General features: G+C 52.1%; 1 protein-coding gene across 1 annotated transcript in view; it reads left to right on the top strand.

Annotated features, from left to right (window-relative positions):
- The first annotated feature begins 69,728 nt into the window (after window positions 1–69,728).
- Window positions 69,729–70,844, top strand: part of PPP1R26 (protein phosphatase 1 regulatory subunit 26) — an 8,898-nt gene continuing 7,782 nt past the window's right edge. The window contains exon 1 of the mRNA XM_059865221.1: window positions 69,729–69,874. The gene's annotated coding sequence lies outside the window, so the exon portion shown is untranslated. The remainder of the gene's footprint in view (window positions 69,875–70,844) is intronic.

Genomic DNA, 70,844 nt, shown 5'->3' with positions numbered 1-70,844 from the left:
GATTTGTGGATGATTTATGGATGATTTATGATGATTTATGGATGATTTATGGATGATTTTGTGGATGATTTTATGGATGATTTTATGGAGGATTTGTGGATGATTTATAGATGATTTATGATGATTTATGGATGATTTAGTGGATGATTTAGTGGATGATTTTGTGGATGATTTATGGATGATTTTGTGGATGATTTATGGATGATTTTATGGATGATTTTGTCGATTATTTATGATGATTTTGTGGATGATTTTGTGGATGATTTATGGATGATTTATGGATGATTTTGTGGATGATTTTGTGGATGATTTATGGATGATTTTGTGGATGATTTATGGACGATTTTGTGGATGATTTATGGATGATTTTATGGATGATTTTGTGGATTATTTATGATGATTTTATGGATGATTTTGTGGATGATTTATGGATGATTTTATGGATGATTTATGGATGATTTTGTGGATGATTTCTGGATGATTTATAGATGATGTTGTAGATGACTGTGGATGATTTTATGGATGATTTTGTGAATGATTTTGTGGATGAATTGTGATGATTTTGTGGATGATTTTGTGGATGATTTATGGATGATTTATGGATGATTTTATGGATGATTTATGGATGATTTTATGGATGATTTTGTGGATGATTTATGGATGATTTGTGATGAATTTGTGGATGACTTATAGATGATTTATGGATTATTCATGGATGATTTTATGGATGATTTTATGGGTGATTTTGTGGATGATTTATGAATGATTTGTGATGATTTTGTGGATAATTTATGGATGATTTATGATGATTTTATGGAGAAGCAGCAGTCAGGAACTCCAAGGCCTGGCCCAGCCTGGGCTCTTCAGCTCATTCCCCAGCTCATTCCCAATCCTGTACGAGCCAGGGATGCTGCTGCTCCTGGGCTTTGCAGGACACACAGCAAATGATTTATCCTTGGGGAAGTGCTGCAGGTGCTTTGGGTGGAAGGGAACGTTGTAATTGCAAAGCAAAGCCATTAAGTGGCAAATTGGATGAAACCTTTCCCTAAATGAACTGGGTTTCAAAACACGGCCTTTGCAAAGGCTGTTCCTGCGTAAGACGAATTTACTTTGGAATGTTTCTGGCTTTAATCTCGGTTCTTAAAGAAGATTTACAGTCTCATCAAGTCCTGAGAGTCAATGTTAAATTATTGTAATTTATTCCACATTATGTTGCGTTAGTTTTTGCCACATATGGTATGTTACATTAATTTAGCTAATGTATGCTAATTTTGAGCTAAATTTAAGTCACACTACCCAAATAGTGTGGAGATTGATGGCTTAGAAATTAATGTCATAATAGGAATAATTAATAGTAATAATATGGAGACTTTGGCATTGCTGCTTTGGAATCCTGAGTGCTCCAGCTGAGTTTTTTGTGTCTCTGTAGCGTGACTCGCTGACTACTCAAAGAGGGAAGAAAGAGACCTTGTCTCTCCTTTATGGGGCCATATATCAGCCCCATAAAACACAATCCCAATTCTTGATAGCCCTGTTGCAGCAGAAATTGTTGGTCCCTGTGGCAAAGGACCTCGGAGCTCAGTAATCTTTTATGCCTCTAAACCCCACAACAGCTGGACATTAAATCTCTGGGTTAATTCAACAAGTTTCTGCATTTCTCTCCATCCAGACTTTTTATTTTTTCCCCCCTAGGGAATATTCAGTGGCAGGGCAGGGCTGTGGCTCTCTCCATCTCCTGCTGGCACTCTCCTGATGTAAGCTTTGCTTTCCACCTGTTCCAGGTTGATTTTCCATCTTCTCCACTCTGGCAGTTCCCAAAGGGCTGTGGAGGGGTAAAACACCCACCCAGGCTCCTTTTCCCCTCCTGCCTTTTTCTGGCACTCCTCACTCACCAAATCAGGTGGGATTTTGCCTGGGAAGAGTTTAACTGGTCCCTTGTGGTGTGAGGGCAGAGCAGCTCCTTCCCTGGAGCAGCAGCCTGGTGGCCCTTCAGAAAGCCCCAAAACACCCCAAACTGCATGTTCTGGTTGAAATTCCATTTGTGCACACTCTTCCCATTAAACCTGCCCTGCATTTCCACAGTTATTAGCGTGCACATTAATTACAACAGGCTTTGATTAAAGGCAGGGACTGGAAAAGCAGATTAACATCCTCCTGATTTTAAGCTTCCACGTGAAACCAGCTCAGAAAAACCCCGTTGTTTTGGGACAAATAAATCCTGCACCTTGCAGTGGGCAGAGCCTGACCCACCCTGTAATCCTGTGTCTCTTGGCTGTGCTGAATTAATGGGACCTCTGGAGGATTCTTTCTGTTGCTCTAAGCCTTTTTGGTGTTATTATTTAAGAATATTTAATCTCAAGGACAACAAGGAAATATTAAATCGTCCTTTGTCCCACTTTGGTTTGGCTGAAATGCTGTGATGGCCAGGGAGGGAGGAGGAAGGCTGGGGCAGGGGATGGAAACAGCTGCTGAGAAGGGAAACTTCCAGCAGGGAGAGGAGCTGGAGAGGCCCCAGCCCCTCCTGTGTGGAGCAGGGGGTGAGAAATTGGGGGAAAGGAGGGAATTGAGGCAGTTCAGGTGCATTCCCTGAACAAACCACGCTCTGAGCTGTGCCCTGGAGCTCTCTGGCCCATAAATCTGGCTGTGGCAGGGAGGAAGGAGCAACAGGATGCTCAGTCCCTCTCCCTTCCTTCTCCCCAGGGTATCTCCACCAGGAGCCATCCCTGTCCCAGCCAGGGGAAGCTGTGGCTTTAGGACAAACCACAGACTTTGATATTTATAGCTGCAGGGCAGCCTCTGGGCTGTTTCAGAGGCATTTTTAGGCCCTGTGCAGGCTTTTTTGGGCATTTTTTAGCCTCTCAGTCCTTTTCACAATCCCAGTTGGCACCAGCAGAGCACCTGCAGGATCTCCCCTGGTTCCTCTGCCTGTCACTGCCACATGGAAAAGCCACAGAGCAGCCAAATCCCTCCTCAGCCTCTCAGCAGGACCCTGCTGAAGCCTCCAGCACACAGCCCTTTGTTTTTTCTGCAGAGGGGAGATGGCTTTTTGTTCCAAATATGATATTTGCAAACGATTGGAATCCTGTTCCCTGGAACTGATGTGAATAACAGGCTTTGAAAATTCAGTGCAGGCGACCCCAGCGTGGGGAGGGGGAGGATGATGAAGGGAGCAATAAAAGTTGGCCTGAGGCCCACGTCTCGGTGCCCCTGCAGGAGCTTGCCTGGTGACAATGACAGAGATTTTGTAAATGGATCTATTTGTTATTGGCAGGCACCAGCAGGAGCAGGAAAATCAGGCTGCCAGCAGACAGAGCCCTCTCTGTTCTGCAGAATGTTGTGTGGAATATGTGCGTGGACGTGGAGCAGCTTTGGAGAGCAGCCCTCATCTGATCTGCCTTCCTGGGGACTGAAATCCACCCTGAACACCCAGTGTGGCCCTGGTTTCTCCTTTTCCCAGGTGCTGGATCTGCACTGGGATGCTGGGATTTGCTCCTCACCCTCAGATCCCCGTTACTGATGAGAGTGAACCCCACAGAGCCATTTTTTAGAATTACACTCCAGAAGAAAGGACTCTTTGAGCAGCCAGGCTGGGAATAACTGCAATAAAATCCCCCAGCCTGTGGGGACACAAAGACCCCTCTGGGTTTGCTTTTTGCTGCAGATTTAGGCAATGACAACACTCAAGCAAAGCCTCCTGCTTGCCCAGGCAGCAGGAGCCTGAAGGAAAAACCAGCTCCCACCTTGCCTGTATTCCTGCTCCTGGCAAAGCCTCTGATGGAAATGGATTCCAGCTCCTCCTGCCAGATGGTGAAGTGAACCACGGGCTGCAGACAGAGATTGCCTCCAGGCTGAATTGGAAATGCCTCAGTACATTTTATTTTTGTCCAGGATGCCTCCCAAGAGCTCAGCTCAGCCATCCCAGAGCAATCCCAGGGATGAGCAGGGAGATCTTCCCACTGAGATTTTCCAGCAGTGGTGGCTTGGATTCCCTCAGATGGCTCAAATTCCCCCCTTTAATTCTCATTTCCTCTCACAGGCTCCTGATTTAACAGGACAGCTTTTCCCCTCTCCTGGGGAGCAGGAGCTGAGCTCCAACCCTTGGATTCCCACCCAGTGCTGTTGTGAAAATCTTTAAAAAATCCTTTATCCCTTTGGAATTATTGACAATCTCTAAATAATTGTGATTATTTACAATCATTTGTGCAGCTCTGCAGCTTCCCAAGAGAGGGCTGGGAATGGGTCAGAACCTGCCAAACCACTTCTCCAAATCCCTTCTCCTCTCACCAACCCCATGGATGCCTTGGGAAGGGATTTTCACCCTCAGCAGAGAGAAAAGGAATTTATGGAAAGCAAAGCTCTGCTGTTCCCTCAGTTTTCCGTATTTCCCTCTCTCCTGCAGGATATTTGCTCTGGAGCAGAGGTTCCTCCTGAGCTCAGGTGCTGCCATGAAGTCATGTCCCCACATTTATGACATCAGTGGTTGCTATGGCGGCAGCGTGGGGAAAAAAAATTCCTCTTTTATTATTGTTTAAAGGGAATTATTCAGTGTGTCCCAGATCAAAAGCACCAGGATCTTGGGATGTGCCTCTGAGGAGCAGAGAAACTCAAACAGAGCCCAAAAATAGCAATATTTGGATAAGCTGGGTGACAGCCAGATTGTCCTGTGCTCATCCTGTGCTCATTTTCCTGTCTACATTATTCAGGGCCTTTTTTTGAAGCTGCAGGGAGCTAATTCAGGGCATGAGAGGCACCTTCCCAGGAGTTTTCCATGAGTTTGGCATGGAGCCACATGTGCATGGCCCAGGCTGGCTCCAGCCTTCACCTGCTCATTGCCAACACCCCTGGATTCGAGGAGAGTCATTTTCTGTCTGGGCCAAATGAGAAGTGATCCCCAAATATTGCACCTGGGGTGGGAGAGAGGGCAGGAAACTCCTGGAAAACTCATCCCTGGAATGGTCAAGGCCAGGCTGGACAATCTGGGATAGCAGAAGGTGTCCCTGAACTGATCCTCACTGTCCCTTCCAACACAAAGCAGCCTGGAATTTGTGGCTCTCCCTGGCCATGGATGGGCTCTGCAACCCTCAGCAGCTGCCTCCAAATGCAGACATCTTGCTGCTGGAAGCCTGGAGCCCAGGCTGGATTTAGCAGGGGCTGTTTAAAGCAAGGTTTGGCTGGGAACACCAGTGCCAGCTCCCAGCCCTTCCCTCCCACCTTTCCCCCATGGAGCCACTGGGATTTCCATGATTTCCCTGGAGTTTTCCACAAAATGTGCTGCTGCTGCTGAGGATAAATCCTCCAGTCAGGGATGAGATGCCCAGCACCATCCACATCCATTGCTGATACTCCCAAATCTGCTGGAAATCTGATTTTCCAAAAGGTTTTGATCCCATGGAAATGCCACCTGCACTTCCCAAGCCTCTCCTGGGGACAATCCTCTGGGCTGGATTCCCTTCTTCTCCATCTCCTCACCTTCCCTCCCTCCAAATTGTCACCCTGAGCCACCTCTACAGGAAATTCCATCTGATATTCCCCATCAGGAAGGCAGATGCCAATGGGATGGATATTCCCCAGCTTCCCAACCCACTGATGCCATCTGAATTTTATACTTTATATCAAAAAAGACCCCCCAAAAAAACCAGGATTATTTCAGCAACTCAAAACCACCCATCACTGTGGCTCAGCAAGGATTTTTTTTTTTCCAAGTAATCAAATGTTTTTTTCCATAAATGAAGGGTAATTTCTTGCTAAAGTAAACCCTTTCCATTAGGAAAATATAAAGTGTGGAAGGGTGGGAGGGTTTGTGTGAGTGCTGGGGCTTTTTTTGAGGAGAAACGTTGGAATTACTACTCATCATCAAAAATAGAGAGCTGCTCGGAGGCTGTGGGTGAGAAAATTGCCAAGTCTTATTGAATCTCTTATTTACTTGCAAAGTAAAGGAGAAGGTAAATAAGGAGCTCTGCAAAATATCTGCATCCCTGGCAGTTTCCTTGTGGGCAATCACAGCCCCCACCCACGGGCTCTGCAGTAAATTGGAATCCCAGGCGTCGCCTTCCTCTCCTTCTGTACATCCATTACATTTTTTGGCTCAGCAGTTTTGACTTCCACCCACTTTTGTGGCTGGGTGGAAAGAGTGGGGAGCAGGGAATGACAAAAAAAAACAAAAAACCAAACCCAAAAAAAACCCCACTGCTGTGTTTTCAGCAGGACAAATTACAGCCGGTGTTTTATTTCCAGCTGGAATGTTCAGTGATAAATAAATGTTTGTGCTGTTGTGTCTCCAATGAGTACCCGAGTGTTTTATCTCAAATTTCCCTGCACAAGGTCTGTGGTTTTTTTCCCAAGTGAGATGGAAATCAAATCCTGACTTTTCTACTTAAAACCTCTTTCTAAAGGGTTGGTTTTTTTGCTGCTTAAAACCTTCCTCCTGTCCAAATCCATCAGCTTTCTGATGGTCCAGCTGCTTCCCTGCCTTCCACAGCCCTGCTTTGGGTCTGGAGCAGGCACTGAGCACAATGTGAACATGGGCTGGTGATGGAGCCTTGTCTGGACACCTCTGGCTTGAACCCCCAGCTAATCCAGCCTTGTCTCCAGGGCTTTCCTTCCAGCCAGGATCAGTTTTCTCCCATTTCTCTGTTTCTGGCTGCATCCTCAGCCCAGCCAGCCCAGGTTGTTCCATCAGGCTCCCACATCCAACACGTGAGCCAGACCTCCCTGGGTCTCATTTGCAGCTCTATTAGAGTTTGTCAGATTAAAGTTTGCTGAAAAAATTGATAGGCAGAAACTTTGAGGGATCAGAGGAAGTTTAAATTGAAATCCTGTGTAAAACCTGTGCTAATCCTCCCCCACTGACAAATTTTAATTACCAAAAGATATTAAGGAGAAGCTGTGGTTGGTGCCTGCAGTCTTTAATTATGATTTTAGGCTTCCTTAAAGGGACAGCCCCAAAGGGAGAAGTTTAAATCAGCACTCTGGGATGGAAACCTCCTTCCTTTCCCATCCTCCTCTTCATCTGCTGTGCTTGGAATTGTCTTTAGTAGGATTCCCATTGCAGCAGACCCCAAAAGAAAACTCAAAACCCATCCAGGCAATGAAAACACCACCAGGATTGGGCAAGGTCTCACCTGGAGCCTCCACATGTCATGGATGTGTTGGAGGGTTCGTGCTGCTAAATGAAAATAATGCAGAATTTCTCAGAGTGTGCACAATCATTTTGTAATAATATATTAATAATATAATGATACTTTTTCTTGTGTGGGCTCCAAACCCATCATTTCCTTGATGTTTGCTCCCAGGTGACCCAAGCAGGGCCCTGCTGTCCCCTCCCAGTGCTCTTGCTGGGATTTGGCTGGTGCCCCCCTGCTCTGGCACCTCTGGGTATTGCATAAGGCACCCCTGGGGCTGCAGAATGGGAATTTCATTTCCAGCCCCAGCAGCCTGGAACCAGAACTGTACAATCTCAAACCTCCAGGGGTTCTCCTCGCTTCCCATCAAGATTTTATGGCCCGAGTCAGAAATCCCTCAGCTCTGTCCTTCCCCTGCTCCACTGCTGAGCTCAGCCCCAGGCTCTGCCCGAGCACCAGGAGCTGTCAGAGCCACCCGTGGCCAGGGGAGGATGGCAGCACGTGGGACACCAGGGAGCTCTGCTGTTTCCAGGTCACCAGAGAGGGAGGTTAAGGAGCCCACAGACCCGGCAGAGTTGGGTTTTTTTCCATTTGAAATTCAGGTTTTTCCCAGAGCTGTGCCCTGTGGAACTGCTGGCCACAGAGCAGTGTCCACGCTCACCAAGGAGCTGGGGGGAATTTCCCTGTGCCATTCCTTTCCCACCAGCACCCCCTGTGCCAAAGGGGCGTTTCTGCTGCCAAAATGTCCCCAGGCAGATGGGCAGAGCTCAAATGCCAAAATACCCCCAGAGAGAGCCCGGAGCCATGTCCAGGAGCCTGTCCTGTGCCTCCTGACTCCCCATCCTGACCCCCTTTGGAGCTGGCTGAGAATCACTGGAAAGCTGCAGCTAGGATTCCAGAGATTTTGGAGCTGGTCCAGCACATCCCTCCCTGGAGCCACCTCCCTGCTTTGTTTACTCGTGTGGAAGCCACAGGAGGGATTTCAGGAGCCGTCCTGCCTTCAGAGGGCTCTCCAAGGAGCCACTGGCTCCAGCTGGAGCAGGGCTGGTGACGGGGCTTTGTTCAGTGATTTACTGCAGCCTGAGCCAGGCAAAACTCCCACCAGTGCCTGTGGATGTGCCCCATCTCATTAATTTGACGGTGCTGCCGTTTGGAGGGAAGGGAGAGGAAAATAAAAGTTGCCTTTTCCCAAAGCATCGCTCTGCTGCACGCACGAGCAGCCTGGAAGCAAAGCACTGCAGCTCGCTCTGCCAGGGCTCCCAGCTCCACACCCTAATTGCTTAATTAAGCTGTCTTGATCCAGGTAATAATTGCAAACTTTCTATCTGAGGAAGGTTTGCTGAGTTAAGCAAGAATTGATGAAATATTTGGGGTTCTGAGGAGCTGCCTGCTCTGTGTTTCCCTCTGTTTTCTGGGAAAAGCCAAAGTCTGGTTTTCTTTCACCCAAATTGAGGTGTGGGACCAGTGTTGGTGCTGGGGGAGCCACAGGGTGCTCCTGGCACAGCCACTCCCTCACCTGGGAGTGGGACAGCCCAGGAACAGCAAACTCAGCCAGCCCTACACTTACCTGAAAGGACTTTGGCACTTGAGCAGCAATAAAAATCGATTTAAATGGTATTAAAATACCCAGAGAAGCAGCACAGTACAAATTTGCCTGCTGCTCCCTCACAAATGAACCCCTGTTGTGTGAGAAAAAGGGGGGAAACAAAAAAAAAATCCCAAATAAGACTTTGCAGGGGCAGGGATGTGGCAGCCTGGGCAGTGTCCCGTGTCCCTCCATCCTTGCAGTTCTGGGTCATCCCAATGCGGGGTTAGATTGGATTTTGGGGAGAAATCCTTCCCACAGGGTGCCCAGAGCAGCTGTGGCTGCCCCTGGATCCCTGGCAGTGCCCAAGGCCAGGCTGGATGGGGCTGCAGCAGCCTGGGATGGGGAAGGTGTTCCTGCCATGGCAGGGGTGGGATGGGGTGAGTTTTAAGCCCCTTCCACCCCAAACCACTCCATGATCACACTGGATCATGGCCCCACCAGGTCCATCCAGCAGTGCCCCCCCATTCTCCTGACCCAGCTTTCTCCCAGTTCCATTTGTTTCCACACTGGGATGAGGAGCTGCAATTTTTTCTCCTTTCACTCAGAGGTTCGGATCAGAAGCCACCAGCTGAGATTGATATTGTCATGGTCTGACTTTGCAGGAGCCTCCAGAATAAATTTGCCTTTATTAGACACACAGGCTGCCACTGCAGCCCCTCCACCCTCATTCCTCCAGGGAAATTCCTCCAGAACCCACCTCAAGTTGTGCTTTGGTGCTCAAGGTCCCTCCTGGCTCCTGCTCCCATGTGTGACAGCCAGGAGGGAACTTTCCAGAAGCTTCCCTGTGTCTGCTGCTGTTTCCATCTCCTGCAGAACACAAACCAGATGAATTTCTTTGTCCTTTCCTTTCCATGTCCCTCCCATGGCAGAGAACAGCTTCCAGCCCCTGGGGCTCTGCTTTTACCCCCTGAATTCCCATCCTTCCCCTCCCTGAGCATCTTCCCCATCCCACATCCCCTTTTCAGCAGAGGGTGGCAGGAAACTCTTCTTGTCATCGAAGCCACCACCACGAGGCCACAGGGGTCACACGGCCCAGTTTAGGATCTTCCCACAAAGTCCATCGAGAAGGATTTACACACAGCAGCTCCCTGCCATAAAACCCCGATGATTTTCACCTGATTTACACCCAGCGGCATTTTAGGGGAGTTGAAGTTCGGCACATTGCTGCTTTTCTCCTTTCCCAGCTCCGTGTGCTGCTCCAGAAACAAGCCCAGGATAACTCAGAGGAATCCCCTGGGATTCAGGAAGAGACTTTTTTCCAGCAGCTCCTTCCCACTGCATCACCTTGAGAGCCTGGGGGCATCTCCAGCCCTTTCCCCTTGAGAGGAGCGGCCCCCAACCCATCACTGGCGCTGCTGCTCCTGGGGAAGAAAACCGGGCACAGCACCCCACCAGCTGCAGGGAGAAATTCCAGTCTCCTCGCCCAGTTCCTAACGATTTTCTTCAGCTGAGAAGCAAAAAAAGGAGCAGCATCTCTTCGCCAGTCGGGCGAGAAGTTCCCTTTAAAATCCAGCTGTCAGGGATAAAATGCAAATAGGTGCACGCAGGGCAGCAAAGAAGTGATCTGATGCCTCTGATTGTTCCAGCCTGAGCCTCGTAAATCATCGCTGCCTCAATCCTGTGCCCTGCTTGCTAATTCCTGCCATTACTGCTCCATTTATCCACGAGCAGCGTTGGTTTGAATTCGAAATGTTGGTTTAATGTGGTGCTGATGAGGTGGCAGGCATTTACAAAAAGTACAGCAGCAACCTGCTTTGGGGAGAATACAGATTTCTTTTTTTTTTATCCCCCCCCCCCCCCCTTCAAAACAGTAATAACACAAAAGGAAATAGCATCTCTGGCAGCAGTTTCAAAGGCAATTGGAACAATTTTGCAAAGGATTTTCTGCTGTCTATAATCATGTACTTTATTCTTTTGATTTGCCCTCGCTCTGATGCTCGGGGTGCCTTGGGGGAACGCGGCCCTTCACCTGTTTTATGTGCAGAGATTGTCTCACACGGGATTGGAATCGCATTAAATCCTTCCCACACGTGCCTGGCTTCACTTCTGGGTTGGGATAGGGGTGGGAGGGACGCCCAGAGTGCGGGATGGACTTTGGGAACTCTGCCCCTCAGCTGTGGGGTCACTCCTGGTGTCCCACACCGATGAGTGTCACCTGGGTGAGCCGGCCCTGGGCACCACCAGTGCCACCAGGAGCCCTGGCATCCGAGAATTTACCTTTAAATGATGAGAGTGAGGCAAAAAGAGCTCTGGGAAGGGACTGGAGCCACATCCCAGTGCCACATCACCTTTTCCCACCTCCCTCCCTGCCCCACGCCCCCTGTGCTGATGGAGCATAAACTCCCTCGGAGCAGGAGCTGTCTGCAAGCTGATGGAAAAGCAGAAAAAAGCCAAATATCAAACGGGCTGGAGGCAGCTGGGAGCGGCTCCTTTTGATTCCGCCGCAGAGCAGGGATGAGTTCATCCCCCCGCAGCCCCTGCCTGGCGGAGCAATCGCGCCCAAAGCTCAGTTAATTTCCCATCGACCGCTGTCTCCCGGATTAAAGGAGGGCTTTTGATGCGAGGTGTTGCGAATCCCTCTCACGCAGCAGGGCCAGGGCTGCTCTCCCGGGATATTGATCCCTGTCCTGCCCGCAGGCACCGCCTGCGGAGTGGGGAGCGAGATGCTGAGCAGCGAGGCCGGGGGAATTCCAGCTTTTCTAGGGAGGAACATGACAGCCAGGTGGAATTCCAGCTTTTCTAGGGGGGAACATCACAGCCAGGTGGAATTCCAGATTTTACAGGAGGGAACATCACAGCCAGATGGAATTCCAGCTTTTCTAGGGGGGAACATCACAGCCAGGTGGAATTCCAGCTTTTCTAGGGGGGAACATCACAGCCAGGTGAAATTCCAGCTTTTGTGGGGGGGAACATCACAGCCAGGTGGAATTCCAGCTTTTCTAGGGGGGGGGAGGAACATCACAGACAGGTGAAATTCCAGCTTTTCTAGGGGGGAACATCACAGCCAGGTGGAATTCCAGTTTTATAGAGGGGGAACATCACAGCCAGGTGGAATTCCAGCTTTTCTAGGGGGGAACATCACAGCCAGGTGGAATTCCAGCTTTTCTAGGGGGGAACATCACAGCCAGGTGGAATTCCAGTTTTTCTAGGGGGGGAACATCACAGCCAGGTGGAATTCCAGTTTTATAGAGGGGGAACATCACAGCCAGGTGGAATTCCAGCTTTTCTAGGGAGGAACATCACAGCCAGGTGGAATTCCAGTTTTATAGAGGGGGAACATCACAGCCAGGTGGAATTCCAGTTTTATGGGGGGGGGAGGAACATCACAGCCAGGTGGAATTCCAGCTTTTCCAAGTGAGGAGCATCACAGGTGTAATTCCAGCTTTTCCAAGGGGACAGCATCGCAGCCAGGTGTTATTTCAGTTTTTCCAAGGGGGAGCATCACAGCCAGGTGTAATTCCAATTTTCCCAGCAGGGACAGGGTGGGAGGAGGTGGGGGAAGTGCAGCATCTCCCCATCAGCGCCTGCCCCAGCTGCTCTGGCAGGGAACAGCAGGCTGGGAGTGTTTCCAAACTGAGAGGAAATGAATGTCCTGAGGGCTCGGGGAGGCACAAACTCCAAGGCGACATTTACGCTGGGCTGTGCTGTGTCACGGCGTGGGTTACTCATCCCTCCCTGCAGGTACCGAGTGACAGGAGCAGCCTGTGACTCACCAGATGGGACACGGGACGCGTCCCTCCAATGGGACTTCAAACGTGCGACATTACAGAGCCATTGGCACCTCGCAGCCAGCACCTCCCAGGCACGGGAGCAAAGCCAAGGTGCTGTAAAAGCTGTGGGTCTCACCGTGTCACCCAGCCGTGACCCTGCAGTGACTCCTGCCAGGTCTCTGTGGGTCACTTGTGGTATCCCCAGAAGCTGCAGGATTATTTTTGCTCAGCCTGGAGGGGGGTGGTGCCCGGAGTGCCACTCCTGGAGGTGTTTTCATGGGATGCTCACGATGCCAACACCCAGCACTGCCCCTTCCCCAGGCCAGAAGCAATGCCAGGGAGCAGCAGCCACTGAATAAACACAATAAATGTGCTGATAAACACAATAAATGTGCTGATTAATGAGCACAGCAGTGCCAGGGCTGGAGCAGCCCCTCCAGGCTGGGCTGATGCTCTGCAGTCACCACCAGGCACACACAGGGCAGCTGACCTGGCACTAATTTGTCCATTAAAACATGAGATTCCCAAAGGGAATCTTCAGATCTCTACAGTGCAAGGCAGAAAGGGAAAGCAGGGTGGGATATTTTCCAGCAGCTGTGTGGCAGAGGGATTCCCCAGGAGCAGGCAGAGCTGGGCTCCACTCTGCTGGTTTGAAATGCCTCAGGTCACTTTGGAGTACCTAAAAATCTGCTCCAGCCTGGAATACAAACCTGGAAGGGCTCACTTTGGAAATAACACCTTCACCAGAGCCCAGAACTGGTGGCTTCCCACCTGCCTCAGTTTCCCCACTTCTCCCATCATCACCTGAGCAGCACCAAGGGAGGTCCAGGGGGACACAAAACACCTCGAGTGTTTGGCAGGAGGTTTGCCTGCAAACATTAATCCCCATCCCAAGGATGATTAATTACTATTTGCCTGCTATTATTGTTTGTTTTCCATCAGCATCCTTGCTTTGGTTCTCTGCTGAATCCCACTCCTGATGCCAAGCCAGGGATATTTTAGGAAATGCAGATTATATAATATTTACATCTGTGCCACTTGTTTATTCCTCTCTGTCAGTTAATTTTATTACTGCTCCTCTCTCACGAAAGCAGTGATTTGCAGAGCCAAAAGCAGGCTATGTGATTTCAAGGATGCACTAATTTTAATAATTAAAAAGCTGCTGCCTCCCATCTGCCCAGCAAGGGAAGGAGAGGCAGCGGGAGGGCACGAGGCTCTGGTTGGGAAATCCTGCTCTGAACCAACCCAATGCTCCCCCAAAAGCAATGGGTCCTTACCCACTTGTGAGGGTTTCTCTTGGTTTTCTTCTCTGGGAAGAGGAAAGAGACTCCAAGAAGGGAGAATGAGTAATTATGGGATTTTTTTTGAGGGCTTGAGGAGGAGCTGGAAAACCTGGACTGAAATAAAGCTGTGTTTCCCACTGGTCAGAACCACCTCCTTTGACAGAAATGTGAAGTTTGCAGCTAAGCCAAGGTTCTGCTCCTTGGTGTGGCCAGGAAGGAGCAGCCAGCTGGAGGGAAATGCTCTTGTCCCCATCTGACAGACCCTGGGGACCCCAAAATGTAGCCCAGACCCGAGGGGGGCCAGTCCCCAGAAAGGACAGGGACACTGGCACAGGGCCACCCAGACAGGGGCCGTTCTGCAGGGGACAGCAGCCCCACAGGGGACCAGCAGGGCACAATCAAGTCCATTTTGCAATCCCAGAAGGTAAATAGGTGGCTAAAAAAGCCCCAAAAGCTGTCAGGTCTGGACCAGCCCTGGGGCTCCTAGAGCTGTTGTTGGGTTGGGTGAGTAGGTGCTGAGATGGGGGCTCCAAACACCAGAACAAAGCAGTTCAGATGGTCAGGGAGGAATTACACTTGCACACAGCTGGAATTACACTTTCTGAGGATGGAAAACCCACAGCAATCCCTGAGTTTGTCCCTTTCCAGGCTGCCCCTCGAGGCCCTGGGTTCTTGGTTGTCCATCAAACCCAGCCCTCCCCACATTCCTGCTCTTCCCTGATGGAAAAGCTCCAGGCATGGATCTAAAACCCCTCAGAGCTGCTCACCACCACTGCAGAGCCCTGAGTTGTGCCTCCACCCTACTCCTGGCTGACAGAGCTCCGGCAGGATTCCCAATCCAATGACAAGAGCAGCACGTGAGGAGGGCTAAGACAAATAACAGTGAGAGGTTAACAGCATTTCAGAAAACAAACCCCCCTGGCACTGCAGGCACATCAGAGCAGGGAATCTGAGGAGCAGAATGCAAAGAAAATACAAAATATGCAGATCAGAGCAGGGAGGGGACAGTGGGACACGAGGCAGGGGATCTCTCCGTGGCACGAGCTCTTTGCAGAGGAGCAGATGTCTGTGCTGGCAGCAAGGGGAAGAGGGGATTTGTTTGTGGAGAGGAAAAATAATCTTTTAATTTGGCTCGTGCATCAAAACCTGAAACTTCATCCCCAAAGACACAAATCACTGGCGTTCTTTTCACTGGTGCTGGCAGAAAAGTACAACAAAAGCAGGACGGTGGCAGTGCCACCACTCAGGGGACACTTTGTGGTGCCCAGAGCTGCAGCATGCCCCACAGCCCTGCTCCAGCCTGGGCACAAACAAAAAAAGCCCTGACCATGATGTCTGCTTTGGATAATTCCTGCCTCTCCAACTTTCCTGCCTGGAAAAATCAGGACTCCAGAAAGGGCTGATTCCCCAGGCAGCCAGGCCATAATTGAACACGGAGATAAGTGCAGAAACATTTCCAGGGCATTTTGAAAGAAGGAGAGGAGGGAGGGGAAATGGATTCAACTAAAATTGCCATTGGAACCCTCGGGTGTTAACAGCAGGATTAGCGTTCTGAAACCAGAGAGGCCGAGCTCCAGGCACACTGCAGATGAGAAAGGCATCCCAAGGGGATGCAAAACTGCCAAGACGTGCCTGCCTCCACGGGTTTTTCCTTGGAACCAGCCCTAACCCAAGGCTGCTTTTCCTGCCTAGGGTTAGGGTTAGGGTCAGACATAGGGAAAGGGTTTTTAAAGCAGAAAGCCCAGAGCTCCAGGCACATTGCAGATGAGAAAGGCATCCCAAGGGGAGCGCAAAATAGCAAAGACATGGCTGCCTCCATGGCTTTTTCCTTGGAAGCAGCCCTAGGCCAGGGCTGCTTTTCCTGCCTAGGGTTAGGGTTAGGTTAAGGTTAGGATTAGGGTTAGAGTTTCTAAACCAGAGAGCCCCAAGCTCCAGGCTCACTGCAGCTGCAAAAGGCATCCCAAGGGGAGCACAAAACTGCCAAGACCTGCCTTGCAGCTGCAGTGTGCCTGGAGCTTGGGGCTCTCTGGTTTAAAAACCCTAACCCTAACCTTAACACTAACCTTAACCCTAACCCTAGGCAGGAAAAGCAGCCCTGGCCTAGAGCTGGTTCCAAGGAAAAAGCCATGGAGGCAGCCATGTCTTTGCAATTTTGCGCTTCCCTTGGGATGTCTTTCTCATCTGCAGTGAGCCTGGAGCTCTGGGCTTTCTGCTTTAAAAACCCTTTCCCTATGTCTGACCCTAACCCTAACCCTAGGCAGGAAAAGCAGCCTTGGGTTAGGGCTGGTTCCAAGGAAAAAGCCATGGAGGCAGGCATGTTGGGGCAGTTTTGCACTCCCCTTGGGGTGCCTTTCGCAGCTGGAGTGTGCCTGGAGCTCAGGGCTTTCTGCTTTAAAAACCCTTTCCCTATGTATGACCCTGACCCTAACCCTAACCCTAGTCAGGAAAAGCAGCCTTGGGTTAGGGCTGGTTCCAAGGAAAAAGCCATGGAGGCTGGCATGTTGGGGCAGTTTTGCGCTCCCCTTGGGATGCCTTTCTCATCTGCAGTGTGCCTGGAGCTCTGGGCTTTGTGGTTTCCGAGACACTAACCCTAGGTGTAACCCTAAGCCTAACCCTAACACTAACCCTAGGCAGGAAAAGCAGCCTAGGGCTAGGACTGGTTCCAAGGACAAAGCCGTGGAGGCAGCCGTGTTGTGGCAGTTTTGTGCTCCCCTTGGATGCCTTTCGCGGCTGCAGTGCGCCTGGAGCTCTGGGCTTTGTGGTTTTTGGGATGCTGAAGAGCTGGCTCCGAGCCACAGGAGCTCTGTCTCTGCTCCCTGCACTTATCAGAGCTCACTCCCAACCTGCAGCAGGAGCATTTCCCAGGCAGGTGCCCGAGCCCTTCGCAGCTTTCCCACCTCGTTTTGTCTGGCAGAGATTGCCAGAGTGCCAATCCTCTCCTCTTCCTGCTCTCCTTGGTTGCTCAGGCTAAATATGCTGCTGCCCAGCATCCTCCTGGCAGGCTGAGCTGCTCCTGCTGTCACTGAAATTTGTCATAAAAAGGCCTTTTCTCCAAGCAAGAACCAGGAGGGCACATCCTCACCTGCCAGCCCCAGCTGAGGGCCAAAAAGCAGCAAATAAAGGATTATTAGAGAGAGGGCAAAGGCCCTGGCATGGTGTGGCTGTGCCCTCCCCGCTGGCACATGCACTCATGGTTTTCCTTTCCATTTGTTTACTCGAAGACAAAAAACCAAAAAGCCAGAAAACACCCATAGAAATATTTTTGGAGCAGAAGTAAAATGAGTAGTAAAGCCCAGAGGACAGTGAGATGGTTCACTGGCTCCCCCTTCATCCTTCCAGGGTGACTGTGATATCCCAGACCCCAGAAATCTTTGGGGACAACAGATAGGACACAGAGAGATCTCGTGGGGTTCCTGGGATGCACAGGAGGGCTCAGAGGAGGCAACTCTGCTCCTGATCCCAGACCAGCCCTTATCTCTCCTCTTTCATCTATTTAATCAATTAATTTTAATTATTGGTGTTGGAGAGGTGAGGTGTGACCAGAAGACCCCACTGCCCTTCCAACCTTACCCTTTCTGGGATTCTGTGTTACCAATAAATGAACCCAGGCTCTCTCATTTTCCAACAAAGAAGGGCTTAACCTGAAAAAATAAAACTTGGAGTTAAAAACCTTCAACTTTTCCTGAGCAGTAAAAAAATCTCTCAAAAAATTTCTAAAAAAGCAGGTGGTGTTTGCCATGAGGTGCAGACTGCAGTGATGTTCCCCAGCCTGTGTCTATGGCAAAAAAAAAAAAATGTTTGTCAAAGACATTTTTATTCTGCTCCCACACAAGTTCCTTCCCTGCTCAGCAAAAGGGAATTTTCCTATTTTACAGGAGGAAAGAAAAGCTCTCTGCTGTTAAATCACCCCAGCAGCCAGACATAAACACACAGGCCCAGCAATTCCCCTGCATGGTCCCTCCAAAGGAGGTGTTGGTGTAACACAGAGCGTTTGGTTTCCTCAGCTCCACGTGGAAGAGTAATGAGTTATGTTAATTGAGCTCATCTTTGCAAATTGATATTGCTCCTGCAAATAGACAACAACAACAACAACAAAAAAACCCCTTAATATGTTTGCACATCATCTGCATGGAGCCGGGACCCAGCAGCAGCAGCAGGGTCAGCAATCACTGCTGAGCTGAGGGGAACAGAGCAGCTCTGACCTTCATCCCTGCAGTGATCCAAAACCCCCTCAGCAGGACCTGCTGCAGCCTCCACTCCCCCTGCACCTCCCAGACCTGACCACAGCACCCTCCAGGCTCAATTTAACAGCTGAAAATGCTTCTCAGGCTGCAGGGACTGGTTTGGTCCCCCCCATCCTGCTCCTGCAGCCTCAGCTTGCGTGGCCCAAAGTGATTTTGGTGCCCTCCGGAGCTGGGTCACCCCTCTGCCAGCAGAACAACCCCTATTAGGGCATGGAGCAGTTCTGAGCCCAATTAGCAGCGTGTCAACTTTCCGAGGGTGTTTAATTGAAGGCACTTGAAGGACACACGCCTGGCTCCAGCCTGCAGGCACCGGCAGCGCTGAGCATGGATCATGAATTTTAAGGGATTTGCTAACCCAGGAGCCTCCTGCCCCCAGGGCTGCTGCAATCGGGAGATTTTCCTGTGGATGTGACCCCTGGGAACCTGCCCGAGCTTGCATTGGTGGGGTTTGTTTCTAATGTCAACGAGGAAAAGACACACAGCAAAGAATTAATAAACAATCCGAGAATTATTTGGGTTGGGAGCTTAAAGCTCGTCTTGTTCCACCCTCTGCCAGGGGCAGGGATCTTTTCCTCTATGCCAGGTTATTCCAAACCCTGTCCAACGTGGTCTGGAGCACTTCCAGGGGTGGCACAGGGCACTGGGAGGTCGCTTTGCAGTGTCTGTGCCCTCCCTGCCCTGTCTCATGGCTCCATTCATTCCTTGGCGCTCCTGGTCCCATTTTTGTGAAGCCATGGAAGTTTGCCATAGAAACTGCTCCTATCGATCCGAGGGCAGGAGGAGAGGCAGCAGGAAGGGTTTAACTGCAGACAAATGACTTTCTGTGCCTGTGACACCCAATAACCCCCCAGCAGCACCTCAATTCCTGGTGAGAAAGAAAAAAAAACAACCATTTGTTCAATCAGTCATTAATGAAGGCATAAATCATTAGGAGAATAATTCTTCCCAAATTGAATTACTCCTTTCAATTACCTGGCTTTTTTTTTCCTTTTTCCCTCCTTTTCTTTCATCCCTTCACTCCCCAGGGAGCTGAGCAGAGCCAGAGCATGGGAATTAGGCTCAGCCAGGCGGGTGCAGCTCCATCACTTGTTGCCTTCTTTCCCTTTTTCTCCTCACGCTGTGGCAGGAGAAAATGAAAACCCCTTGTCGAAGCCCCGTGGCCTCCCAGGAGAATTTACCAGAAAGATTTGGGGCTTTATTTACCTTTGCAAGGAACGAGTCCTCCTGGAAAAGAAAGGGTCTTTGATTTTATCTTAATGAACATCACTGATCCTGCTCGGAGCCTTTCAAACCTTATCAGTGCCCGAGACCTCGCTAAAGAGACACAGCCAAACGAGGTTGAATGGATTTCATCAGCCCAACAATTCTGCCTCATCCCTGATGGAATCTCTGCGTGTTTGCAGCCTGGCACAAGCCAGGAATGTGCAAGTGGCAGGGGCAGCAGCAAAATCTCCTCCTGCTCCTACCCTGCTGCTGCTCCCTGGGTTATTCTGAAATTTAAAGGGGAACCCCGGGGGTATTTTTAGGAGTTTCCTTTTCTCCATTTCAGGTTTCCCCCCTGTAACATTTTTCAGCTTCTCTCCAAACCCCTGCAGGTGCTGCACAGCAGAGACTTGGCCATGACAGATTATTTTCCCCCACAAATTTATTTTCCTTTTCTCCTGACATTCATGAAGGGCTTAAAAGCCATGTCTCAGTTTCTTTCCTTGCCCTCTGCACTGACCACCACCAGCTCTCCCAAGCTTTTCTGAAAAAAAGTTAACTCTTAATTAAGCTTTGATATTCATTATTCTTTTCATTACTTCTTAAATCAGCTGAGTTTCTTGCCTTTTTTTTTTTTTTTTAATGCAACTCAGCCTATTCTCCATTCACTAAATCCTTTGAATCCCTGAATTGCATTTTTGTTATCCTTGCTGTTATTGCTTACATCCTGTCTGGGCCACCGTGGCATTTAGGGTTTGTTTTTTGTTTTGTTTTGTTTTTTTCCCTGAAGCTTGGATTTGTGTATGTGATGTGTGTATGGATAAATAATCCAGAATTTGCTGAGCAGTAAATTGCAATTTCTGGGAGAATGGCAACCTGCACCTTGCCAAAATGAGCATCAGTGAAATATGGGAAATTAATTTAGCCCCGTGAAGGAGATAATTACTATTTTACAGATTGAGAAAGTGGGGCATAAAGAGATTAAGGCCTAAGGACCCAATCTAGCCAAAACCCAATCATATGCTTAATTTAAAGGAGATTAGATAGTTCCCTTAAAGCCAGCAGGAGCTTCATGTCAGGCACACATGGAATGTTCTGCTGAGCTGGGATGAGGGAGGGAGGGCCAGGGCTCAGGTCAGACCCTGGGCAGGAACTGGCACCCCAGCCCACCACAGCCCTGGCCTGGGCTGCTGCTGATTTTCCAGATTAATTGCTATTACCTCCTAATGAGTGCTAAAGGCACGGAGGTGCTGAGTTAAGCAGCTTTAGGAAATTCTACAAGAATTAATATATTACAGACTGCTGCTTGCCCGGGTTAATCCAGCCCCAGCATTGCTGTGTGAAACAGCAGGGAAATGTGATTTTGTCATTTTCCCTCCTCCCAGAGCCCCGGGGGACAGGAAAGCTCCTTCCTCTCCATCCTGCCTGCTGGAGATCAGGGCTGGGCTGGTGTCTCTGCCTCCTTTCCAGGAGAAAGCAGCAGGAGGCAGGAACCCTGGCCACTGCTCCCCTTTTGCCACGAGCCAGCACGGGGACAGAGGGGGCTGAATGTGGCACAGCCAGGAGTGAAACCCTGCTGGAAGCAGGGATGGAGAGGGTCTGAGCAGCCTGGAGGATGGAGGGGGATGATCCCACTGAGCCAGAACACTCAAATGCCAAACCTGACACATCAGTGACACATTTGGTGGCCTCTCCCTGAAGTTTCACCTCAGCTTTGGAGCTGGCCTGACATTTTAGTGCTGGTTTGTTTTTTTTTACACTTTGAGAACAGCTGAAAGCACAGCAAGGACATCTCCTCCTCCTCCTCTGGATGCACATCCCAAGGAATCCATGTGTTCCACCTCCACCCTCACCCCCCACGTGTCTCCACACGCTGCTCCTCGAGCTGCAGCCATGGCCAAGGCTGCTGTGGTCCATCTGACTCGTCATAAATCCTCCAAACTAATGCACAAATACAGGGTTCCATAAAACACCAGCGCAGGAGAGTTATGCCAGTCTTGTGGGAAAGTAATACCCATCTAAACAAAGTGTGTAAATACATATTTATTTGCTAGACTGGAACCAAAGAAGCTGTTCTGGTCTGCTGGAGAAAAGAAATACACGTTTTAAGACTGTCTAGGTTCATAATTACCTCAGAGAGAGAGTGAAATAAATCATCAATGTCATCCTGCTCTCTGGGAAGAGCTGCCCTGAGCTCTCCTTTCCCAGCAAGAAGCATCCCCTGGAAGTGTGGAATCCCCCCCAGGGATGGTGAGTGGAAAATCAGTGTACAGAGGGGCAGGGCAGACCCCTTCCCTGAGCTCTGGAAAGCACCCAGCACAGGATGTGTTATTGCTAATGACAGAGGGAGATCCCAGCCCTGGAGACAAAGTTAAGGGAAGGGGAATTGATTTGGGAAAGATATCCCAGCTTTAGCTGGCTGCCCACAGTGCCTGGGAATTGGAGGCTCCAGATCCCAGCTTGGAGACACAGCTTGGAGCAGTTTGTCCAAACCCCTCCATCCATCATCCATCCATCCATCTGTCCCTCATCCACCATCCATCCATCATTCATCCATCCATCCATCCATCCATCCATCCATCATTCCTCCATCCATCCATCCATCCCTCCATCCCTCTGCTCCCTCTCAGGACATAACCCTGAGTGTGAAAAGCAAAGCTCAGCTCTTTCCTTTTTTGTATTAACTCCTGCTCCTTGTCCATGAGGGCTTAATGAAGAGGTGGAATCGTGACCTTAACAAGCCTCAGGTGGATTTAACTAGCCCCAGGTGGATTTAACTAGCCTCAGGTGGATTTAACTAGCCTCAGGTGGATTTAACTAGCCACAGGTGGGTTTAACAGGCACCAGGTGAATTTAACTAGCCCCAGGGGGATTTAACAAGCCTCAGGTGGATTTAACTGCCCACAGGTGGGTTTAACTAGCCACAGGTGAATTTAACTAGCCACAGGTGAATTTAACAAGCCCCAGGTAGGTTTAACTAGCCCCAGGTGGGTTTAACTAGCCCCAGGTGGATGTGAGGCCTCCAGCCACTCCTGGCCACGTGCAGCAGGATCTCCCCGTGCCTGCAACATGCTTGGAACCACTGTTCATTATTTATCAGCCTTTTAGAGGGTGTTTCCAAGCAGGTCCCAGAATAAAAGGCTGCTGCCTCCTCTTCCCTGTCTCCTTTCTCCCCTCTATGGATGCACTGAATCACCCCAAACCCCCAACCTGGGCACAGCCAGCCATGGAGCAGAGGGACAGAGCCTTGAACGAGCACTCATCTCTTTCTTTGTCATTTTTCCAACCTCTTGGCTCCTCGCTGAGCTGCAGGGAGCTGGCTCTGCACGGGAGGTTCCCAAGGCAAGGCTGCAGCGAGGGGGATGTGCGGGGAGGACCAGGGATAAACTTAGCCCAGCCCTCGCCAGACTGTCACAGCCGCGGGAACACCGGGGGGCCACGCGCCCTGCTCACCCAGATGCCCAAAAAGTTGCTTTTTCCCAAAGAGCTGGGAGGTGCCAGACTGGGCTGGGCTCTCAGGAAACATGAATTATGCATCACAGCCCAGCCTGGGGATCCTGGGTGATAAATAATTCTAAGTTGGAGCTTGCTACATGCCTCAGCTGCAGCCTGTCCCTAAAAGAGCTGGGGTTTGTTATTTTTCTTTTTAATTTTTTAGGAGTAATGTGGATTAAGGAGCTCAGTTTAATGGGATGAGTAGTTTTTGCAGTGGTTCTTGAGGCTGGAAGTTGCACCTCGTTCTGCAAGGCTGCTGGGAGTGCCATCCTTCAGTCCTTGCTCCAAGCTGTGGGTCAAAGCACAGCCCAGAGGATCCAGACCCTGGGATTTGTTCCAACCAATGAATTTTGTGTTATTTTGATGGCAAAAGAGGATTGAGCTTTCCTCCAGTTGTCCCCACAGTGCAGGGAGCTCAGCCCTGGCTGTGCAGCCCCAGGTGCTCAGAGATGCCCACAAAGGGTTAAAAAGCATAATTTTAATTAATCACTCCTAATGACCACTTGCAAATGAAGGCACAGACAGTGCCCTGTGCCCAACCTCTGGCAATGCCCCAGGAGCTGTGCAGGAGCCCAAGCCAGGTGATTAAAACTCTGTGTTTGCTTAAAAGGGATTTCTGCAGAGCTGTGGAAGTCCAGCCTTGGCCGGGGCTGGGATCTGCTGTCCCTGCAGCCTCTGCCAGGGCTGACTGACACTGAGAAATGGGCTCATTTCCCGTGCTCTGCCCCCACCTCTGCCAGGAGAAAAGCCCACAGGAGCGAGCAGGGCAGAGCTCAGAGCAGCTGAGTAATTTCTCTCACTTAGAGAGAGCCCCAGAGCTGCAGGCACAGGGTCGGGAGCTGCTCCTGTCCACGGATTTCCAAACCTGGAGCAACGAGCTGGGTTTTCTCCAAGGGGAAGGGCAGCTGGGCAGGGAGGGGCTGCACCCCCTGCCCTCTCTCCATTGCTGCTGGTGGAGGAATTACCTGCTCCTTGTGGTGGTGATTGGGAACAAAAAGGAAATGCCATCTGCCAGCCTGTTAGACAGGGCCAGCTCAGTTATGGGGACAGGGCTGTGCCTTCCCTGCACTCCCCAAAGCCACCAAATCCCACAAATCCCAAACTCTGGCAGCTTCAGCAAGCCCAGAGGCCACGGGGACAGCGAGAGTGTGGCACACCAGGGCTGTCCCTGCAGCTGTGGACGAGGTTTGGACCTTGGCAATGCCCTGCTGGGGGGAGGCGAGCATCTCTCTCACTTCAGGATGACTCTGAATTGCTGAATTCCCTTTTATTCACCATCCCAGCAAACCAGAGGAACCCTGCAGGCTCCTTCCCACAAACCTGAACAAATTCCTCCCCAGCACTGGGCAGCAGAGCTGTGCCCCCAGAAAAAGGAGGCAGAGGATCCTTTCCAGGCTGTGGTTCCCACCTGGTGCACCCAGAAAAAGGAGGCAGAGGATCCTTTCCAGGCTGTGGTTCCCACCTGGTGCACCCAGAAAAAGGAGGCAGAGGATCCTTTCCAGGCTGTGGTTCCCACCTGGTGCCCCCAGAAAAAGGAGGCAGAGGATCCTTTCCAGGCTGTGGTTCCCACCTGATGCACCCAGAAAAAGGAGGCAGAGGATCCTTTCCAGGCTGTGGTTCCCACCTGGTGCACCCAGAAAAAGGAGGCAGAGGATCCTTTCCAGGCTGTGGTTCCCACCTGGTGCACCCAGAAAAAGGAGGCAGAGGATCCTTTCCAGGCTGTGGTTCCCACCTGGTGCACCCAGAAAAAGGAGGCAGAGGATCCTTTCCAGGCCGTGTTTCCCACCTGGTGCACCCAGAAAAAGGAGGCAGAGGATCCTTTCCAGGCTGTGTTTCCCAGCTGGAGCTGGACCTGTTGTCCCTGTTGACGTCAGAGAGAATCTGGAGCCTGCACCAGCTCTGAGCATTTAATCAGATGTGACCTCTCTGAAAAAAGAGCAAATTAGGGGCAGAGTTAAGAGCAGAGCCCAGGAGTGCTGATCCCACCTCCCTCCTTTAATCACAAGGCAAAGCTTTGTCCTGATGGAAAGCAAACAGAGGAGGGCAGGAACGGAGCTTTGGTGAATTGGAAAAGCTCTGAGCACTGCTCGGGTTTGAGTTGCTCATCCCAGGTTCTCCTCACTCATTCCCATGAAGGGAACACACAGATGTGGCTCTGCAGGAGTTCCTGGCTGTTGCAACCCTCAGCATGGAGGATTTTGGAGCATTTTGGAAGCCCAGCCTCAGCCATCTCCAACAATGACATGTGAGTTTCTTTCCCCTTCCTGGGATTTGGCATCTTCACCCCTACCAATTTGAAATGCAGCTTCACCTGCTCCTGCCAGAGGAGCTGGGCCTGTCCAGAAGGGTCCCTTAACCCCTGCAGCCCCAAACCAGCTCCAGAACCCAGAATTAATCTGGGACATCCCACTGTGGCACTGACAGAGAAGCACAAAATATCCTGAGCTGGAAGGGACCCACGAGGATCGAATCCCTGCACAGGACACCCCCAAAAATCCCATCCTGGCTTGTTTTTAAGCAAGCTGCCCCAACCTGTGGGTCACCAGTGGTTTGGCTCTGGGATAAATCCCTGCCTGGCCCTGTGGGGATGGCTCTGTGCCCTGATGTGGTAAAACATGAAACAGGACACATTTTTCCTGGAGGAATCTCCCCCGGGGGTTGGACCCGGGGTCAAGGAGGCTCAGAGCACCTGACACAAGCACCACCTCCCTTCAGAAGATGCATCCCTGACAGGGTTTGTCTTGAAGAAGCAGCACTTGGCTTTCCTGTGCATTTCTGTGCTGCAAAGCAGGGAATTGACTCCATTTCAGCTGCTTTAATTAAACGGAGTTAAAAAATCCATCGGCGCAAAGTTTCCTGCCATGCCTACACAAAATCTGTTCCATGGAAAAAGCAAAAATACAATGGCTATTACTTTCTGTCAAGTTCTAGGGGATTTTCTTTTTTTAAGAGAGGCAGAACAGCTCATCCTGCAGCAGTTAAATTCCGGCTGCTGCTCCTAAGCTTTTTATTTCCAACGGATATATCTTTGTTAAACAAGCCAGGCTGAAATCCTGCCTTCCCCATCCATCCTCTTCAGGAGCTCGAGGGGTGGAACTGCACCAGCCCAGGGAGAGGGATGGAGTGGGGCAGCAGGGGGGTGGGAGGGGAGGCAGGAATCCTGCGTGGAATGAGCAGTGGAATCCCCACTTGCCCAGCAGAATGTGTGTCACTGTGCACCCAGAGCAGGGCACTTTTGGTCCCCAACATCATTTAATGCCTTCTCTGAGTGACCAGGTCACTCCCAAGTGACTGATCCATAGATGTAGAATGGGAATCTGCTCTTGCCAAGCTCAGGTGGTTTTTTTCTCTCTTTTTCCTCCAAGCAAAGACTCATTTCTACCCCCCAAGGCATACACTGGGATGGGGGAGGTGTGATGGCCCCACTCAGCAAGCCCAGGCACGAAGGAGCTGCACTCTCTGAATCCCCATGGAATGCCCTGGGAGCTGTGCAGGGAAAGCCTCTCTCAGTCCAAGCTGAGGCATTTAGGCTCCATTTGCTGCTCCCTCTGGGCCAGGTGCCATTTCCAGAGGGGGAAAGGGCAGCTCCTTCATGCAAAAAGAAGCACGTGGGACTCCAAATACGCCAAGCACTGCTGCTGAGCATCTCTTGGTATCATCTTCCACCAGCAGCCCCTGATGGGGAGATTTCCAGGAGGATTAAACTGCAAAAACCCTCTTCCAGCATCTGCTGCTCGAGAGGAGGAGGTTGCTATGGCAACCACATCTGGCCTATTCACATGAGTTTTAGGAGGAGAGAAACAAATAAAAAACAAAGCAAAGACAACACGGGGCGGGGCAGGAAGGAGAGGTGACTTTGTCTGCCTCCAGCAAAGGGACAATCAGAGAGAGCCACCAGGAATCCTCCAGCCTGGCTGTTTGTTTGTGTCCCCGTTTGCCACCAGCATTCCTGCATTCCCTCGAAAGCCAGGGGCTGGCACGTGGGGAGTTTGGCAAGGAGAGGCTGGAATTGGGGTGTCTGTGGGGGTGCTGTGGGTGCCTGGGGGTTCCCTGATTGCCAGAGCAGGATCCACAGCTGGAATTGGGGTGTTTGTGGGGGTGCTGTGGGTGCTGTGGGTGCCTGGGGGTTCCCTGGGGGTTCCCTGATTGCCAGAGGAGGATCCACAGCTGGAATTGGGGTGTTTGTGGGGGTGCTGTGGGTGCCTGGGGGTTCCCTGATTACCAGAGGAGGATCCACAGCTGGAATTGGGGTGTTTGTGTGGGTGCTGTGGGTGCTGTGGGTGCCTGGGGGTTCCCTGGGGGTTCCCTGATTACCAGAGGAGGATCCACAGCTGGAATTGGGGTGTCTGTGGGGGTGCTGTGGGTGCCTGGGGGTTCCCTGATTGCCAGAGGAGGATCCACAGCTGGAATTGGGGTGTTTGTGGGGGTGCTGTGGGTGCCTGGGGGTTCCCTGGGGGTTCCCTGATTCCCAGGCCATCCCTGGCTACTCTGGGCTCTCCCAGTTCCAGCCATGGGGCCCCTCCATCCCCTGCATCCCCCAAATCTGACCTGTGGGAAGGACTCTGGCTTCTCTCTAGGGCTGGGGCCAACAGAGCCCAGAGGCTGTCAAAGTGATAAAGTTTTTCCAGGGATGGGGAGGATCCCAGACTGTGGGAACCCTGGTATTGTGAATTTCAGATTTCTGTGCTGCCAGGCACTGACCCCCAAGAGAACACTGCATTGAGGCCGTGGAGAAGCTTCCAGAACGGAATGATATCACTGGGATTGTGGGTGTGGAGTTGGAATAGAAGTGGGGGATATCACAGGGATAAAATCTTAGAGTTTAAAGTTTTAGAATATTGTAATATCGATAAAACAAGATGGGGGTTTTAGGGCAGAGGCTTTTTCACCTTCTTCTTCATGGGTCAGGGTGGTTTTGTGTAATTGGATAAAAAAGCCCACACCAGACCAGTGTGAGCTCTGGTGTTCCACACAATTGAAGGGACATTTCAGCCAACACCAGGCTGGGCCACCCCTCCTGCCATGCCAGGAGAGGATGGGTTTAGCAGGAATGCTGTGGGGAAGGACGAGGGATGGATCCACTCTGGGTCAGGCACCTGCTGTTCCCCTCCTTTGGGAGTGGTGTCACTTTTAACTGGAGAAATTCTGCTGCATGCTCTTGGATCTTTTCCTCAGCTCCACTTGCATCTCAGGGCAGAGCTGCAGATATTTGTGGTGGTTCCAAGGCAGCACATTTGGAGCAGGGCCTGGAGAAGCTCCGTGGTGGAGAGAGGCACGTGTGAGCCTCTGGCACAGCCCTTCACCATGGCAGGGCCCTGGGGACAGGCAGAGCTGCTCCAGGACACACAGGAGGTGCCTGGAGGTGCAGGACTTCCCTGCCAAGGGCTCAGGGAAGCTGAATCCCAAATCCTGGCAGCCCTGCTGTGGGTCTGTTCCACACTGGGCACGGCGGTGGGACACAGAAGGGCAGTAATTTACTCAAGGACATAAAATACAGCTGGGTCAGGGGATTGATCCGTGCTGGATGGACACTCCTGGGGGGCTGCTCCCCCTCCACAGCCAGAGGCAGATCCAGAACCTGGTGCCTCATGGCTTGTTCCCAAGGCCAGGCAGGCAGGGTCATCCCAAAGACCCCCCCACAGCACCCCAGCCCCATCCAAACACAGAATATTCCTGTCATTTCCAGGAACACACACACACACACAATTTACCATCTGGCCTGGAATTCTTTATGCTCTGAGCTTGATGCAAATCAGCCCAGCTCCACTAATTGCTGGGATGTTAATGATGCTCACACCGAGGCAGGGCTGGCTGGGCAGGGCAGTGCCAGCTCTGCAGCACTCTGTCCTGCAGCCTGCCAGATGCCACGGCCCCACAGCCCTGCTCCCTGCCCTGCCAGGCAGGAGTCACCCACCTTGGGATGCTCACAGAGCCTGAAATGCAAAGGTGACAACAAAAAGAGCTGGGGGAAGGAGAAGAGGATGGTGATGTGAAGCAGGAATTGAGCCCTGCAGATAAGCTGACCTATAAATGCCTCGGGGTGGAGAGGGTAGGTACTGAGAGACCAGGGCTGGGGGAGTGCTCTCTGCAGCAGATGGGCTGAAATCCTCAGCAGCAGATGCAGACAGGGAAAATATGGGAGTCAGGGCAGGGAAAAAGCTGCACAATCAGCATCAGCATCAGGCAGGATGGACCCTGACCCTCGTGCCCAGCACCTGCAGGGCTGGTGCTGCCTCTGGCAGCCACAGACAACACCCCAGAGCCCCCAGGGCCAGCCAGTCCTTCCTCCTGCTGCTCCAGAGTCCCTGGTTTCCCTTCAAGCAGCTCAGAATGACCTCTGCACTGCTGTGGCCAAGCAGCAGAAGGGAGCCCAGGCTGGGCAGCCAAACCCAAAGGATTCCCTGGCTGGTGAGCAGGAGGGGGCTCAGAGCTGATGGAAGGTGCCTCGTGTGTCTACACCCACTCAGGGCTGTGGATCCTCCAGGTTCCTCTCTAGAAACCCTCTCTTCTTCATCCTCTCTCCCCCTCTTCCTCATTTTGCCCTTTCACCATCAGAGATTTCCCTTCCCAGCACTGGGAAAAGCAGGAGGGGCTGCAGGGCCCTCTGCCAGACCCATTGATTCCATGTCCCCATGGGAAGGGCAGGATTGGCATGGGCAAGCCAGGTTTGAGCTTGGAGAGGAGGAAATCCCACAGGGCAGGGGTTGGGGGCTGCCAGGGCTGGGTCAGGAGCTGCCACCTGCCCGTGGCCTCCAGGCAAACTGTCCCTAAAGGATTCCTTGTTTCCTTTCCTCGGGCTGCTCAGGCTGGTTATTCCAAGTGCACCAGGCTGAAAAAGCAAATGGAGTGGCCAAGGAGGTGGTGGTGGCACTGTGGGCAGGGCTGGCAGGGCACAGAGCCTGGGCTGGGAGCAGGGATGGGGCAAACCTGATCCAGCTCCCAGCATCTGCTCACAGGGTCTGGCTCTCACCAGGCTCCTGCAGCCCAGGAGGGTGACACCAGCCAGGCTCCACCAAACCCCAGCCAGGTCCTGGCAGGAAGGACCCCAGGAAGAGCTCTGGGCTGGCACCAAGCTGGTGCCCAGCTCTGCTGAGCCCTGCCCAGCCCAGGGCTGTACAAGTGGCTCTGAATTTCCTGTTCTGCTCTTCCCCTCCTTTTATCATTCCCAATTCATCAGCAGTGGCAGGAAGTCCTTGAGGAGGTTTCCACAGATCCCCTGGGAGGATGAGGCAAGGCCAGCGAGCTCTGGCACTGCCCTGGTGTTTGCCCAGCCCTGATTTACACCTTCCCTGGGAGCACAGAGCCTGGAGCAGGGCCAGGCTCGTGCTGCTGACCACTGCAGCATTCCTCCCCTTTCCCTGAACCCTGTCCTATTTTGGAGCTAACAAATCCTCCCAGCAGCCTGCCAGCTCCTTCTGCTCAACCCCAAAGAGTGGCAGCAATTTTCAGAGGAGCAATGTTTTTTTTCCTTCTGAAAGGGAGGAGGAAAAAAAAAAAAAAACTCAAAACAGGGGGGAAAAATAAAAAACAAACCCTGGCATCACCATGGCAACCTGCTCTATCCTGAAATTCCCACTCCCCACTTTTCCCTTGGATTGGATCAGGCAGGGCTGGCAGCTGGCATCACTCTGTGCCGTGTCAGATGGAGTTGTGCTTCAGAGCAGGTTGGTTTTGTGCTTCCTCCCTCAGGAAGGCTGGACCAGGTATCTCCAGGACCCTGCAGGGGGTTTGGGGCAGCAGGAGCATTCCTGGGGCAGGGAGTGCCCTGCCAAGCCCTGTGCCAGCTGGGCTGTGTCCCTTTGGCCCCAGTTCTCCTCCCCAGTGGGTGCTGCTGCAAAAAGGGTTTGTTTTCTGCCCCTTCCCCCTTGCCATGCTCCTCATCACCCCCCTCTTGTCCAAGGACAGAGCTCTCCAGCTCCATGGGCTGTTTGTCCTTCCCACCCCCACTCAGCCCGGGGCTGGAGGTGCAGGATGATCCCAAAACCCTGCAAAACCTCCCAGCCAGCACAGCAGGGGCTTCTGAGCCTCGTGAAATCCATCAGGAGCTGTGTGGGGCTGGGGCTGTCCCACTGCTGTCCCTGTGCCCTCGAGCTCCAGCAGAGGGGACACGGCAGGCAGGGCTTGCTGCAGGAACGGGCTCTCCAGAGGGCATTCAGCCCTCATTTTGTCTCATTTATTGCTTATCACTGGCCCTGCTGTGCTGGGAAAAGCAGCCAGAGGTGTAAAGGAGTTGGCTGTGCCCTCTGGCAGAGCAGTGGGATGCTGGATTGCTCCACAACATCCCAGCCTGGGAGCAGGAGCGGGGCTGGCTCATCCCAGTGGATACCAAAGGATGAGAGATCCCAGAGGATCTTCACCCTCAGAGGCTTCCCCCTCCTGCAGACCCTCACCCAGGGTCACTCACAGGGGCACTGCCACCACCCTGACCCATCCTTCATGCCCACAGGAGGAGGTGCTGCTCTGGGAGCTCAGCAGATGGGCCTGAGCAGAGAGAAAATTGCTTTTGCTTTATAGCTCAGGCAGCAGCATTTTATTCCTCCATTTATTCCTCCATTTATTCCTCCATTTATATCCCACCCCCATCATCTGCAAACCCATTCCCCTCCCTGGCAAGTGGCACCAGCTGGCTCCTGCTGTGCCCAGAGCCAGCTGCCCACCTCCAGCCCAGGATTTGGGGCTGATGGAGCTGGACCCCCATCCTCTCTCAGGGAACTGAGCTGCCAGGCGTGCCCTGCTCCTCCTGCAGCCCGGCAGGGGCTGCTTGTGCTGCAGCTGTGATGGATGAGCCCTCCTGGGCAGGGCCACAGATGCTGCAGCTGGCTCTTGGTGCCCCTCCAAGGGTGGGGAAAGCAGCTCTGGAGCCATGCAGGGATCACAGCTCTTTAATGGCTGGGGTAAGTGAGGGCAGAGCCTCGGCGCCTCCTGGCTCAGGGTCTGCAGCAGAGGGGTTGGGAAAAGCCCCAAAATGAGCTGGGATTCCACAGGCCACCCCAGGCCTGAGGAAAACCTGGCAAAGGGCAGCCCTGAGGAGAGAAACATTTCATCCTTTTCTCCTGGGAGCTGTCTGGTCCAACATCTCGTCAGGTAAACTCTTCAGTAATGCCCAGGTGGGGCAACACCTTCTCCTGAAGCTGCTGCTTCCATCAGGCCTCAGCACCTCTGGATAAATCAGCCCACAGCTGGAAACTCCCAGTTTGGCTTCTAGGTTTGTAAACTCCCAGTTTGATTTCTTCCACAGTCCTGCAGAATTCACTCCCAGCCCCCTTCTGCATGGAATAGTTGAGCTGTCCTTTGACAGCAGGGAAACTGAGGCACAGGCTGGACTTTCCCCTCTTGTGAATGACACCACAGAGCAGCCCCTTCCCATCTGTTCCCCCTCCTGTGGAAAGCAGAGGCTCCAGCCCATCCCATCCTGCCCCAGCAGCCACCACCACGACTCCCTCAGGATTTGCTTAATGAAGATTAAAGAAGTGCTGCTGCCAATATGTCAGTCATAAAATCACCCAAAATAATACAAGGAGCAAAGCACCGTGGCCATCAGCCCGAGTGGAAGTCTCAATTAGCAAATGTATCAATCACTGATGACATCTTAAGTAGCATTTGCAGGAAGAGCATTACAGAAATGATCTGCAATTACAGAGCTGCTGGGAGCAGAACTTCCTGGGAAGTGGGGCTGGATGCAGGTGATGCCTTGGGAAGGCTGGCCTGGAACAGAGGCTGGACAGGGTTACAGAATAAAGCAGGGATTGATTCCAAGGATCTCCTCCATGGATGCACCTTGGGCAGCCCCAGAGCCCAGCCAGGGCTGCACCCAAGATGAACCAAAATGGCCCCAAAATGAACACAGGATTGACCAAAATGGCCCCAAAATGAACCCAAGATGACACAAAATGGCCCCAAAATGCACGGCCGGGCACGGGGTCTCTCCCTGGGATCAGCTCTGCTCCATTTGCACCTTGCAGTTCATTGTCCCATCCCAGCTTTAGCCCAGGCACTCCCACCCTGCTTGTTTTTCTCTCTCCAGCCCACGGGGTTTGTGCTCCTGGGCTGAGATTTGGGTCATTTGTCCTTGGTGCCCAGCTGGAGCAGGAATGGTTTTGTCTCCCTGCTCTGTGCACAGAGCTCACCATCCCATAATATGAAGCCCAGACCCACACACCAAAGCAGCACAGGATCTGAAACACAGAAAAGCCAAACCTGAGGCACCAAGGGAAGCACATCCAGGCTCCCAGGGGATATTTGTGGGTGTCTGCCACCCCAGGAATCATTGTGCCCTCACTCTCACAGCTCCTGAGAGGTGCCTGTGCTCAGCTGGGCTGGTCTCTGTCTGCAGGCACTGACAGACCCAGAGCACACAGCCTCCAGCTGCACCAAGGGAAATACAGGCTGGATAGCAGGAAAAAGCTTTTCACAGAAAGGTGATAAAGTTCTGGAATGTTCTGCCCGGGGAGGGGGTGGAGTGCCCATCCCTGGGTGTGTTTGACAAAGCCTGGATGTGGCACTGGGGACCAGGGCTGAGCTGAGCTGCTGGGGCTGGGCTCAGTGATCTGGAAGGTCTCTCCCAGCCCGGGGGTTCTGTGACTCTGTGAGAATTGCTGTGCTTAGATCTGCCAGGACAGAGCTGTGCAGGATGCCCAGCCTGCCAGCACAGCTCCATGGAAAGGGAACATCTGCTCCTGCCTGGGGCTGGGCTGGTGCTGCAGCCTGGGCTGGGCACAGCTCTGCTGGGTCACCCACCAGGGTGTGGCTGTGCCAAGCCTCCAAAAAGCCACGGGGACAGGTCCCACCTGGGTGTCAGAGCCCCGTGGCACTGAGAGCAAGGAGGGGACAATGGTGCAGCAATCCTGGCCAGCATCACCCCACGGGTGGCCACCAGCTGGCCGTGCCCAGGCCACTGGGGACAGAGCCAGAGCTGATTGACAAGGCCCAGGAAAAGGAGGGATTGGGAAAGGTGCTGGAGCCTGCACAGGGAGTTATGAACATGACAGGATTACAGCAGCTTACAGGCTCCAGCTGGGAGCAAACCCTGCTGGACAGCACAGAGGTGAAAAAGGAGGAGCAAAGTCACTGCCAAAGCTTCTCCAGCCCTGGGATGTGCTCCTGTACACACACACAGACCCAAAACTACAGCCATGACAAAAAAAAAACAACAAAAACCTACTGCTTGTATGTTTTAAAGGTGTAGGATTGGTGTAGGATTGATGTCACCCCATGAGGGTGGCATTACTGAGCTGACATCACCTCTGCAGCCTGCCCTGGCTCCCCAAAAGTCCCTCCACACTTATAAAAGGGATTTCTTGGTCCCAGCTGCATCCCACAAACTCCCCAAAACCACAGGGCTCCCATCCCACCTCGCTGCTGGGGCTGATTTGATTTCCAGGCCCAAGGAACGCTTGTCTTGTTCGGGCTGGTAAATAATTTATAATTTGTTTATGAGCAAAGGCAATGGGGAGTGTGGGGAAGGGGAGGGAGAATAAATATATATTTATAAAATATGGAAAAAGCTAAAAAAAAATCATAATAATGCCCAAACCAGCCCTGTAAACTGTTCCTTTGATCTAATCCAGAATAAATTATACATAATGGAGCTGGATGGGTTTGCTTGCCGCCAGCATGAATAAAAACCCAGAAAGCAAGAGAGCAAGCCAAATCATCTGAGCTAATAACAATGTGCTGGCTGGAGATGCTTCATCTGGGATTATTTTGCAGCAGCCAGCACAGATTTCCATGGAAAAGAAAGTAATTTTTTAACTGTGAGGTGCTGTGCAGGCAATGAGCTGTGGTAATGCTCCAGGACACCTGCAGCAGCCAAGGAGATTTTTCTTTCTCATTCCCTGATTCCTTCCAGGGAGGGATCTGGAGGGACCTTTCAAACTTTGCCATGGGGCAGGTGCATCTTCCAAACTTCTGGAATTCCACTGATCCCACAAAACCACCCATGTTTTGATTTACAGAGCAGATACACAGGAAAGCCTCGAGAGCTCCAGATTATTTTCCTGTCACCACGATATTTTCTGAAAAATCCTCTTTGCCCAGGATTTTCTCCTGGGAAGCTGAGAGGCCTCAGAAAAGGATGAAAACAATAATTATCTGATTGCTTGGGAATGTGGTCTGGAGATTGCTCACCAACAGGTGCATCTTTGATTGGTTCCATGTGAATTGTTTTTAATTAATGAGCAATCTCCATCAGCTGGGTCAGGCTGAGGAGTCAGTCAGGAGCTTTCATTATCACTCTTTTCTAACTTTCTGATGTATCCTTTCTCTTTCTTTAGTATAGTTTTAGTATGTAATTTCAATATAATAATATAATATAATAATGTAATGTAATATAATATAAAATAATATAATATAAATTACATTATATCTATAATATAATATAATATAATATAATATAATATAATATAAATTATAATATAAATTACATTATATTTATAATGTAATATAATATAAATTATTAATATAATAGAGATATAATGTAATTTATATTATATTATAAATTACATTATATTTATAATATAATATAATATAATATAATATAATATAATATAATATAATATAAATTATAATATAAATTACATTATATTTATAATGTAATATAATATAAATTATTAATATAATAGAGATATAATGTAATTTATATTATATTATAAATTACATTATATTTATAATATAATATAATATAATATAATATAATATAATATAATATAATATAATATAATATAATATAAATTATTAATATAATAGAGATATAATGTAATTTATATTATATTATATTATATTATATTATATTATATTATATTATATTATATTATATTATTATATTAATCAGCCTTCTGAGAACACGGAGTGAAATTCTCATCTCTCACCTCCTCCTGGGGACCTCACAACCCCCCATTTTCCCAGTGCCTCCACCCTCCCTCCTCTCTCCTCCTCCCCCCTCCCCTGGATGAGGCAGCTCCCAGCACTGCTGTGTCCTGCAGAGCTCAGCTGATGGCTCCAGGATGCAGATCCGTCAGGAAACACAGTCCATAAGGAATTCCCAGCCAGCTCAGGAGCCAATTCCCAGCCAGAGGCTCGTGGAAAATCATTCCCGTTCCCATTCCCAAGTCCTGCTGCACGCCTGCAGTGACTTCCTCAGGATGAGGAAGGTCTTGACCCAACAGCCAATACTCCAAAAACAAAACCATTCCCTCAGGCCTTGGCTTCAGCATCCCCTTGAAATTCCTGCCAGAACCCCCAGCCCTTTGGAAGGTGCAATTCCAGAGGCAGGGAACGAGCTGGGTGCTGCTGTGGCACAGCCAGGTCAGCCACTGACCACAAATGCCTCCTCAAATTCACAGCTTTGTCATTAAATAAGAGTCAGATGGCCAATGGAATGAGTTGGGGAAGAATAAAAGGTCCCTGAAGGTCTGAACTTGGGACTGTCCCAGCAGGGCCAAGGCCTTCCAGACCCAGCAGAACCTCCAGATGAAATCATCCTGCTCTGTCTCATTTGGAAGAAAAAAAACTTCTCCTTTTCTTTCTGTTTCTGAAACGGTTTTCCTTTGGGCTGGTTATTTTGGGAGCAGGGAGAATCCCATCACCTGGTGGACGGCCCCACTGCTGTGGGGACAAGCTCAGGGTCACCCCCAGCTCTGGGAGCTCCCCACCAGCTCCTCTCCCCTGATCCCCTGTCAGGAAATTCCCACCCACGCCAAACCCGACAGAAGCAGGGGCAGCAGGGCGTGGGGAACATCTGGCTGTGGAGTGTGCTGCACATCTGCACGAGGGGAACGTGCTGCTTCACAGCTCCTTCAGCTGTGACCCCCTTTCTCAACAGTCTGTTTGCTCATTTGTTCACAGCTCTCCTCGAAACCCACCTGGAGGGAATTCTCTTCCCTCCTCCCATCCCAGATCCAGCAGCCAGGCTGAGTCAGACGTGTCAGAGGAAAATGGGAAAGAGCATCCAGAGGGTGGGAGTGCTCAGCTTCTCCCTGAAAGTGCTCCACCATGCAGGAGGGGAAAATGATGCTCAGTTCCTCTCCATCCCTCATTCAGAGGTGGAGCTGAAGGGATCTGAGCTATTCTCATTGTTTTGTCCTGGGCAGCCAGGGTGTGAGGGGGTTTGGAGCTCATGATCTATGGAAGAGGAGCTGTGTAGGAAAAATGCAGGGAAAACAGCTTTGGACTGCCAGAGGGCAGGGTTAGGTGGGATATCGGGAAGAAATATCCCTGTGAGGGTGGGGAGGCCCTGGCACAGGCTGCCCAGAGAAGCTGTGGGTGCCCCCTGGATGTATCCAAGGTTGAACAAAGCTTGGAGCAAGCTGGGATAATGGAAGGTGACCCTGCCCACAGCAGAGGGTGGCTCTGGATGGATTTAAATCCCTCCCAAACCAACACAGCCCAAGCCATGGTTCTGGAACAAACTTTGTCCCATCATCACCACAGCACAACCTCAGAGCTGCCCAGGAAGGAGCAGATCAAAGCAGTGCCCAAAACCTCCATGGCTCTGACCCAGGCAGGGCTGGCCGTGCTCTGGGACCATCCAGCTGCGTGTTTGCCCAGCTAAAACCACCAAGATGTGCCTTGGAGCCACCCAGGGAATTCCCACTCCCTTCAGGCTGAGGGGTCCTGCTCTGGAGCCAGAGGTGTGTCACTAATTGGTACCCAGAGTGCTCAAAGGAAATCTCAGCTCTGAAGTCAGGGCTGGAGGGAAATAAAAAACCTCCCCTGGACGGAGTGGAGCTGTGGAAGGAGGAGAGCAGAGCTGCAGAGCCTCAGAGATCAATCACAATTATAAAACCAGTTGGAAGCAGAGGGCTGCTCAGAGAGGTCACTTCAGGGTGCTCTTCTTAGGGAAGTCTATTAGGGAAAAGGCTGATAATGGATGGGAGGCTGCCACACGGGCTAATTATGAACATCACACGGTGGCTCAGGCTCAGCTGCTCCCTGCCAGGGCCTTGCTGTGCTCCAGACTCCAGCTCCTTGCTGCAGGTGCCACATTTTCCTGGAGAAGCTGCAGATATCCCTGCAGCATCCACGGGTGGAGTGGTGCCCATCCTTTGTCTGGTGTGACCTAATCAGCAGGAGATTGATTGGCTTCCAAAAGAGTGAGGGGTGAGAGCTCCTCCCTGCTTGTGGCACAACCAGCCCCTCCTGGATTCATTCAGCCACAGATGGGGTTTGGCTTTCTTTAAAGCTCTGCTTTTGCTTTTTGAGTTTGTAACGGCCTTGGTTTGGATTAAATGAAGTTTTCACCAAATTCCTTCACCTACTGGGGAAATGTGCCCCCAGCACCAGGCTGGCAGCAGCCAGCTCTGCTCTTTTGTGCCCTCAGAGCCCTCCATGCCCATGCAGCACTGAGGGGGCTCCAGGAACAGCAGGATGGATCAAGAGCTTGGGCTGAGTTCTTCACACACGAGGAAGCCCCAGGGTGAAGCTGAGCTGGTTGCAGAGATCAGTTTGGCTCCCACACTCTCCTCAGAGTGGAGAGCACAGGGCAGAAATGATTTCTAGGCTGAATTTTTCCCTTATCATGAGCAGCACTTGCTCTGCGTGCCTGGCACGGGCTCAGCACGGGAACAGCACGGGAGCCATGGCCCGGGTTCCTGAGGACAAGGAATTGCATAACTCCCACCCCAGCCTGGCTGGATCAGCTCCCCAGCTGGAATAAATCAAGAGAGATCCATCGAGGTCAATCCTGGCCAATTGTATCCACTTAATCTTCTCTCAGGAAGCACCACTCAATCGATGTGCAGGGCTCCTGCCTCCTCCAGGGCCACTCCAAACCTCTTCCCAAGAGCACTGGAACAGAAAACCCTCCTGCAGTGGCTCCTCTCTGAGTGCCTGAGCCACAGCCCAGCTGGGGCAGGGCCGAGCTGCCCCAAAAATCACATCTGGGATGGGCATCCAGGGGGAAACTGAGCTAGCTGCCCTGAAAAACAGCAGTTTATTCCAGAGGGACACAGGGTTTATTTTCCATTTTATTTGCCTGAAATTCTGGGGGCTGGGGTGGAAAGAATGGACATCTGGGAAGAAGGGCTCTTGATAATTCATATTCCAGGATGGTCCTGCTCCCAGCCCCAGCAGGGCTCTCATATTTAATTAAAAACTGTGAAATATTTATCTCTGTTAAGTGCTCTCCCTCCTCAGCCCCTCTCCCCATTGGAGAGAGAGGGGGATGGGGCAGGGCAGGGATATTTGTGTGGATCCTTCACAAACAGTTAAATAATCAACAAATAGGAAGTTTAGGCTGGGTTATTTTTGGGGGGGGTGTTTCCATACCCATACCTGCTGCAGCAACTCCCAGATTTACAGCAAAGCACAAAACCAAGTGGTGGGGAGTCTCTGGGGCAGAGGGGTGACCACAGGCACTGCTCCCCATCCCTTTCCCTGCCATCAGCCCCCAGCCCTGCTTCCACCAGAGGCTGACCCCGGTGCTTTGATGGAGACATCTTTCAAAGAACCCTAACCAGCTTTGTTAGATGTTTTATTCAGTTTTTATAAATGTTCCTAGCTCTAAAAGAGTCAATGAGGAGTTTGGGGCAGTGCCAAGGGGTCTCTTCTCTGTTTCTCTTGGCAGCAAATCAGCTTTCAAATTATTATTGCCATAAGGAAACACAATATTCAAATGCCAGCCTCTCTCCCTTTTATCTCCCCCTCCCCTCTGCTCTTCCTTCTGCTGATTGCCCCTCTTTTAAATGCAGATCAGCCCCGGCCCTCCCCAGCACTCTCTCCAGTTTGGGGAGGTGACACTTGGATTTTCACCTCCTGTGGAGGATGGAGGGGTCCTTCTTCCTGTCCTGGCTTTTTCCCATTTCAGGGCAGGACCTGCTGCAGAGAAAAGGCAGAGAAGGAGCAGATAAAGGCCCTGGAACATGCCCAGGTGTGCTTGGCTCCACACACCTGCCTGAGCTGCTGCAGAGCAGAGTTCATGGCAAACAGGAGAGGAAAAATCCAGGTGGCACGGCCGGGCAAGAAGTGTGAAATCCCAGGGGCTGGAATTGCAGCAAGTGAGGATCCGACAGCAATCCTGGGGCCAAATCACACTAAAAAGAGACAAGGTTGCTCCGAGGAGCATTTTTAGACGATCCACCAGAGGCTGGAGGTCACATTCCCAGGGGACATCAATTGACAGTGGTGGCATTAAATCCCAGGCAGCTCCTCAGCCCTGGAGCACTGACCTGCTCACCCCCAGCTCCCAGCCTTGATTAAACCCAGCTCCCAGCCTTGATTAAACCCAGCCTCGGGAGATGTGGCTGGCATGACAAAGCACTGGAGATTTGCATGTATCAAATTCCCTGAAACAAATGGCTTTGGTGGGGCAAGAGTTCACATCGGAGCGGCCCAGGGGTGACTGGGGGAAGGTTTCAGCACGGTCAGCACCGTGCTCTGGTGCTCCCAGGGATGAGGCAGGAGCAGAGCTGGGCTGATGGCAATGGGAACAGCCTCTCCTGGGTGCCAGCTGGGCTAGCAGGATTTGCCATGGGGCTCACACCAAAGGGAGCAAAGGGGGGACATTCCACCTGCCTTGGCCCTTTGGGGCTGCAAAAGGCTTTGATGACCACTCCATTGGCCATTCCTGGCCTGTCAGCCTGGGGGGGCATCCAGAGAAGCCTTCCCCAGGCTGATTCCAGCCCAGCTCCCTCTGGAGCTGGTGGGATTTAGAGTTTGTCCAGCAGGATCAGAGCGAGCTCCCAGCTCCTGGAAATACCTCCTCCAGCAGCACTCCATCAGAGGCAGCCCCTGCACAGCCAATTGCTCTTTGTGTTTCCTCCCAGTGCACTGCAGCACATGTACATACACAGAAAAACACAAACGGGGATAAATTACCTTCCAGGCAAAGCCTGAGGACTTGGAAATGGCTGAAAAATCAAAGCACATTCCAGGGGGGAAACGCAGGGAATCGGGAAGGGAAGAATGCACAGGGAGGCTTTTGATAAAAGCAGAGCCAGGGAGGGAGCTCAGAGCCCTTTCAGGACCTTCATGAAGTGAGTGCCAGCACAGCCCTGGGGGCACAGAGGAGTTAATGCCCCCAGCCACGTTGCAGATGGATGTGGATGTCAGAGCCAGCTGAAATCACCCATCCCATGGAGGGAGAGCCCTCCTGGGTGCTGGAGAAGCAGAGATTTCCCAGCTCTACTGCTCTCTGAGCAAGGCAGGAGTCAGCACTGAATGTAGCTGAGCAAGCCAAGGATGGCTCTTCCAGGTGAAGGAACAACAAAAAACGTGTTTCCTAAATGAAAAATATAAATCTAAAGTGCAACCTCAACCTTCTCCACTTCGGAGTGATGAGGTTTCAATGTTGGGAGCTGGAAGACAAGCAGCCAGTGATGGAGAGGAGGAGGAGGCTCAGGCTGAATTCCCTGGTGGGAACACGGAGAGCCCTTCCCGCTGCCCTGAGGTCAGGACTGGGATTAATACCCCCAGCCCTGCAGCCAGGGTGCCTGGAAAACACTGCTTTAATTACTCACAGCCAGCCCAGATTAAAGACCTGCAGCCTGCCAGGGCTGTTGTGGGGCTTTGGGAAGGGCCCTGGTGGCTTTGTCACCATCACAGGGACCTGCCCGGGGCCACCACGGCTGTCACAGCAGTGTGACCGTGTTTTCACTCCAGACCCAGCCCACTGCTGCATTCCCCAGGCAGCCACAATATTTTCCTGGCTGATTTTAGGCAAGTTGGAGTTGGGAAGGAGATGGATGCCTGGAATGGAACACATTGAGATATATTCCGAATGCGTTGCCGGGAGCGTTTCATGACGGGAAGGCAGCAGTGACTCCAGCAGTGCTTTTCCCCAGCCTCAATCCTGGCACACTTTGGCTTTTCCTCCCAAGAACCCATTAGTCACTGCCCTGAATATAAACCAGCCCCGGCAGCCAGATCCTTCAGTCTTGCAAAGATCCCCCACATTGTAATTCCAAAATAACACCACACTCCTTTAATGATCAATAGCAATTACTAAGTCATTTATATCCAATAAAGGCTCCAGCAGGAGGTCTGGGTGATCTATTACTGTATAAATTCACACTATGAAGCAGATTAACAAAGCATTATGAAAAGCAAGCTTATTATTTGCATGAACATGAGGCTCAAGAGCTAATTGAAGCAATCCAGCAAAATGTCAATGACTCCTTTTGTATATGAAATATTCATTAAAGGCGAGCACTTCTTGGTGAGCGATTGTTTATTTATACCTTTTCATTTGCATTCTGCTATAAAACTGGCTGCCTTTCCATTAGGCCACAGCCAGCATCACTTTTCTTGGGAATGGCTGGGAACTTGGAAATTGCCTCCTGTCTGCAGGGAGCAGTGGGGGATTTTTCTTAGGCAGTGGATGCATCCCGTGGCTCAGGGCTGCTGGGGAGGGAAGGGAGCAGTGATGAACATCCTCGTGCTCCTCATCCTCCCTGGTGCTCTGGAATGGAGGTGGCTTTGGAGGAGCCTCATTTGGACCCTCCAAATCTTTGCAGTGAGACCTGGAGGGATTGCCAGTCTTGTGATGCATTTTTCCTGGCCGTTAATTTGATATTCTCATATTTATTTTGTTATGCTTTTATTTCTGTATTTCGCATTTATTAATGCAAACAAGCAGCATTTTCCCTGCTGTGGGGTGAAGGATCCCTCTGCTCCCTCCAGACCCTCCCTGGGCACAGCCCACAGGGATGGATCCACAGGTTCCCCTGGATTCATGTCCACTGAGGATGCTGTGGGTGACACCAAGAGCTGTCACCCCTCTCTTGGCACCTCCCTGAGAAGGAGCCATTCCCATTCCCCCTCCCCAAACCCACTGGGAATTACTGGAAATGGGTTTGGCTTCCATTCCTCTTGGCTTTGTGGTCAAATACCAGGGCAGCAAGCAGTGATGGGGGTGCACAGGGACAGCAAAGATCCCACAGATCCACAGGGAAAAGCATCCCAAAAAAGGGAAGAATTGAGCCCCTCGTGCCCAGGGAGGAGGCACAGTGGGATCCCGAGGCTCTGGGCACCCTTTGCCTGCTGCTTTCTCCAATTTAAGCCCCAAATGAAGTTTTTCCCAGCCCATCCATTTGCCAGGACAGCTCCTGGGCTACAAATCAATGCAACACCGCATCTTATTTGCTCTGCAGCCAGCTGAGCAAAACAATGTAGCACCAACAGAGACGTGAATCTCCCTCATTTGTCTTCCACTAGAAAAATTTCAAGGCTGGAGCTTTTTTTCTGGCTCTCTGGCAGCACTGTCAGGAGGGTGACGTGTTAGGAATGGCTGGATGGGGGCTCAGGATTTGTTTTCTCTGTGATTTCCTCAGTCTAAATTGCAGCTTTACTCACACACGTCCCCAGGTGCCAGAGACAAATGTTTGACCAACTGCTTAGGGCGGGATGTGAGGATCAATCTTGGATCCTGCTCCCAGGGAGGCTGCAGGGGAGATGGAATTATAATTACAAACGCCTCTGAAAGACCCCATGGGTGAGGATTGGCCCTTGGGACTGGGGATCTGCTCCTCCACAGCACTGGAAGGTGCAGGGATGAATTTCCCCAGGGGAATAAGGCCCATTCCCTGCCCCTGAGCAGAGTTCTCCCTCTCCCTGCTGTACCTCACCCCAAAATCCCACTGGACAATCCTCTCTCCTTTTGGGGATTGCAGCCACAGGCATTTCTGGGAGTATTTTGCTCTCTGTTCCCAGACCCCATCCCACCACTCAGGCAGCCACAGAACCCATCAGCCTCTTAGCTGAGCCTTCCCAAAGCTCTCAGCACTCAACCAGAGCAGTGCAACCCCAGAGCAGCCCATCAGGGACCCCAGAGTCCTCACAGGTGGGAGCAGAACCTCCAGCCCCAGGAAACACCCAACACAGCAACCCCCACACCTCCATCCTGCCCCTCACAGCTGCTGCTGCTGCTGCTGCCACTTTCCCAGCAGAGATTTCCAGCAGCAGAGGCTTCCCTGCATTTCTGGGAGCCCCCAGCGAGCTCTCTGCAGAAATGGAACTCGGCAGGGCAGAGCATGATGGAAAAAATCCCTGTCCCTGCTGTGGGAGCCAAGCCCTGAGCAGCAGCCAGCAGCAGGATGCTCAGGATGAGCCTGGGAGGATGCAGGGATGGCCCTGCCAGGGACAGCGTGGGCTGAGCCTGCCCGAGGATGCCCAAACCCGAAGATTTGGGGCACCACGCTGTCCCCTGTGCCACCAACCCATCTCAGCCTGACCCTGGCAGCTCCAGGGCTGTTGGAGGCACAGGTGAGGTGTCCCAGGGTGACGTTATGATGCTTGTACCCCATTTGTCTGTTCTCTTCGTGCTGGATATTGTGTTCTGTGCCTTCAAGCCTGGCTCTGAAGAGTGAAAGTTTTGGTTTTTTTTGTTTTGTTTTGTTATCAGCTGCTCCCCCATGGCTGGTGGGACACAGAGATGGGGCAGTACACAGTGCTGCTTTTGCTTTTTGCTTTGCTCTTGCTCCTGCTTCGCTCTTGCTTTTTGCTCCTGCTCATTAGTTAATTTAGCTAAGCAGTCCAAATTTTTCCTGGACTGTTTTTCCTTTCCCTTTTATAGACCTACTCGAGCCTGCTCCGCCCTGGGACCTGGCAAACACCCAGAGTTTGCACCTTGTGCTGCAGCAGCTGCCCCAGCGCCGGAGGGACTGATAACAGCGACCACCCAGGAGAGACTTTCTGAATTTGTCACCATTTTCAGAGAGGTGACAGAGTGCTGTCACCTGGAATTGTTCATTTTGTGTGCTGGGGGGGCTGTGCCTGTTAAATGAACAGGTTCTTTCCACTTCTCTCCGAGGAATCCTTCCCGAACCTGTTGGGAGGAGGGGCCGTGTGGGTTTGCTTTCTGGAAGATTCCTCCCAAATTTGCCCTAAACCAGGACAGGTGGGAGGGAAGGGAAGGGAAGGGAAGGGAAGGGAAGGGAAGGGAAGGGAAGGGAAGGGAAGGGAAGGGAAGGGAAGGGAAGGGAAGGGAAGGGAAGGGAAGGGAAGGGAAGGGAAGGGAAGGGAAGGGAAGGGAAGGGAAGGGAAGGGAAGGGAAGGGAAGGGAAGGGTGTGAGAGCTGCCGAGCACCAGGAAAGCGCTGACAAAGCGCTCCGCCTGCGCCCTTAATGGCTTTTAAATCACGGAGGTTCAGCAGGAAAAAAAACAACCCCTAATGTTTACTCACACTTGCGCAGCTTCTTATTTGCATATAATTGCTTCCTGTCACAACACTCCATCCAGAGCCTCTTAATCCCGGCGATCAGAGGAGCCCTGAGCAGGGAATGCCAGGAATAAATCCTGGGATGCCTCAGGAGCATCCCGGCATGTTCTGTGGCAGAGCAGGAGGGACAGGGAGATCCCAGCACGGGATTCATTAGAGAGAGGAACACGGGCAAAATAATGAGGCAGGTGAAAACATGGGCTTCCCTTGGGATTTGGATGGGTATTTATCAACCCTGGGAATGCTGGGGACACTCACTGAGCACTGCTCCCTCCTGCTGCAGCCCTTTTTCATCCTTCAACTCACAAACCCCCATCCCTCGTCTTCCAGAGGAAATGAAAAGATCCCAATAATCCCAGAATGGCTTGGGAGAAAGAATCCCTGCCCAGAGCTGGATTTTGAGGTGGGCCATGGATGGCACGGGATGGCTCAGGGGGTCCAGGGTGTCCCCACAGCCCCAGGTGCCCAGGGACAGCAGGAAGGAAGCGCTGGCACTCCCCGTGCCTGTCCTACTTTCCTGCTCATCCGATGATGCGCTCACGATGCATTTTTTAAAAACCTCCGTCTGTCTGGAGGATTTAACTCCAGAGACACTTCCTGAGGACGATGCTAGGGATGTTGGAAAACATGATTTCCAGGGAGGGCTGAGAACCAGCTGAAACCAGCCCTCTGTGGATCTCTGGAGCTCTTAATTAGACAAGAATTAACACCCTGGGAAACATTTGATTCCTAACAAGGGCACAGCTCCTTTTCACTGGGATTAGCCTCCCTTGGACTCCTCAAGCTTTACATCACCCTCCAGTACACAGATCTGCTTCCCCGCTTGTCCTGGCATCACCTGCCTGTGCAAAAAGTCCCTCCCCATCTTTTTTAATCAGCTTTTTGTAAGTTCTAAAAGGCCCCAATGAGGTTTTTAGAGCATTTCTTGAGTCAAGCTTTGAAGGCATGAGGTTCTCTGCATGTCACCTCTTCCAGCATTCCTCCAGTTCAGGGGAGGCTCCTCATTCCCCAGACTCCAGCATTTCTCCCGACAGGCCACCGGATATGCAGAGACCATGAAATTTTAACAGAGTTCTGCCTTTTCCACACTCCACTCAGCAGAGCAGGAGCAGGGCACGGTGGGTGGGCTGAGGAGACACAAAAAAGGGAGCAGATTTCAGCTGCCATGCTAGAGGAGGTTGAGACCAGCTAATGAAGCTCTTAGGGGGGGAAAGTGCCCTATATTCCTATATTTTGTTTTATTTTCCCCCTCCCCTGTCCCACGCTCTCCCCTCGCAGACGTCACTGCGGGCGAGCGCGTGGCGGCTCCGATGATTTATTCAGGAGCCACAGCAGCTCTGCCTTCCACTCCAGCGAGCAGAGATTTCAATATTTCATATGGAAACCTCCAGCTCTCTGTCCCTAGTTCTGCCTAAAGCTGCTGCTGCTCTCTGGAGTGCAAAGATGGGGTGGGTGCAGAGCTCTGCTGCCGCTCCAAAGTTTTTCCCGAAAAAACTTTCCCGACTTTTCTGGATGCTGTTGAGTCTCTGCCTCATCTATGCAGCAGTGTGGCAGAGCATGTGACAAACCTGGGGTGGCACCGTGTCCTCTGCCAGTGCCTGTGGTTCATCCTAGAGCCTGGAATTCACCGGGATTTACCTGTTAATGAGCCTTTTGTTGAGTCCCTGGGTAAAGGAATTCCTTTGTGGAGAATGAGGAGTTCCTGCCTGGAATTCACCAGGATTTACCTGTTAATGACCCTTTTGTTCATTAGAGAAATTCCTTCCTGGAGCAGGTGCAGAGCAGGACAAGGTTTTGTCATTTCCTGCAAGGATTTGCTTTGTGCTTGGAAAACCACACCCGGGATTTGGGGGATGCCAAGAGTTCTGCACTCCCAGAGCTTCCAGAGCCTGAGCCTGACTGCCCCAGCCTGGCTGGCACCGGGGACACCGAGCTGGGCTCTGGTGGCACCTCCAGTGGCACTTGCCTGGGCTGGTTTGGGGATTGAAAACTGCTGAGGAACAAGGCAGAGCAGCACATCCAGCCTGATTCCTCCCAGGGAGAGGGTAAGAGTGTTAATTAATATTATTCTCCATCCAATTAATATCATTCTCCATGAATGGCTTTAATCAGCCTAGCAGAAACACTTGGCAGCAGTGCTGCATTTCCAGGGATGAGCTGCCCTAAATCCACCCAAACTTTGGGAGGAGAAATGGGATGGAGAGGTCCAGGGGTGCTGGGATGAGCTGGTTTCTGCCCTAAAAACCAGCCCAGAGCCTGGCCCTGCTGCTGCTGTTGTGCAGATGGAGCAGAGGGGCCGAGACATCTCCTTTCTTAGGCTGAAATTTGGGGACTTTCTAATTTTGAGATCTGCAATACTCAGAAAATAAATAAATCTCTTTTCCAAGCCCACCCCAAGCCCCACCTTGCTCCAGCTTTTGAGCTGCCTGGCACTTTTTAAACTTTTTGAACCCAAATTTGGGGTTTAGTTGGAATAAGTGATGTCAATCAGCTCGACCAGGGCAGGAGGTTCATCCTGCTGCTGCTCTCCCATGGAATATCTCAGGGATAGGGGGAGCAGCACGTGCAGGGGGTGAGGATGCTCTGGCAGCTGATTCCTGCTCTGCACTCCCATCCCACTGCATCCCACAGCATCCATATGGAACAGGGCCCACGGAGAGGGAGATGAGAGCCACCAGAAAGTGATGGTTCAATTGGAGAGAATAAAGGAAACAACCGAGATGATAAATGCATTCCAAGAGGAGGGAAAAATTCATGTCTTTTACTGCTCTCCCAACAAAAACATGAAACACAAACAAATCAAAGGGCTGGAAGTGCTTCCAGTCTGCGACATGACCTGACTGAACAAGAGGCTTTAATGTGTAGGGAGCTCCCAGGAGGATTAAACTGCTGATAATAAATTATTGAGAAATATTAGGTGGCGAATGGGCCCGATGCCAGATGGATTCACAGCGACATCCGCCAGGAACAAATGGAAAAATGCAAAAAAAAAAACCCTCAAAGCAAAGCTGAGAGCTTGAGCTGAGAAAAATGGAGTGAAAGCATCTCCCAAAGGCTGTGTTGGGGTGCAAGAAGGGATCTGGGAGAGGTTTGTGTCCATGTGCTGGATCTGCAAATCCACCGATTTTCCTCTGGGTTCTCAATTTGGCTGGAAGAATTCTTGGGTGCCAGCGGTGCCTTGCACATCCTGGAGGCTGGAATATCCTGGGATTGACCCTGCCTGCTGGAATGAAGGGAACAAAGGAGCCAGAGACAGCCATTAAAGGCAGCTCAGTGGCTTTAATTTAATAATTTTTTCTGTTAATGCTATTAATCACCATAGGCACACGTCAGGAGCTGCTGCATATTTAAACCGGGCCAGGAGCCAGTGATTTCTCCTATGCAATTTCCTAATGTTAATAATGTTTTCATTAACCATATTCAGAGAATCTGCCATTTTTTGTCCTCTTCTGGCCCCTACTTTTTACTTTTAATTATGACCCAGTGTCAGCTATTGAATAGGTCGTCGTATTTGAAGCATCTGCAAAGATTTCTTTTTAATAATGCAATTTCTTGGCTGTAATAGCCCTATAACAGGAGTAATTAATGAACCACAGCGTGCTCTCACAGGCTGCCCATCCATCCACAGCAAAATCTGCTGGTGGGAAGGTGCCTCAAACCAGGAGAGAGCCAGGAAAAATCCAGCAGGGACTGCTGCCACCCCCTTGTGCAGAGGGGCAGAGCTGGGGGCCACTGCAGCTTCCTGCAGCTGCAGAGGTGGGCTCTGAGGCCACTTCCACAACCCCCAAACACTCCAAAAATTAAGTGTCAAGGAGAAGTGGTGGCAGGAAATGTTCAGGAAGTGACTCCTCAGAGCAGGATTTATCCCTTTTTTTGGCGAGGTCCTGGCAGCCCTTGGCACTGATGGGACACCAGGAGTTCCCCTTGTCTCTTTGCTGCTGAGAGAAACACCCAGGAAAACAAGAAAGGTGCAAAGGTCTGGGGAGCTGGAGGGTGTGGGGGTTTGGGAGATGGGGCTGGGAGTTGTCAGCATCAAATTCCCTGTGGGATCAGCCCTCCTTCCCTCCTTTCCCCCTTTCTCTCCCACCACAGGAGCCAGCTCACCAGAGCAGCTGAGGGCTGAGCAGAGGAGATGATCAGGTTGTGTGGGAGAAGAAATAAAATGTCCACAGAGGCTGGTTTGGGGTCACAGCTCTCCCTGGTGTTGATAACACAATCCCAGCCTCAGTTCCCACTGGAGACTTTGCCCAGGGAGCTGCAGGAGCAGCTTTGGGGGGTGACAACCCCTGGGGAGTCAGCCAAGGCTCCTCTTGTCACTGCCACCAAAGCCACCAGCCAGGGGGACACCAACACACCTGAGCTGCTGCTTCACCCAGCTCTGAGCCCACAGTGGTGCCTGGAACTGCTGCCATCCCTCCTGCCAGCCCTGATCCCACTGATGGGTGGGAAAACTGATAAAAAACCTGATAAAACACATCAGCTGTGGGGGACAGGCCAGCAGAGAGGCAGAGCATCCCACCGGGTGCCACATCCCACTGGTCCCTGCATCCCAGCAGGTGCCTGCACCATCCCACCATCCCCAGCAGCCAGCCCCCTCCCGTGGGGCTGATGGAACATGACAGCAAGCACAAAATTAGGCTTTGGGGAGCTAAGTGGGTCTTTTGCAGCAAAGAGCCATGAATCAGCCTCCTTGTTGGGAGCTATTAGTGTCTCCCTTGCCCTACTTTCCCCTGCTCCATGCAGAATTCCACGGCTGGATGTGTGTTACTAAACCAAAAAGGACATTAATAAATGAGGAAGCATGCAGTCCCCCTGCCTGGCTTAAAAAGGAGCTGTGTTTGCAGGGCTGAGGTGTTCAATAAAATCCATCCCCACCCCCCTGTCCTTCCCCCTCTGCCCCAGCAGGGCCAGGGCTCCTCTTGATGAGGAATTGGGATGAAGCAGGCAATTAGCTCCAGCAGTGCCTGGGAGATGCCAGCACTCTGCTGCTGCCCCAATGCACTCAGCTAATAAATGTTTGCAGGAATTTAATGTCACCAGCAGCAGTGAAAGCGTGGGGACAGCTGGGGAGGTGCTGCAGGAAGCTGCTGCCTCTCCCAGTGCCACAGTGGGGACAGGAGGAAAGCCTGCCCTGCCAGGGAGGGTGGAGAGCCTGATTCTGGGTGGCACAGGGGACATGCCATTTATGCCATGCCATCCCATGGTATCCCATTTATCCAAAACACAGGAAAAGGGTCAGGTGCTCTCTTCCTTCTAGAAACCAAAATTCCAAGGGGAAATGTTGAGCTGTGAGATGAAAAATGCCCACATGGCACGGTGCCCACAGAGCTGCCCACACCCCCAAGGGCCCTCCTTCACCCTGGCAGCATCCAAAGCACAGGATGAGGAAAGGAGGGGGAAAAAAATCTCCCACCCTCACCCAGCATCTGCCTCTGCTCGTGGCTGATACTAAAAAGAGAGTGAGAAGGGAAATGAAGAGAGCCCTGAGAAGCTTGAAAGGTAATTAAGGTAAAACTCGTTAATATTTCAAGGCAGAGCTGTGCCTATTACAGCAAAAGGCCTGGCTGGAGCCGGGGAAGTGACGGGAAGAGCTTGTCTCATTGCATAACTGCACTTTATGGGATCAAAGCAATAAAACTTGAGCAACCTGCTGAAAACCCTGGCTGGGTGAGGGGGGAAGAGCCTCTGGAAAAGCCTGGGAGAGCAGAAAATAAAAATGCTTCCAGTTCTTGTTAGACATGAATGATCATGGAGAAAAATTCCCGCAATCCTCTCAGGATTTCACTAAATCTCCTGGCCTGGGATGGTTTGGGGGCCATGGGGAAGGAGCTCAGCCCTGGGGGGTGCAGGGGGTGGGCAGGGCCATGGGAACAGGCCAGTGGCTCCTTGGGACCCTCTCAGGGTGAGGATGGGCAGCACAGCCCTGAGCAGGGCTGGAGGAGCTGGGCTGAACACCAGCCTTGGAGGGGCTCAGGAATTGATCAGGGTTGGAGGAGGAACTCAGTTAATTATTGAGGTTGGAGGGGCTCAGTTTATTGTCAGGAGTGGAGAAGCTCAGCTAATTATCTCTCTCAGCCATTGTTATTCCGCGGCAGCCGGGAGGGCTGGGCTCTCCGGAGAGGCTCCATCTCCGGTTTCATCTCCAGGAGGGCAGGGAAAATGGGGCTTTTTCTTCTGCTTGAAAATTTTCCAGGCACGAGCTGATTGCTGCTCTAAGACCCTCAGGAGGGGAGGTGGCAGCAGGTCCTGGGGGTCCCCATCCCTGCCTGAGCCCACCCTGTCCCTCCCCAGGGGTGGCCCATCCTTTGGGGGAAGTAGGAAATCCCAGGAAAGCTCAGTGCCTTGGGCTTCCCGGGATCACAGCTGGAGCTGAGGGCAGCAGAAGGTCCCACAGAAGGGTTGGGGCTGGAAACTGAGCCTGGAACCTCCAGGATTGTGGGTTCCCAAAGCTCCATCCAGCTCCTTGGCTGTGGGCTGTGCTCCAGAACTGGATTAGGAGATGTGAGAGCAGGGACCTGGCAAGGTGAGGAGAGGATTCCAGTGCTCTGCCCCCAGTAATTCACATCCCACATTTGCCAGGAGCGCAGCAGCAAATGTTTGCCTCTTCAACAAACAAACCAAATAAACACGAATGCCCCAAATTTCCCAGCTCTGTGCCAGGTCCTGCTGCAGATGGGCTGAGGGATGCCCACTCCCACCCTGCCAGAGCAGAGCTGTCAATTCCCAACACACTGAGATTTATTGATGCCACAGATCCCCCCTCCTCCTCCTCCTCTGTGATTTCTCAGAGCAGAATGATTCCCAAATTAAATTGCAGCATTTTTCCCAAGCACCCTCTCCCTTGAATACACAAGGCAAGGGAAAGAACAGAGTCACAGTGGAGGAATTACAGGATAGGGAATTTATTTGTGTTTATTTGTGCTTTAAAACATGGAGCTGGGCTCTCCCTGCTCAGGAAAGCAGCACAGAGCTGTGAGGAAAGAAATTTGGGAGGAAACCAAGCAGACTTGGAAGGGGCTGTGGACAAGAGAACTTCTCAGGAAGCTTTTAGGAATGGAAAGAAATTTAAAATACACTGAAAAGATACAACACAGCTTTAATGGCTGGCAAAAGGGAGCATGAAAGAATTGAGGGAACAAGCAGCAGTCCAGGAGGGGAAGCCCTTTCAGGATCTCCTTTTTAAGAGGGTGAAGGATCCAACCTTTCTGGCCTTGCCAAAAGCAGGAAGCTCATTTTCCTGCTGCACTGGAGATGACACTCAGAATATTCTACTTGGATCCCTCCAGCCTCTGCAAAAACCAATTTCCCTCACGCCAGCAAAACTGTGTTTTATTAACAGCAATTTGAGCTCTCCAATAAATCCCAGCCAGGCATAATTCCCTGGAAAATGGCATGTCTGCATTGTTACTGCCTCCCTGCCCCTTGCTCGGAACCATTTAGGACAATACTGACTTGACGGAGTCTATTAAACAGGATATTCTGGGATGTGCCATAACTGCTGGAGTTAAACCTTCTGGGAATGCTCATTTCCTGGGCAATGGTCCCGAGCAGCAGGAGCAGCCAAGAGGATTCCCATCTATCCATCTATCCATCCATCCATCCATCCATCCATCCATCCATCCATCCATCCATCATCCATCCATCCATCATCCATCCCTCCATCCATCCATCCATCATCCATCCATCCATCCATCCATCCATCATCCATCCATCCATCCATCCATCCATCCATCCATCATCCATCCATCCATCCATCATCCATCCCTCCATCCATCCATCCCTCCATCCATCATCCATCCATCCCTCCATCCCTCCATCCATCCATCCATCCATCCATCATCCATCCATCCATCATCCATCCATCCATCATCCATCCATCCATCATCCATCATCCATCCATCCATCCATCATCCATCCATCCATCCATCCATCATCCATCCATCCATCCATCCATCATCCATCCATCATCCATCCATCCATCCATCCATCCATCCATCATCCATCCATCCATCCATCCCTCCATCCATCCATCCATCCATCCATCCATCCATCATCCATCCATCCATCATCCATCCATCCATCCATCCATCCATCCATCCATCCATCATCCATCCATCCATCCATCATCCATCCATCCATCCATCCATCCATCATCCATCCATCATCCATCCATCCATCCATCCATCCATCCATCCATCATCCATCCATCCATCCATCCATCCATCCATCCATCCATCATCCATCCATCCATCCATCCATCTCTCCATCCATCCATCCATCCATCCATCCATCCATCATCCATCCCTCCATCCATCCATCATCCATCCATCCATCCATCCATCCATCATCCATCCATCCATCCATCCATCCATCCATCCATCCATCATCCATCCCTCCATCCATCCATCATCCATCCATCCATCCCTCCATCCATCCATCCATCATCCATCCCTCCATCCATCCATCCATCCATCCATCCATCCATCCATCCATCCATCCATCCATCCATCATCCATCCATCATCCATCATCCATCCATCCATCCATCCATCCATCATTCATCATCCATCCATCCATCATCCATCCATCCATCCATCCATCCATCCATCCATCCATCCATCCATCCATCATCCATCCATCCATCCATCATCCATCCATCCATCCATCATCCATCCATCCTGGGATGGGTGTGACCCCCTGTGTGGATCCAGGCTCCTGGGATGGCTGCGAGCCCCTGGGTGGATCCAGGCTCATGGGATGAGTAATCCAGGCTCCCGGGATGGGTGTGAGCCCCTGGGTGGCTCCAGGCTCCTGGGGTCTCCTGCTGCTGCCCAGCCCCTCCCCAGGCACAGCAGCACTGCCAGGATGCACCAGCAGCGCCCGTAGATCTTTTTTTAATTTGAAGAACGAACAGTTTCCAGGAACTGCTCCAAAGTTAGAAACAATATGATGCTGCTGGTGAATAAGTCATGAGGGCTGGAGCCTAAATCTACATATTTATGTGCACACTGCCTCTTGCAGGGGGATGATTTATATAATTTCTACAAGTGAGAACACTCCCATGCCCCAGTGCAGCTCTCCCCAGGCTGGGCTGTGCCCCACAAAAGCCAAGCTGCCACCCCAAAGTCCTGCTGGAGGCTGGCACTGACCCCCCAGCCTCCACCCACTGCCCAGGTGGCTTTGGGACACCCAATCCTGCCCTCAAATCCATGTTTTCCACCTGCCAGTGCTGCCAAAGCCACCAACAGGATCTCTCCTGCTAGAGAAACTGAAAATATTGCCAGTCAATGATATCTCAGAGCAGGGAAGTCAGCAGAGATCTATTTTCATACACTTTCCATACCAACACTTATTAATTTTTTTCCCTTTTTTTGCTTTTTTTAATTATTGAAAGTTTCTGCTTCAAGAATCTCCCGTTCTCGGGGGGGTGGGGAAATTATATCAAAATAGTCCTTTTGCTAATCTCTGCCTTTTAATGTGCACAGTTATCCTTGGGAAAGCTGGATCCCAGAAACATCAGAAAGCCTCGTGTGCCCCCAGGGTCTGCCTGCCACCTCCCCACCACCCGAGCAAGCGAGCCTAATTAAATTGTAAAATTGCAACCGGCACTTTTCCTTTATTTCTCCCTTTTTTCACTCAGCACTCAGCTGTGCCTTTAATTGCCACCTTCAATTACGTGTCACTTCAAGGCCCGAGTTCCGCTTTTGAAAACCCTTTTTTGCTTCAGTCAAGGGGAAAATAAACCTGTGGAAAACACAGGGGGATGGCTCAGGTGTGGAAGCCCAGGCTCCAGTTTAATCTGTGCTTAAGCGCTTTGCAAGGCTCAGAGCATCTCTGTGCCTCAGTTTCCCCAACCAACCCTCTGTCCCTGGGGCTGGCTTGGTCCTTTTCTTTAGGATGTCCTTTTCTTTAGGATGTCCTTTCTCTTTAGGATGTCCTTTCCTTTAGGATGTCCCTTTTCTTTAGGATGTCTTTTCCTTTAGGATGGTCCTTTTCTTTAGGATGTTCCTTTCTTTAGGATGTCCTTTCCTTTAGGATGTCCTTTTTTTTAGGATGCCCTTTTCTTTAGGATGTCCTTTCCTTTAGGATGTCCCTTTCTTTAGGATGTCCTTTTGTTTAGGATGTCCCTTTCTTTAGGATGGCCCTTCTCTTTAGGATGCCCTTTTCTTTAGGATGTTCCTTTCTTTAGGATGTCCTTTCCTTTAGGATGTCCCTTTCTTTAGGATTTCCCTTTCTTTAGGATGTCCTTTTCTTTAGGATGCCCTTTCCTTTAGGATGTCCTTTCTCTTTAGGATGTCCTTTCCTTTAGGATGTCCCTTTTCTTTAGGATGTCTTTTCCTTTAGGATGGTCCTTTTCTTTAGGATGTCCCTTTCTTTAGGATGTCCTTTCCTTTAGGATGTCCCTTTCTTTAGGATTTCCCTTTCTTTAGGATGTCCTTTTCTTTAGGATGTCCCTTTTCTTTAGGATGTCCTTTTCTTTAGGATGTCCTTTCCTTTAGGATGTCCCTTTCTTTAGGATGTCCTTTTGTTTAGGATGTCCCTTTCTTTAGGATGGCCCTTCTCTTTAGGATGGTCTTTTTTTTTAGGATGTCTTTTTCTTTAGGATGTCCCTTTTCTTTAGGATATCCTTTCCCTTAGGATGGCGTCATCACTGCCCTGCCAGGACATGTCCAGACCCTCTGGGTGCCCTGCAGGGACCTGCAGCAGCCCAAGTTTGGGGGCACATAAAGCTCCAAGCCCCTCCTGCTGGGGGAGATCCTCTGTCCAGCAGGAAAAATGCCCCCAAATGCTTTTCCCCCTCCCCAGGACCCCCCTGCGAAGGAGTTTAAAGCCTTTTCCCGAGGAAGGGCTCCCCGAGAGGCGGCTCCCCGGACAGGAGAGGTCTCACCCCGATCACAGGAACACCGAGGGCTCGGCTGGAGATCAAACGCCTCCGCTGGCCGCGCTCAAAGGCGGCCGGGGCAGCGCTAAGAGCCGGGGCTGCCTCTCCCAGCACGCAGCCTCCTCCTCTCCTCCTTCCTTCTGAAGCGCCTCCGGCCTTTCATGTCTCCGGCACTGCCCCCTCCCTGGCCAGGAAAATCCAAAAATGGAATTAAAACCACTCCGAGACGCTCGTGGTGGTGAGGCAGAGCTGCCTGTCCCTGCACGGAGGAGGGGATGGGGAAAAGGACATTTGGGGTGGCTCTCACTGCTTCCCTCCAGGGGATGCTGAGCAGCAAAGGTTCAGGGACCATCCCAAGGGAATTCCCACATCCTGGGAGAGGTGTGACTGTCCCCTGTGCTGGCAGAGGGGTGAGCACAGCCACTGCCTGCAGGGAATCTGCCCCTGGTGCCCCTGAAGTCTCCTTGGCTCCCTCTCAGCTCCAGCCCCTGGGGGAGATGGGCTCTCCATCCCAAACTCCTTCCTGGGCTTCCTCTGGAAAGCTCAACCCTCCAGACCTAACCCCCCGGTTTGGGCATTGCAGGTGGGCAGGTTCTCCCTGCTCTCTCTCTTTCTGTGAGATCTGGGGGGGGAAAAAAGAAAGAAAAAACTTGTGCAAGGAGCAGAGAGGAAGAGCAAGGGTTTCCTGGGAACGAGACCTTTGTGGCAGAAAAGGAAGGGGAGATACAAGGATTAGCACAGACCAGAAAATCAGGAGTCAGGAGTAATTAAAAGAGCCTGGATCACCTCTTAGGCCCTGATAATGGTCTGGGTGCTCATTAAAGAGATATAATTAGGACTCTGAGGCCACTGATGAGCCACTGCACATCCCCAGCACCACAATGTCCACACGGGCAGATCCTGCTCCCTCTCCTCTGGCAGGCACACGCAAATCCCTGCACAGCCCAAACCCTGACAGGGCCCACCCAGCCCCTCAGAAACAGAGAAGGGTTAGATGGAGTACTGGGGAGAAATCCTTCCCTGGGAGGTGGGCAGGCCCTGGCACAGGGTGCCCAGAGCAGCTGTGGCTGCCCCTGGATCCCTGGAAGTGTCCCAGGCCAGCTTGGAGAAGCTTAGAGCCACCTGGGACAGTGGAAGGTGTCCCTGCCCATGGCAGGGGGTGGAATGGGATTAATTTTAAGGTCCCTTCCAACCCAAACCCTTCCACGATTCCATGATTAACCCTGAGGGCAGCCCAGCCCTGCCAGGACCAGGTCACACGTGGCAGAAATAATTGCTCACCCCCAGCTCGATGTGACCCCAGCCCCACAAAGATGGGAGGAATTGTTTGAACACACGATGAAAACCCTTGTGTGAGCTTGAACCCACCAGGGTGTTGGGATGCCTAATTAATTTATGTCCAAAAGCACTTTGAGGGCATCAGATGAAAGAGATTATTATAGGATTGCACAGAGATCCTTTATCCCACAAGCTGGAAGTGGGAACAGCCCCGGCCACGCTCCCACTTTAAAGGGCACGGGCAATTAGCACAGAGCCCACTGATGAATAGCAGCTATTTTATCTTTTCATGTTCTGGAAATGATGCTGCATCTTCTGGTGATGACACATTGTCCTGGCACAAGAGGTCAGGGAGGAGGAGAAGCTCCTGGTGAAAAACAGGTAGCTAATTATTCCCTCCAAAAAGCCTGCAGTGAGTTTGGACCCCAATCCCCCTTTCCCTGCAATGCCCCTGGCAGAGTTTTCCTCTGCTCCAACCCCACTGAGCTGATTCAGGGTGTCTGGGGCTCTCCTAACACTGCAGTGGTTTGAGGAGGAATAAAAGGATTAATCAAAAGGCGAGGGGAGGTTTGAGGAGCTCTGCCTCACCAGACTGGGCAGCCCAAGGGAGCCAGGCTCTCATCCCACCCCACAGAGGCCCAGGATGCCCCGAGCTCCCCTGTCCCTCACTGCTCCACTGAGACCCCCATGCCCATCTCCTCCTTGGGGGTTTTGGAGCAGGGAGCTGTTTTGGGTACCCTGGGAGAGTGGGAGCCACCACACAGGAGATCCCAGTGAATGGCCAGAAATCAGGTTTTCCTGCTGGGATAGGAAAATGGGTTAGAAATCAGTTCCAGCCCCAGGTGCTGAGTCTTTTCTTCTTTGCCTCCTTCCTCAAGCCAGTGAGGGCAGGATTAAGCTGTTTCTGTAGATTTAGGGAATTACAACCTGCTGGATAAATTCCTTCCCAACCACCCTCAGAAAACCCCCTGGAGAATGAAACACACCCCAAAACATGCACAGTCCCCCTTACTGTGCTTGGAGGGCTCAGCAGCACCCTCCTGGAGGGGGAACAAAGAGTTTGGGTGCAGGAGAGCTGCCCAGGGACAAGGACAGGGACAGGAGGCACCGAGGGCTGGGAGCTGCTCAGGTTTCCCTGCTGCTCCTCTGCTGTGCTGGTGGCAGGGTTTGTTTAACTGCAGCTCCACAGACAGAGATAATTTGTAGGTATGAAACTCGTCCTGGTGGGCGTTCGTTTTTGTTGGCTGTTTGTGTGAACAGGCTGAGTTCCTCCTCCCAGGCTGATGCTTCCCAGCTGCCGAGACACCACAGGGAAGGCACCCATCCAGCTGGGAGCAGCCCTGCCCCACAGAGCCCACCGAGGCACAGGCAGCTCAGGGATGGATCCCTCTGCTCCCCCTCTGCCAGTGGGAAAAGTTCCCCCAGGGCACCACTTGCTGGTGCCCACTTTTGTTTGTAGGATGGAGGATTTGGCTGCCTGGGGCCCCCCAGCACCCCCAGCGTGGGTTCCTGAGTGGGGAGGTGTCGTGGATGCAGTTGCCATGGCAAATTAAAGCCCCCGTCAGGATGCAGAGGGAGCTAATGAAATAATTAACAAGCAGCAGAAATGAAAGAGGAGGATCGTGGTGGGACTTCTGCTCTGCTGTCCAAGCTGTGGAGAGAAGCTGATCTTGGAAGCAAAGAGATGGAAAAAGCAGGGAAATAAAGCCCACCTAAGTGGGCTGAGTGTTGTTTTGCTTTCTGTCCAAAAAGCAGAAATGATAACTCCAGGACACAGAGCACAGCTCCCTTCTGAGCCAGCTTACAGGGCAGGGGGTGAGGGACAGGCAGCCCTTGCTCCTGCAGGGTGCAGAGTCCTTGGCTCCACAGGACCTTCAGCCACAACTGGGATGGGGCACCTGAAAACAGGGGGACACTGGGAGCACTGCATTACTCTGAGACACTGCCACAGAAGGACCAGTTTTTAGAAATTACGAACATCCCCACGACAAAAAGGCACCCACAGGAACACCCAGTGCCTCTGTGGGGTCTCAGAGCCAACCCTGAGCAGGGCTCTGGCTGGACACCCCGTTCCCCTGTGAGCAGAAGGCTCCTTCTCACCCTGCCACGAAGCACAGCACCATTTATATCTCTGCACCAATTTCTGCAGCACGGCAAGGCGCTCCCTCCATCTCCCCGAGACACCAGTTGGCAGATCTGTGCTGTGAATGTCACGGCAGTCTTTCATAACAACTTCTCCCACCATCCCATCAAGTGCAGGGAGACGGGAGAACCATCTGCTGGGAGCTGAGCACATCCCTCCCTCGCCAGAGAAACCCTGACACCCTTCCCCGGGCCCACTCAGCCTCTCCCAGGGTGGAACAGCCACACTTGAGTCTCCCCAGTCTCTCCTTGGGGGGCAGACAGGTCCTTTTTGTCCCCCCTGTGTCTGCAGTGATGTGCTGGGGGTGACCAGGGGTTAAAGCAGCTCCTGATGGGTGTTTTGAGCCCTCAGCCCTAAGATCATCTGGCAGGGAAAAGCATCAATAGGATTGTCTCCGTGTACAAGATTCCTTCGTGAAACAAGGAGTGGCAGCACTTGGAGCCTCAGGGAGAAAAGACACTGTAATCTGATTTTCTCAGCAGGAGAGTGTCACTGCCCAGGGGACACAGGTCTGATCTCTGCCCAGAGCCAAGCTGAGACAGGGGAGCCTCAGCCAGGCAGTGCCAGGGAGAGCTGGATCACCTGCAGAGGATCCCAGCCCCGAGCCTGGTGCCACTTGGGCTGCTCCTCCAGCCCGTGTCACCTCCCAGGCCATGTCCCCAGGGAGGCAGGGAAGGGTCTGAACAAGCAGTAACCAAAGGTTTATCCCAGTTTGCAAAGGCAGAGAGGGAGCAGCAAGAGGAACAGGGCATCTGAATCCATCCAAGGAAAACCAGGTTTCCACATGCTTTTCAAAGCTGATTCAAAAGTGTTTCATGAAGAAACCACTTGAACAGGAGCAGGGATCCTTGCAGGAGCACTGGGAATTGCTGGGGTGGCAAAGCAGCAGCAGCAAGGCAGTTTATACCTGTGTTTGCACAGGGGGAGGGGGGAGCCAGGGCTGGAGTGGCAATTAGTGCAGGAGAGAAAAATCTCAGGGCGCTCCAACACAATTTTGTTGATGCTGTTGTGCTCAGTGTGAGCTGGGAAAGGCCAGTGTGGTCCTTGCCCCCGAGGAGCAAACAGTTTCAGCACTTGGATAATGAGAAAAAGTGTTTTTTGAGGGAAAAGAAGTGAAATGCTTTTCCTCTCGTGAGGCACTTGCTTTCTATAAGCTGCTTGCAACACTTTTCATAATTAAAATACCCCCCTAACGTCACACAGTGCTTTTTGATGCTTGCTCTTTGATTTGGATCAATGAAAATGTCCTGGGAGCTTATGGCAACAGCCTCGCTCAGCATTTTCTCCACTTGAAAGAAACCCAAGAGGAAAAAACATTTGTGGGTCTGCAAGAAGAAGGATTTTCCAAAAGGGCTATTCCACACCGTGGAAAAAAGGAGAGTGATAATAACCTCACTCCTGAGTTTTCATCAAGGCTGATTTGCATAATTAACACTAAAATTAGTTGTTGTTCTGTCCTTTAGGGCGTATTGCAAAAGGAACCTGGTGAGTGCAGAGCTTTGCCCAAGGCAACCTGGGTCCCCCCAGGGATGTCCCCAGGTCCCCAAAATGCAGCCACAGGTCCCTGGCAGAACCAGGACTGACTTCATGCCTTGAGATGCCCAACCCTGAGCCCAGCCAAAGCCTGGAATGCCTGGGCACTCCCGCAGTGCCCAGAGCAACGAGAAGAACCGTTAGATTCAAATCAAATCTATCAAACTCGAATCAAACCTTATGGGATTAGCACTGAAACACGAGCGCTGCCAGAACAGGGAGCTGCCACCTCCGAGCCCTCCTGGCTTTCCAGCCGGGTTCTCTTCGGAATGTGCCCGTCTCCCAGCTGCAGAAATTGTGCTCAGGAGTGAATAATTATGAAAAGGGACTTGGGAGCCAAAGCAAAAAAGAAAATAACTCAACCCCAGCTTCCAACCCTGTGAAGCCAGAGCCACGCTCACGCTCCGGCACGCTCGGCTACACGAGGATTTTAATTTTCCCCCCCACCCCTCAACAAACTGTCAGAAATGTACTTAATGAGAAGTTCTTCTGTTACAAATGAAGCAGTAATCTGTCAGAAGGGAAAATCTGCTGTAAAGTTAGAGCTCATCCCCTGACTCCGTGCCAGCACCAGCGCAGCCCTGGCAGTCGGGCGGGCGGCGGGGCCGGAGTGCCACCTACAGCGGCCGGGGGGAACTGAGCCATCCCAGAGCCTGCTGCCCATCCCAGAGCCTGCTGCCCATCCCAGAGCCTGCTGCCCTCGCGTTTGGGGCTGCTTGCCCAAAACCAGCCTGGTGCTGCAGCTGGAAGAGCGGAGGGAACCGTGGCAGGGATGCAGGGCAGGTCATCAGCAAATAATCAGTGAACAAAAATAAGAGTTGCTTTTGGAGCTCGTGCTTGCAGTGGAGACTTCCAGAAACTCGTGTTGGGGGGTGTGGAGAGCCCCTTGTGTGGTTTCTTCATGAGGAAGAGTCAGGGCACAGGGCTCTGGTCCCGCTTCCATGGGCAGCACATGGCAAAACCCACCCTGGCACCGGGAGGAGGGGATCCAGTGAGAGCCACGCTAAGGCAGCTCCCAGAAAGATCTGCAGGAGAACATATGGTGTGTTTTTAAATGCGCCCATAACATTTATTTAAAATACAGGCTCTAAAGCTTGCCAGCAAAGCTTAATGGCAGGAAAGCTTTCTTTATGCTGGAATGGCTGCTATTGTTTCACTCAAATCATTAGGCTCGTATTTATTTGGGTTTAGGCTAAACAAGTGGGGAGTACTGCAGGCTGAGCTGCCTAAGAGGATTCCCCTGCCTGCAGGATCCCAAATCCAACCTGCCTGGCTCAGGGGGGCTGCCAAACCCGGCCGAGCTCGCTCTGCCCTGACGCAATCCCCAAGCCAGAAATGCCCCTCTGCAGCGAGGAGGTGGCTCCGACAGGGAGCGGGTCCTGGAGGAGAGGAACATCCCAGCGTGTGCCCTCCTGGCTGCCGTGGGGTGGGCGGAGAGGCTGAGCCGCAGGTGGGAGCCGAGGTTCTGCGTGTACCCGAGCCTGCCCGCTGTCCTGCCCAGCCCCGCGGCTCTGGCAGCCGCATCCCTGCCGTCCTGGGGATGAGTCAGGGCATGGCAGGCGGGCGGGGGCTCGAACAGAAGACAACGGTGGCATTTCGGCTCCTCCGGCCGGCCCGGTGTGATCGGAAGCAGCCGGATTGCCGCAAGGCACGGGGGCACCCCCGGGATCTGTCCCCTCTCCTCCGCCTTCCGCCGCGCTCTGCCAGCATCTCCCGCGGGCACTGCCAGGACGTGCTCTGCCAAGGACAGAGAGGCCAGGAATAGCAGGAGACGGATTTCTCATCCCCTCGGTGCCACGGTGCCCACGGCTGGCACAGCGCTGCTCTCCACAGGTAGCTGGCGCAGAGCCTGGGGCAGGTGACACGTGGCGAGCTGTGTCCCTCAGCTTTGTCCCGTCCTGCCAAGACGCTGGGAAGGGGCCAGGGGAGAGCCCAGGGCTGGCTGCACCCCCAGTTCTGCCGCAGGGTCGGGGTCTGGCTGCACACGGTGGTGCCCAAAGGCAGCTGCACCATCTAGAGGAGAAACGGGCCCCGAGCAGAGCTCACACCCAGCAGGCACAGGGCTGCAGGAAAAGGGTAACCAGGGCAGCCTGGTCGTGAGTGAGCTGCAAATCCTTCATGGAGGCGCTGTGTGAGTGATTTCAGGGTCTCAAGAGTGAGCCCAGATGGCCCATCTCTTCCAGAGAATGGGAACGGGGGGATAGGATTCACAGATCCTGCCTCTGCCTGCTTTACATGCTACGGATCTCTGCTGGCTGCAAGGAACAGGGCAAAGGAGAGGGGAAAAAATAAATTGAAAATCCCCAGCCTGCAGTCAGGCTGACCACACACCCCCAAGCTGGGAATCAAACAGCCCTGAAAGCAATTTCATCGCTCAGCTGGACCTGTATTATTGCTCTTCCTCTGAACAGATGTGCCAGTGACACTCATGAATTATCACAACAGAGATTCGAGGGGGTGAGGAAAAGCCCCCCCCTCTTCCCATCCTGTGTTCCAGCTCTCCCTTCCCCACGGTGCTGAGCCCAAGCCACTGCCCAGCATCCAAACAAGTGGCAGATTTCTGATCCCTCGTGCTGGAGATGTCTCCAGAGATTTTGAGGAGCAAACCCTCAGGGCCGTACCCACAGGTATCCAAAGGAAAAGGAGGCTGCACTCCATGCTGGCAGCACCCACCAGTCACGGATGGCCCAGCTCCCTGGAGCAGGGGAGTGCCCCGTGCCACCCACCAGCTCGCCCACCTCCTGCCCTGTGGCAGCTGGATGAGCCCGTGCCTGGATTTGCAAGGCGTGTGAGAGCCTCACCCTCCCCTGCAGCACAAGGCGATGTGGGAGCTCCATTCCCACTGATTCCACGTTTTCTATTTGCACCGCTCAGGCCCCTGCCGGCTGTGCAAGTCACAAGGGAGCGTTGATCACATCCCAAACACAACCACTAACACGTCTCAGCTCTCAATCTGCCTCGTTTGCTGACACCGTTTTCTCCTCCTCCTCCTCCCACCAGCTCCTCGCAGCCGGTTCCTTCCTCCCAGCACGTAGGGCTCAAGCTGCTCCGGCTTTCCCGTCCCACGCAGGCACACACAGCCCGAGGTGCTGCCCCCGCACCTTCCCTTCCCTGCCCGCGGCTCTCCTGAGCCCCAGCCAAGCAGGGAAGCCTGGCTAAGGGTCAGATCCAGCCCTCACCCTGCCCAGTGTGGGAGGCAGCCAGGAGAGGGCAAAATGAAAAGCGCCTCAGGAAATGGGAATGGGCTTTTTCCCTCCCTGATTCTTCCTGGCCAGCTGGGCAGTGACAAGGATTTGTGTGTTGGTGAGCCACATTCTGGGTGAAGGTTTGTAGCCCCACACTGTCTTCTCAGCATCTCAGTGGCCCAAGGGGTGCTGGAAGGATCAGAGGGGGTTTGAGTCATCCTCCAAGGAGCCCAGACTGCTGCCAGGGGATTCAAGATGAGGATGAGGAAACATTTTAGAAGGACCATCAATGCCAGCAGCACAAGCCCCATCCACGAGAAAGCACATCACATTTTCCTTAATGCTTACTAGGACAGGATTTGATGCCCTGCTCTGTCTCCAAAGCTGTTATGGATCTGTTGTACCCAAGGCATTTGCAGTGCCCAGTCAACAGTTCTCCATCACTGACAGCTCTGCAGGATGGGAGGGCGAATCTGACACTGCACTTAGCCCAAAGTTCCCATCACTGGCCATATGCCATGGCCCTAAAAGACCCAGGAACAGCAGGAGGGCATGTGGGGTGTGAGCAGCTGCACCTTGCATGAAGCTGGGGTGCTCCTGCCCTGCACCTCTCTGGGCTGGGGCACTGGGAGAGCAGAATGAAGACTGGGGGAAAAGAAATACCTCAAATAACTATCAGCCTGCTCTCCAAGCACTGCTCCAACCAGCCTGGAGCTGCTCCTGGGAGCTCCCCTCACCTTGCAGAGCAGCAGGAGGCTTTGGCTGTGCATGGCTGCTCAGCTGAGGGCGATTCACTCTGTGCTGCTTTGCTGGAGAAGAACCCAAGTCAAAGCATTGCACAAAGCCCCAGTTCAGTGTGTTTTTTCAGCCTGATGAAAATTCAAAACAGCAGTGATCTCTGGCTTGATCCAAAACTTAGTTAAGGAAGCGTTTTAAGCACTGAACCAAACAGGAGCTGTTTGCAAATCCTTGATCAAAGCCGCTTGTGCAAAGAGCACTTGGCAATGGCAAAGGCATCTCTGGATGAGGCTGTGCACCCTGGCCCTGGTGGGACTGGACAGGCAGCATCCTGTGGTGGCTCCGTGGGCTCAGCCTGCTCCTCAGAGACCTTGGGGACAACTCATTTCCATCGTGCAGCACTTCAGACAGCCTCTGAACCCCTGCCAGCTGCCCTGTTGTGAATTCAGCACAGAGAGGTTTCACTTGTTTGCAGCCAAGAGAGTCCAAGGATGCTAAAAATAGAGCACTCCTTGAAGGTGATCTGAAAAGCTCAAGATGCCTCTTAAAAAAGCCAGTTTAGAGCTAATGGGGGCTGGGACAGTGCTCAGGGTGGCCCTGCTGGGAATCAGGAGTTGCTCCACGGAAGGAATCCAGCAGCCTTCGCCTCAGAGGGGGCTGCAGGGATGCTCCTGGGTGAGCAGCAGGTTAGGAAAGGCACTCTGTAAATGCAGGACCTGGTAATTGCAGGTGGACAAGTCCATGGCTGTGCTGGGATTCCTCAGCAGAGAGTCAGAGAAGCAGTAATGAGGGCAGCTGGAGCATGTTGTGTTTTCTTTCCCTCCCCCTGCCCCATTAAAGCTCTCAGCAGCCACAGCACAAAGTCAAAGCAGTTTCCTTTTGAAATATAAAGTGAGTGCAGCATCTCTGCTTTTTCTTCGTGTAGCAGGGCAGGTATCTATCCCAAGGTACATCTTTGATCCTGTCCTTTAAATAAACCATTTTAAGGCTCACAGACCCCTTTTCATCACCAGCCACCTCAGCTCATGGCACCAAATGCCCGTGTTTATATCCTGCCTCGTGGCTGGAATCAAAGTGTTGCTGTGGGAAACTGCACAGAGTTCATTAAGAAGTAAAAAAAAAAGCCTGGCTTTCTGTCCCTGAATGAATCCCCACATGTTCAGCCACGCTCCCAAGCCCTGAGGTGCAGGAAATATCCGAGCACTCGGGGTGCTGGCAGGGCTTGGCACCGGGCATCGGCACTCAGTTCCAAGTGCTTATCCCAAAAGGATGATGGGCAAGGTGGGCAGAGGTTGGTCACTGCTCTGACAGCGCCTCAGTGACCCCACAGACACCAGAGCAGTGTGAGGAGCTGTTGCAATAGGAAGAGCTGACCTCAGGAATGCAGTGAGAGGTGGCCTAAAGCACAAACGTGCTGCAAAACCCGGCAGGTTTGGAGCAGGAGCTGCTGCCTGTGCATGCTCATTCTGCAGCCCAGGGATGAGCAGTGGCTCTGGAGGGATCCCAGCTGGTAAAACCTGGGACAAAACCAGCACAGAGTCCCTGTTTGGTGTCCCAGTGAACACCACAGCATCCAGTTTGCCCTTTTTGGGTAGGACCCACAGGCAAGAGTGAATCCTAGAAAAGCCACACCAGCTCTGGCTTCTCATATTCTCGTGTTCTCTTCGAAATCCCAGGAACTGGAGACTGAGCCGATAAGAGTCTGACACCTAATGGGCACAAGCAGAATTGTGACAAGCACAGGAGCCAGCTGGAAGTGTCCTTGCGGGAATACTGACAGCATTGCCCCCCAGCAAAGCCCGCGGAGATGGACAGAAAGGAGGGATTTGTGTAAAGAAAACTCTTAAAAGCCCACACGGCCCATGTCCAGGATTGTAAACATGAAATATTTATCATTTAACCTAGATAGAAATGAGTCATACAAAACCCATTAAAGGGTTCCAGGTACAGAATATGAGAGAGGGGATGTCATTTCCTTTGATATTTTAGAGGTCTCTGCCACATGGTAGCAAGGAAAGGTCAGAGTTACAGCTCAAACTCTTGGCATTGTGTTTTCCACTTTGTGTTCTTATGCCAGATACGCTTGGAATCAACCAGGAAAAGGAACATCTTCCAAAGCAATGAGCTGTGCCCCACAGAGACCTTCAGCTGCATTTGTATAATGGTCAGGGATGAATGGGAAGCCCACCAGGTTTGACTCAAAAATGTTAAATGCATTCTGCAACCTGCCTCTGTGCTGTAATTACACTTTCATTCGCTTCATGGAGTCTGTTGGTTTCTCTCCTTAAAAAATTCTGTCAACCAAAGGTGATTTACAGCAATGATGTCTTCCAAGGCAAGACAAAGCACAGCTTCCAGGACTGAGCTCCACCAAAAACTGCCCTTGAACCTCCTCCTGCCTCAGGTGATGCTTCCCTGGGCAGCATCCAGCCCTGCTGAAAGGAAGCTCAGACTATCTCTGTTCCATTCAGAGGGTAAATAGAAATGTTCAATACCCAGCACTGCTTCCTGGCAGCTTTCACAGGCATCTCTCTTCCCCTTTTTTTTTTTCCTTTCCTAAATTAGATCTTTCTATTATAACTTCAAGGCCTCATGAGTCTCCTTGGCATTTATTAAATAACAACTAAAGTCTTCAATTTGCCATGTTACTACATGATCCAGTTGTTCTCTATCTAATAAATCATCTGAGATCAGACTGAAGGAGCTGAACAGGGCAGGGAGACGTTGGAGCAGGGCCAGCACTGAGCGTCCTGAAGTTCAGTGAAAAACAGACCCTAAACACTGAGGGTTAGGGAAAATCTGATTGGGCTCCATCCACCTCCTTTCTCTGCTGCTTTTCCCCCCAAAACCTCAATGGTCACAGCAGGATTGTGCTGCTGTAAATCAGTTTTGCCCCAAAACCCAAAGAGGTGCTTGGGGAATGCAAAACTGTCCCCAACAGGGGAAAGGTTTTGTGGAATCCGAGGTTATCAACTTCCCTCCTGTCCTAGATATGGATGTGTCCTCAGCCAGCATCAGTTGTGACCCATATTCCCAAAAAACAGCAGCACAGCAGACGTGGCTGGTGTTTTAACATAGCTCCGTGCAGGAATATTAATTGGCCCCGAAGCCACAGGTTACCCGACAACAAAATCTGCCCAGTGAGTCCTTTTATTCCTGCTAATTTGGTTTTAATCTTGTCCTTTCTCTTGCTGGGAAAAAGAAAAAACCAAAACAAAAGCCATTGCCTGAGCTCTGATTTCAGGCTCTGAGGTATCCAGAGGCACCTGTAATGAGCACCTATCTCTGCAAACAGGAGCAGCAGATCGGAGGTCGGGGGAGATGTTTCATTTTGGAAATGTTCCCCTGCCATTCCAGCCGTTCTAACGAGGGGTCCAATTAGTGCTCCTGACTTTGTCATCTGTCCAGCAGGGACGGGGACCACTGCTCTCATTTCTGCCAAGATCAGGGATCAGGAAGGCAAATCACCCCTAATGGCACCTCTGCTCTTCTTTCAAGTAAAAGTGGCACACAGAGCCACAAATGCCACCTCAGCTGGGGACAGCAGAGCTCTCCAGCAGCAGCAGCCTCCCCCCCCCCAAGCAACTGCATGTGCACAAAAACATTTATCAGGCTTCTGGCCACAGCTTTGACTTTAATTTTATTTTAAAAGTGCATTCACATGTAAATTGACTTGGCCCGGGAGGATACATGAATACAAGAGCCCTTTCTTCCCTCTGCCGCGGCATTAGGGAGGAATATGGTGAGCGAAGCAAAGTTTCCTCACCTCCAGGCTGCAATTCTGCAGTGAAGGAAAAGCAAGTCCATTGTTTCCTCCTGCACACAGATGCTGGCTGTGCTGTTTTCAGCAGTCTCATTCAAGCGAGCCAGATCAGAACATAAAAGCATGTTACATATCCCAGGGACAAGAACACACAGGCAAATGTCTTATCGGCTCTGTTTTATCTGTTGTAAGAGCAAGAGATAAATTAATACGACTTTGTAACTGTGTCTGATGGTTTGAAACATGGTCCTGCCCCACATTCCCAGGGTCAGACCTGGTAGAAGATTCCTGGAGGTGAGGAAAAAAATTAAAATGTGAAGCTGGAGATGAGGAAAAGGCACAGAAATCCATGTGCTCCCCAAAACAAGAATCTCTGGGATAAAAGAAAGTGGAAATCTGTTCCTTGCCATATCTTGTGATGTGTTGCCACAGAGTGAGCACAAAAAGAGTGCAACACTCTCAGCCACCCCATTTCCAGCCTGGGATCCTCCTTAGCTGCTGTTCCCCACTTGCCATCACCCAACCTGAGCTTTTCCCCTGTGATTTTGACGACAGCAGCCAAAAGATGCTGATTTCCTCTGCAGCATCACAGGTGTTCCAGCCCCATGGGGAAACAAAACACACTGACAAAGTGAAAAACAGGCAGCGCTTTGGGTTGAGCCACCGGGGTTTTGTTTGCCAGAGACGAGGAATGGAAATGCTTGAGCAGATTTATAGACTGAGAGCTGTGACTCACTCTGTGTGTTTCAGGAATGAGCAGGTTGAAGCGGGTGTCCCAAAAGGAAGCATCCCACAGCTTGGTTCTGCTCTGGAAGCACAGGGATGATAGCACAGGGCTGGCAGTGTATCCTCGGGGAAAACCCGCTTGCAAACAAAACAGGGATGAATAAGAGCACTAAAACTTCGCTGTTTAACTATGTGAAACCTCCAACAACCCAACAGCTCCAGGAGCCCCAGCACCGACCGCTTCAGCTGCTGAAAGCAGAGGCCTTGGCTCTCTGCACCTCACTTCTCATCCTGCACCCCAAACTTTGCACCTGGGACAGCCAAGTGTTGCATTCTGCCGATATTTTGAGTTTCCCCCAGTCTGGCACCCCGAAGGCAGCGGATGGGTCATTCCCCGCTCTGCGCATAGCTCTGAGACAAGAGCCGAGTACAATCTCGTTCTTTCCGCCGCTGTTTTCCTCGTCCGCGCCGGGACCGCGGTTTGGAGCCCGGCCCTGGCCGCGGGGCTGCTGCAGGAAGCCGCGGTGCCCCTTTCCCCGGCGGCCCTTCCGTTACGATCGTTACCGGGCTCCCTCCCTCCCTCCCTCGGCTCCGCGCCGGCTCTCGGGGCCAGCGGCCGCCGCTGCCTTTGTGCCCCGGCCCGGTGCGGTCCCTCCCCGCCTCCCCGCCGGAGCCCTGCGGCGCATGCCTCCCGCTCCCCTGGGGCAGGGAAGGAAGCGCCGCCCGCCCCTGCACCAGCGCGGCGGGCAGCGGCGGAGCGGAGCCCGGCGGAGCCGACAGCCCGGCCCGGGCGCCGCCGACCCCCGTCGCCCCTGTCGGCCTCCTCTCGGCAGGTGAGCGGCGGGAGGAGGGCGCGGCCGGGCCCCGCCGCGCCGGCGGCCGAGGGAGGCCCGGGCCCGGGCCCGGGTCCGGGGCGGCGGAAGGCGGGAAGGGGGAGCCATGGCGGCGCGGGCAGGGCCCGGCCGGCCGCGGGCAGTGGGCGCGGCGCCCCGCGGGGGTCCCGCGGGCGGCGGCTGCGGGCGGCCCCCGAGGGTGGGGGGCCCGTCACAGCCCGTCCGGGGTGCCCACCCAACTGGGGGTACCCCCGTGTCCCCTCATGGAGCCTGTGTGGGTGCCCCCCGGGTTGGTGTCGCTTCATGTCCCCTCACGGAGCTTGTGTGGGTGCCCCCCTGGGTTCATGTCCCTTCATGTCCCCTCACAGAGCCACTATGGGTGCGCACCAGGGTGGTGTCGCTTCATGTCCCCTTATGTAGCATCTGTGGGTGCTCCCCGGGTTGGTGTCGCTTCATGTCCCCTCACGGAGCCCCTGTGGGTGCACACCGGGGTGGTGTCCCCTCACACACCCGCTGTAGGTACCCCCTGAGTTAGTGTCCCCTCATTTCCCCTCACAGGGTTACACAGGGTACCCCCCTCCCTCTGGGTGCATGTCCCCTCATTTCCCCTCAGATCCTCTCGGAGCGGGTGTCCCCTCGTGTCTCATCACATCCTCAGTGTGTGTCCCCTCGTGTCCCCTCACACCCTCAGTGTGTGTCCCCTCCTGTCCCCTCACACCCCAGTGTGTGTCCCCTCCTGTCCCCTCACACCCTCAGTGTGTGTCCCCTCGTGTCCCGTCACATCCTCAGTGTGTGTCCCCTCGTGTCCCCTCACACCCTCAGTGTGTGTCCCCTCGTGTCCCCTCACATCCTCAGTGTGTGTCCCCTCGTGTCTCCTCACACCCTCAGTGAATATCCCCTGGGTGAGTGTCCCCTCATGTCCCCCCTTAGGCACCCCCCAGATGTCCCCTCACGGTCTCCGTGGGTGCCC

The sequence above is a fragment of the Haemorhous mexicanus genome, chromosome 21, assembly GCF_027477595.1.
Source record: "Haemorhous mexicanus isolate bHaeMex1 chromosome 21, bHaeMex1.pri, whole genome shotgun sequence".
Taxonomy (NCBI): Eukaryota; Metazoa; Chordata; class Aves; order Passeriformes; family Fringillidae; genus Haemorhous; species Haemorhous mexicanus.
This window is presented reverse-complemented; position numbering and strand designations above follow the sequence as displayed.